This window comes from Nicotiana tomentosiformis, chromosome 5, assembly GCF_000390325.3.
Source record: "Nicotiana tomentosiformis chromosome 5, ASM39032v3, whole genome shotgun sequence".
Lineage (NCBI taxonomy): Eukaryota > Viridiplantae > Streptophyta > Magnoliopsida > Solanales > Solanaceae > Nicotiana > Nicotiana tomentosiformis.
This window is the reverse complement of record NC_090816.1, coordinates 33,900,845-33,972,933: the sequence shown is the minus strand read 5'-3', so window position 1 is coordinate 33,972,933 and position 72,089 is coordinate 33,900,845. Positions and strand designations below refer to the sequence as shown.

At 36.8% G+C, this 72,089-nt stretch overlaps 3 protein-coding genes across 12 annotated transcripts; 2 read left to right on the top strand and 1 right to left on the bottom strand.

Annotated features, from left to right (window-relative positions):
- Nucleotides 1-22,024: 22,024 nt before the first annotated feature.
- LOC104090830 (uncharacterized) lies at nucleotides 22,025-41,373 on the top strand. 10 transcript variants are annotated; one of them, XR_001968180.3, is made up of 23 exons: nucleotides 22,029-22,229; nucleotides 22,380-23,814; nucleotides 24,133-24,444; nucleotides 24,531-24,689; nucleotides 24,824-24,941; nucleotides 25,012-25,169; nucleotides 25,297-25,930; nucleotides 26,797-26,861; nucleotides 27,017-27,118; nucleotides 27,331-27,473; nucleotides 27,663-27,718; nucleotides 29,009-29,670; nucleotides 29,763-29,953; nucleotides 30,110-30,404; nucleotides 32,271-32,540; nucleotides 32,620-32,729; nucleotides 34,958-35,267; nucleotides 35,901-36,308; nucleotides 36,415-36,655; nucleotides 36,733-36,778; nucleotides 40,314-40,374; nucleotides 40,464-40,543; nucleotides 40,635-41,373. XR_001968180.3 is itself a non-coding variant. In XM_018768998.3 (21 exons), the coding sequence occupies exons 2-20, from the start codon at nucleotides 22,417-22,419 to the stop codon at nucleotides 36,756-36,758; spliced, it is 5,658 nt and encodes a 1,885-aa protein (XP_018624514.1). In that variant the 5' UTR covers nucleotides 22,029-22,229; nucleotides 22,380-22,416; the 3' UTR covers nucleotides 36,759-36,778; nucleotides 40,464-41,373. The 10 variants fall into 10 exon arrangements, 5 of the variants coding, with proteins under 5 accessions (XP_018624516.1, XP_018624514.1, XP_018624515.1 ...); XR_011407756.1 differs by having other exon boundaries at nucleotides 36,733-36,783; XR_001968178.3 differs by lacking the exon at nucleotides 40,314-40,374.
- Nucleotides 41,374-45,939: 4,566 nt separating this feature from the next.
- On the top strand, nucleotides 45,940-46,911 carry LOC138892142 (uncharacterized). The gene is made up of 3 exons (XM_070175840.1): nucleotides 45,940-45,968; nucleotides 46,029-46,119; nucleotides 46,363-46,911. The coding sequence occupies exons 1-3, from the start codon at nucleotides 45,940-45,942 to the stop codon at nucleotides 46,909-46,911; spliced, it is 669 nt and encodes a 222-aa protein (XP_070031941.1).
- A 9,183-nt stretch (nucleotides 46,912-56,094) lies between these two features.
- Nucleotides 56,095-59,317, bottom strand: LOC104090831 (nifU-like protein 3, chloroplastic). The gene is made up of 5 exons (XM_009596019.4): nucleotides 59,178-59,317; nucleotides 57,959-58,101; nucleotides 57,454-57,556; nucleotides 56,713-57,011; nucleotides 56,095-56,591 (listed from the first exon to the last, which is right to left on the bottom strand). The coding sequence occupies exons 2-5, from the start codon at nucleotides 58,046-58,048 to the stop codon at nucleotides 56,400-56,402; spliced, it is 684 nt and encodes a 227-aa protein (XP_009594314.1). The 5' UTR covers nucleotides 58,049-58,101; nucleotides 59,178-59,317; the 3' UTR covers nucleotides 56,095-56,399.
- Nucleotides 59,318-72,089: the final 12,772 nt, after the last annotated feature.

Genomic DNA, 72,089 nt, shown 5'->3' with positions numbered 1-72,089 from the left:
AAATTTTTATCAAATTGCCACTATTATCCTTAGCCCCACGGTGAGCGCCAAACTGTTTACCCTAAAAAATGGATAATAATTGAATTTATATGTGGTTTTAAGGATATGCGGATCAATTCAATACAAATGATAAATAACATTAGATTAAACAGATAAAGGATGTAATAAATTGTCAAACCAATTAAGAGGAGTGATCCCGGACTCAGTAACGGCTTAATGTAATGTCTGCCTTCGATCCCGGGCTCACAACAATGAAGAACTAATGAACAAAAGTAAGAACTTTGAATAGCAGAGAAAATAAGAGTATATTGCCATGATATGCATGTTACAATGTTTCTATGAATAATAATCTTTCCTGTTTATATAGTAGGAGAAACGGTCATCTTCCCACTCTGCTCGGCTCACCGGAAATTAAGTCGAGTCATGCGACGGGCTCGGTTTTACCCGTATACAAGTATGCAGATTGATGAAGTTGGAAACCGGTACATTCATGTTTGAAGCGCTCAAGGGACCTTCGATTTTATTTCCAAGTATGAACTAAGGCGCTAGCTATGCGTCCGTTTAGAATTTTACATAGGAGCCAGTTGAGATTTGCTACACAATCCCACATTATTGGCAGAATTTTCATCCCATAGTAATATATTTACAAAGTCTAGAAGGAGGGCTTGGACGGTAGTTGTGGAAGGGCATATATTTGGAAAGAAGGATCAAACAACACAAGGTAGAGGGGTTATATGAAATAATCTCCATGCAGTGCTTGCAAGCAGTGGTTGGTTTTTGGCTATTAATCTTTGGATCCCCAGTCCCCGGCCCCTTCAGCACGTGATTTAATAACAGTATCCCATTTTATTATATGGAGTTTTTTAAGGTGTTGTACCCCAAAGGAAGTTGCGCTAGTATCATTCCAACTTCACACAGCTCTAATGGTAATAGGGAAATGACAAGTTCCAACGGTAGAAAAACGAATTGCATGATGTGGTTAGGGATGGAATTTAACGTAGCTTTAATGAGAGTATATTCGACCCGCCATAGTGAGGAAGTTTATGTTTTTCATCCCTCCACCCTATTTTTAGAATTATCAGTAACGAATTTGAAAGTCTCGTTGGTAGGTTTGGACATAAAGATTAGAAAGCCCAAATATTTACCAAAAGAGGTACTTTCAGGGATGTTGAAAGAATTGAACGTAAAATCCTTATCCAACTGTCTGCAGTTTTTAGAGAAGTTGGACTTTGAGTAATTTATTTTTTGACCAATAACATAGTGAAGTAATTTATGTGGTCAATTATTAAGTGGCAACTATGAGTAGTTATTTTTTATGCTAAGATAATGTCATCCGCAAAGAAAAGGTGGTAAATGGAGGAGCTCTTTTAATTAAATACATGGGATGCCAAGATTGGTATTATTTTGCAATGTCGATGCTTTTAGATAGCATCTCCATACATAGAATAAATAGGCCGGGAGAAAGAAAAAAAAAATTCCCTATCTAATTTTTCTAGTGGGTGTGAAGAACGGTGTGGAACGCCCGCCCATTCATAAGAATAGATGTGGTAGCAGTGGCTACCCAAGACATGATGAATCTATTATAGGAGTTGGAATATTAAAATGGTTCAGTGTTTGGCATATAAAAGCTCATTCTAGCTGTCAAAGGCCTTTTGTAAATCAATTTTAAGAATCATGTTGGAACATTTTGACTTAAAAGTTCTAAAATTGTGAAGTAATTCTTGTACAATAATCGTGTTATCATGCGTTATCAAAGGCGTGCTTATTTTTTGGAAAATTGATTGTGTGGGGTTAATAAACGTATCCCAAAAAAGGTTTAATGCGGTTGAAATTATATTTGATATTAACTTGTAACTCATGTTGCATAAGCTAATGGGATGGAATTGAGCTTGGGACTTTGGACTTTTGAAATTAGACATATAGATGTCTTATTTATGTCTGCATGAATTCGACTTTTTATGAAGAGAGACAGTCCTACAAAATTTATCATTGAATGCCCAACTTGTGGTCGAAACTTGTGGCCCAACTCAGTTTCTCCCCACTAACTGAGGTCCAATTTGCTAAGTACATTAAGTTTTGCCACAAAATTTACCTATGTGCATGCAAGACTAGTACGTACTAGCATAAATATTATTTGTTGATGTGTTAGAATTTCTTATTTGTTTGGACTTTAAGGCCGGGTGGTTGCTCATAGAGCTCGAAGCTGGTGTTAGCTAGTGCGTCGAATGGACTCATTTGAGATATTAGTAACTTGGTGGAGTGGGTGAATGCATGCACTCCGGCGTCCATTCGAAATTGTACTTCTTTTTTAGCAATGTAAAGAAGCGATGACATTTTTTCGACGACGGAGAAATGAACCTGCTCAAAACTGCTAACCTTCCTGTGAGTATTTGGACTTCCTTCAAGTTTCATAATTAATCCGGGATATCATTTATGGCCTCGATTTTATTGGGGTTTACTTCAATTCCCCTTTATGAGACCAGAAACCCCAGGAACTTATCGGAGTTGACCCCAAATACGCACTTCTCGGGGATAAGTTTCACGTTATGCTTCCTCAGGATATTGAATGTTTCTTGCAAATGCTTAAGGTCGTCACCTGTATTCAAAGACTTAACGAGTATATTGTCTATATAAACTTCCATGGTTTTTCCTATTTGCTTTTCAAATATTTTATTTACGAGCCGTTGATAAGTGGCTCCGGTGTTTTTCAACCCGAAAGGCATTACATTGTAACAATATGTACCGAAATTTGTTATAAATGAAGTCTTTTCCTAATCTTCCGGGTTCATCTTAAATTGGTTGTACCCTGAATAAACATCAAGGAAACTCATCAGTTCATGCCCGACCGTGGCATCAATCATTTGATCGATATTTGGCAGTGGAAATGAATCTTTAGAGCACGCCTTATTAAGATCTTTATAGTCTATACACATACAAAATTTATTGTTCTTCTTAGGACCTACTACTACATTAGCTAGCCAATCTGTATATCTTACTCTCTGACTGAACCAATTTTAAGCAAGCGGGTTACCTCTTCTTTGACGAATTTATTCTTGGCCTCGACTATAAGGCACTTCTTCTGTCGTACCGATGGTACATTGGGATCCAAACTCAGCTTATGCATGACTATTTCCATCAGGATACCCGTGATATCCTCGTGCGACCATGAAAAACAATCAACGTTAATTTTAAGGACTTCAATAAAACCAGACCTGAGCTGGGGATGCAGTCCTGTCCCCAAGTGAAATTTTCTTTCTAAGAATTCTTCAAACAATGACATTTTATCTAGTTCCTCTGGCATGGATTTCTTTGCGTTTGTTTCTTCCAGAACATGGAAATATCTCGGCACCTGCTATTGTTCTGACGATTCTGCCCCTAGTATAACTTCTTGTAACTCAGGAGTAGGCGTCGGTTCCTGTATTTGCTATATCGTGCGCTCCTTCCCTTTGCTATTGGAAACCGAGCTGGATAAAATGGAAGGTTTTCTATATATAGGTGCTGGTATGTAAGGAAAGATTTAGGGATGTTGTAATAGTGAGGAAGGGCTTGGTTCATCCCCAACTACGGGCCGGGGACTAAGACATATATTGCCCATTTAATTTATACTGCCCATAAAAGTTTCAAGGCTAGTCTTATCCCCTATCTGCAGTGGCGAACCCAAGATTTTGTGCAAGCGGGTTCAATCTAAGAAGTATATAAATTTAGTCGTAAAATAGTAATTGTCAAGTAGATTCAAATAAAATATTTATGCAGAATTTACACAATTTTAATCCTAATTTATACATATACACAGTATTATTTTTTTGTGAAGCGGGTTCAGTTGAACCCGCTAGCCGCCACTTGGGTTCGCCACTGCCGATCCGTAACTATTGTGCAATATCTAGTGGGTTTTGGATTTTGATTATCAACTCTTGGTTGTTCACCATCATTGTGAACGTGAGAACATATATGATTCTGGAAATCTAGCAGCTTGAGCCACTCCTAGGATTTGATGATTTAAGTTCTATAGGAATCAGAAGAAGATCAGTTAAGCATGTAAGTGTGTAAGTTTAGGAGGAAGCTAGTAAATGCAGGACAAGGAAGAATTGTTTTAAAGAGAGGGAGGAGACCCATTTCACTCTGCATGTTAAATAATTGATAAGTCATTGATCATTGTTATTTCTGATGAACAAACATATATTTAATTTAATCAAGAAATAAAATACGGGATTTGATTTTAAAGACTAATCTATGATTTTTATGCAGGTAATTAGACAAGAAAAAATAATTATGAAAAAGGTCTAAAATCACATTTCGACGAATTGGATATAGAAAATAATAAAAGTAAAGACTAATATAGTGACCTAACTTTTGTTTAAATGTTGATTAAGCATAAAAATTACATGCTACTTATCCCAGAATTTCATTGAATGGGATAAAAATCATTCAGCTCATACTTGTCTACTAAAAAGGAAAAAAAGGGGAGGAGAGGGTGACGGGTAGACCGAAAAGGAGGGGGCTAGGAACTATATATATATATATATATATATATATATATATATATATATATATATATCGAGATATTTTTTAATGCATGCGCACATCAGGGTGTACATGGACCAGGTTGGTTTTTTTATCAAAACCAAACCAAACCAACTATATCGGTTTGGATTGGTTCGGTTTTGTCGGGTTTTTCGGGTTTTCGGCTTTTTTGTTACTTAAATATTATTTCAATCTTACTTTGTTAAATATTTGATAAGTAAATATATATTTAGTACAAATATAAAAAAATTGACAAACATATTATCGATTAAAATATTTTTATGGGAGAATTCTATTAGTAACACATAATAGTTATTTTTTTAGTCGTCGATAATAATTTTTCGTTGATGTACACTTTCAGGTTAACTGAATTTAGTAATTAAACATAAAAATTAAAATGATATATAAATATTTATAATCAGTTCACATTTGAGAAAGATATAAGAATTTAATAGATCTTAGCATATGATATTAATATGGAAGAACAAAGAGATATATGCATTTCAGTAACACTTGATAAGAAAGTGATCATACAACCCATTATTTAAGGTCAATAAATATGGAGCACTTCATATTCTATTAAAATTTATATCCCGCAAGAGAATCCCGAATATTTTTAGACATTTTTTAAAGAAAATTCTATATAAAATCTTAAAAGTATATATAAAAATTATATATTTATATGTCGGGTTGGTTCGAGTTTTTTTACTCAATATCAAACCAAATCAAGTCGTATTTTTTAATCGGTTTGGTTGACTTTTCGGTTTGGTCAGATTTTTCGGTTCGATTTGTACACCGCTACGCACATGTATATATGTATGCATTATTTACTTTGTTCTACTAATGTGTCTGTTTGAATATATTCGTTGGCTTCATTTTTCATAATCAAAAGGATTGAATTTGTCTTTTTACTAGGCGAAAAGGTTTAATTTTATCCTCTGTTATGCTATCCGCACGAAAATACCTCTATTATTATCCAAGTGAGTTAAATATACCCCTCCTCCATTAGGGTTGTATAAGCTGGATGTTCAATCTCATGTGGCACTAGCATTCAAATCCCAGTAAATGTCACGTGACATGTCATCTCATTGCCTCCAACTCACTTACTCCTCCTCTTCACTTCTTCTTCTATCGTTAGTACCTCATGCTTCCCACTATTACTACTGTTAGGGGCTGGCTCTTTGAACATTAGAAGGTAATGAGAGTGTTGTCACGAGAAATAAAAGTATTGCTAAGTTGAGGTGTGCGAGCTAATTAACATTATGGCACAAAGGGAAAGCGGGCAAGAATAACCGAAGTCTTGAGGGAGACAAGGCAGCTTGAAAAAGACTTGACAAACGAGTAGGGCTGACAGCAGCATAATGGCATACCATTGGTGCAGGGGCATCAGGCATGCGACAAACGAGTTGGCAAGACAAGTGGCATCAATGCATGGCGCAACAATGCCAGGGCATGACAAAGCAGCTGATAACTGGGACAAGACAAGTTCGATCAAGACATGTGCAAGATCAGTTCGTGGCTATGTTTTAGGCTGTATGCTTGTATTATTTGATCATGACCAAGTAGTTGTGGATTTTCAACTGCATTCGTATGGCACCGTCAGACAGAGTCGATTCGGCGCGTACGACTGGCCAACAGGAAGCAAACATCAAGGAGGACCAAGCTGGGGATCTCAATCAAACAAAAAGATCTTCTGCTATGACTATTACTACAACAACTCCGACGCCTACCCCCAATATGAGACATCCTAGGGAATCAGTAATCGCCAAGCATACCACCCATAATGGAATGCCAACAGTGATTTTTAAAGTCAAAGACTACTACGAAATCATGGAGGATGAATGTAGATTGACAATTGTGGGTCGATTCTTGAAACCTCAGCCCCAAATTGAAAAAAATGGGTCTACCTTCATAGAAAGATTTCCGGTAAAAGGTAGAGCCAAAATTGGTGTTTATGATAACTATAATATCTTTCTTGACTTCACAAATGAGGATGATTAACATCTCGTATAGAAGAGTTGTAAAAATCGACGGCCTTCAAATATGGCTGCAAAAGTGGACTTCGGACTTCAAGCCGGACGAAGACATCCCAATAGTTCTGGTATAGATTTTACTTCCTGGGCTCCCTTTTAACATGCATAATTGGCATTATGCTAAATAAATTTGTAGTAAAATTGAAACCCCTTTGGCGCTGGATGTTGTGACTGGTGGTAAAATGAGACCGAGTATGGCAAAAGTTAGAGTGGAGATAGATCTCCTAAAACTTCTTGTTAAGAGTGTGTTTGTAGGATCTGAAGATGCGAATGCTCCTCTTAAAGGATTCACTCAAAAAATTGAATATGAAAATATTCCTAAGTATTGTAAGCAATGCAAGAAGTTGGGGCACAATTTGATGAACTGTAGGGTCCTTGAAAGAATGAAAGCTACTGAAACAGGGGAAACAGAGAAGTTGATAAACAAGAATGAGTATAACAGTGGAATCCAAAAAGAGGAAAAAGAAGGGCAAGGAAAGGAAAAACAAGAGAACCATCTATCTTTGGAAAAACAAGAAGGCTATTACTACTCAAAGTCAGAACAAAGGCAAGGAAAAAAAGAAGCAACTGTGATTATACTAATGAGGAAAGACAAGTAAAGACACAACATAGATTGGAGACTACTCAAGAACACTATATTCCGGAAAATAAAGAGGAAAACCAAACCTCCATTAAGGATAGAACAAATAAGAAAAAGAAGAAGAATAAGGGTAAGCAAAAGAAGATTCCAATGAAAAAGAGCAAAGTAGTTTTCAAACCTGCTCAATTTCAAAGAAATACTAAACAATATACTAGTTCCAGGAACTCTACCAATCAGGAGCAGACAATAGAAATAGGGAACAAGGAGACTAATAACAGTTACAATAAAGAAAGATAAGAGACCAACAATCATAGCAATCTCTATGGTTAAGGAAAGCTATATAAATGAGAATGCTCAAGAAGATCAGTGTCACAAGGTTGTTATCGACAGTGAAGAGTCCAGTAATGTGAAAGAACCATCGGTCATAGTGGTTAACCAACAGACTAATCACAATACTCAAACAAGAGAGGAAAACATGAATGCAGAAGTTGTACATATTGATAGCACATGCTCGACATGTTTGCCAACCAATATCATTGAACAACATGGTATTCAACTGATGGTGGAACTTTATGCAATTCAGGAACAAGGCTTACATAATAAATTGGATGGAGTCATTACATATCCAGAGCAAGATCCTACTTTAAATCAGAATAAGAAAGAGTCTGAGCAACAAAAAAAATTACAATCAAGAAAACAAAATTTTTGAGGAGGACTACATTCGTACTAGAAGGGGAAGAAGCAGAGCAAGACAATCAAACAAGAAAAATAAAGTCAGAAATACATCCTCTGTAAGGAGGAAATAATAGATAGATACCTCCCCTAAAATTGTTCCATGATTAGTACAATGTTCTCGAATATTAGAGGGGTAAGATCAAAAAAGTCCATTCAAAGGCTTAAAAAGCCTATAGACACCAACAACATTATCTTTACAGCAATCATGGAACTTATGGTTGACAAAAACAATATCGAAGGCTATAAGAAATTCTTGGGATTTAAAAATTGTATCTCCAATGACAATGGGAAGATATGGTGTTTCTGGAAGAACATTAGTAATGCCATAGTCACTTTCAACGATGAACAGTAAATCATTATACAGGTTGAAGATGGTACTAAAAATCCTCCCATCAGTATCACATCTATTTATGCTAAATGCACTATTGCGGAAAGAAGAGATCTTTGGTGCAATCTTGAGGAAATAAGTCTAGATGTTAAGGGTCCTTGGTGCATTGGAGGAGACTTCAATGTCATCTTAGATCCGAAGGAAAAACTGGGTGGCAAACTTCACATAATGCACATGAGTCTTGAATTCAACAATTGTATGGACAATTGTGGCTACTGATTTAGGATACACTGGTCCTAAATTCACTTGGTGGAATAATAAGTATCCAAGAAAGAGAATTTGGAAAAGACTTGACAGAACATTCATCAACGACATGTGGAGTCAAAAATTCCAAATAACTAATGTCAAACATTTGATGAGGACTGGCTCAAACCACAGACCCTTACTCATGAAAGCCTTTGACCAAGCAGGTAAGCACACTTCTTACTTCAAATTCCTTAATTTCTGGACTAAGCAGGAAGACTTCTACAATATTGTTAAGAAAGTCTGGAGTACCAACATAAATAGGAACAACATGTGAAGACTCCAATCCAAGCTAAAGCTCCTGAGCAGAAGACTAAGTCAAGTCTAGAGAGGAAGTAAGTGACATTCATAAATATATTCTTAAATGGGAATAAAAAATTCAATGCCTTAGTAGAGATTGAGCTAACCAATAACTCTGAATATGACAGAGAAGAAACAAATAAGGCTCATGCGGAGTACATGAGATGGCTTCATATGCAAGACTCCCATCTTCTTCAAAAAATCAATATAAAATGGTTTGAGGAAGGACATAGAAATACGAGGTACTTCCATAGTATGCTTAAAGAAAGAAGAAGAAGAAAGCTTCATATGAACATGATACAAAATCATAAGGATAAATGGATTTAGGGAGAGGAGAAAATAGAAAAAGTAGTTATCAAATACTTCAACAAAATTTTCAATCTCCCAACTCCATGTCTTGATCCTACTATTCTAAATTGCATCACCAAAAGGATCACTGATGAAGATATATACATGATGGATGAGATTCCTAGTGAGGAAGAGATAAAAAATACAATCTTTGATCTGTCGGCTACAAGTACTGCTGGGCCAGATAGATTCAATGGTACATTCTTCCAAAACTGTTGGGACATCATCAAGGAAGATATCAATGTTTTTGTGTGGGATTTCTTCGAAGGTATTCCTCTTACTATATTCTATACGCATACTTGTTTGGTTCTAATTCCCAAAACAGATGCCCCTACCACTTTTAATGAGTTTAGACCTATTAGTCTCTCTAAGTTTGCTAACAAGATTATTTCTAAAATACTCTTTCTTAGACTAAATCCCCTGTTAACAAGATTAATTTCTCCAAACCAGAGTGGTTTTGTTAAAGAAAGGCTTATTTATGAAAATGTATTGTTAACTCAAGAGATTATTCAATCTATTTCTCAAGTCAATAATGGTGGGCAATGTTGTTATAAAATTGGATATGGCCAAAGCATATGATAGAATTTCTTGGAACTTTATCATTGTTGTGCTTAGGAGATTTGGTTTCTCATAGTATTGGATTAATTTGATAATGAGCATTCTCTCTGGTGTTTGGTACTCTCTGATAATTAATGAAAATAGAAATGGTTTCTTCACATCTAGTCAAGGATTAGAATAAAGTGATCCATTAGCACCATCACTTTTTAACATTGCTGCATAAGTTTTCACATGTTCCTTAAATAATCTGTTTTTTGATAGCTCTTATACCCCCTTCTCTATGCCTTCCAATGGTACTAGTATTAATCATCTTGCATTTGTAGATGACATTGTTATATTCGCCAGTGGTAACAATAATTCTATTAATCTCATTATGGATGTCATTAGGAAGTAAGAAGATAGCTCTGGGCAAAAAATCAATAGTGATAAGAGTTTCTTTTTAACTGATCCTAATATTTGTGCCAATAGAATTAATAGAATTAGAAATATCACAGACTTCATGGATAAGAATTACCCTTTTGATTACTTAGATTGTACAATTTATATTGGTAGGAAGAAGATTGCTTATTTTGATTATTTGTTAAACAAAATTGTTAAGAAATTGAATGGTTGGTATGGAAAAAATCTTTCCTATGAAGTAGAATTATCTTAATAAAGCATGTCCCACAATCATTGCATATCTATACTATTTTTTCTATGTCCCCCTCCCCCTCTCCCCTCCCAAAGGTACTTTTAATCTCATTGAAAAATATTTTGCTAATTTTTTCTGGGTCTCTCTGGTGAGAAAAAGAATTTTCATTGGAGATCTTGGAAGAAGCTATGCTATCCTTTAGATGAGGGAGGTATATGTATTAAGAGGATGAAAACTTTTGATAACACATTAGCTGCTAAAAGATGATGGAGAATTAGAACAATTCTTTTTTTGTGGGCAGCTGATTATATGAAGCATAAATATTGTCCGAGGTCTCATTTGGTGAGTAAAAAAAATCTAATAAGGACTCACATGAATGACAAAAATTGAGAAAAAATAGAGACAAAACAGAATTCTATATACTGTGGCTTATAAACTCTGGGAACTCGAGCATTTGGTGGGATAACTGGACAGGTAATGGCCCTTTGGCAACTTTACATGAGGATATCAATACTAATCCTAAGGTGCAGGTTAAAGAGTATATTCAAAATGGAGAGTGGAACATGAATAAACTAGGAGGCATCTTCTTTGAAAAGACTATGGAACATATCATGAAGATTAACATTGGGGACCAGAACATTCCTGATCAACCTATTTGGGACCTCGTAGAGGATGGTAAGTACTCAAACAAAACCACTTACAATTTGCTCATAAACAACAGAAATAAAGATCAATTCCTACACAAGATATGGCACTCTAGCATCCCTTTTAAAATATCATTCTTTGTTTGGAGATTATGGTTATCTAAACTTCCATTTGATGAAATCATTCTTAAATTTGGAAAGCACATTGTTTCTAAATGTTCATATTGTACTAACCATGTCAATGAGTCTATACAACATGTCTTTATGGAAAGTGATGTAGCTAAAGATATTTGGAAAGACATTGGTGACCCGACGAGGATAAAACATGTGCAAATGCCTGTCAAAGGATGGTTCAATCACTGGTGGAAAATAAAATACAATAATGAAGTCCACAAACGGATTCTTTAAATTACTCCAACCATCATTTGTTGGGAAATTTGGAAGGCTAGATATTCTTGGAGATATGGAGATCAAAAGAATTTAACTATTACAAGATGAAGCAACAAATAGTTTGGAATATTCAAGAAGTTTTACAAAGAGCTTCCCTAAATGCAAACCGATATTGCCCTGGGTCAAATTCTGTGACTATATGATAAAATTACACCTTGTTCAAGAAGTCATCATTGTCACTTGGTTGAATCCTCCTCAGGGAACACTCAAGTTAAATACTGATGGTAGCTATACCTAAGGTAATAGTAAAGTAGGTCTCGGTGGCACTCTGAGAGATGATCAAGGTGACTTTTGTATGGCCTATGATATCCCAGCTAAATGTGATAGCCACACTGAAGCTAACACTCAGGCAACATTGTTCGGGATTAAATGGTGCATACAAAATGGGTCACTGATTTTACAATCAAACTTGACTCTCTTTTAGTGACAAACATGCTGAAGAACAACCATACTCAACTCTACAAATTGTGAAGAACTATGGAGAAGATCTCACAATACATGAACCATGCCAATATCACTCCTACTCATTGTTATATGGAAGCTAACCAAGTGGCGGATTTTGTAGCAAAGTATGCAACTAATGTAAGGAGGATAATATCTACCTCTACTATAATCAAATGCCAAGGGGAGAAAAATGCCCCTTTCTTTTGGACAAATTCCAAGTTCCTAGTATTAGAACTAGGTATGAAAAATCTGTTTTCCAGATTTGCAGCAACCTCAGAGATTTCTTCAGATGTAATTTTAGGGGCAGATGTTACTTGCTTTGTTTCAGAAGAAACAGTTTCTTCCCCCTCAGTTGCAGACTTAAAAGAATCTTCAGATTTTTGGGGTTCATCTGCCTGACTTGCCTTCAGTGGCTCATTGATTTTCTTGATTTGTTCTCCTCCGACGACTACTTTGCGAGCAAGCATCTTGAATCTTCCTTTATTAGACATAGGTGTGATTGAGGGTGTGGTTGAAGGAGTGGGTACGGATGTTTTGAGTGGTGATGAGGGATTTTCAGAAGTATTATCCATTTATGGTTAGAGGATGAGAGAAGATGATTATGTGTTTTTGGAAGATGGGAGAAGACTAGAGAGAATTGTTTGGCGGTTGTGAATTAGAAGTGAAGAAATGACTTAGGCCAAATTAATTTAAAGAGAGATGCTTCGATTAGGTAACAACCACCTTTGTAGAAGTTCAGGAGTCTAATCAAACTGGGAGTTAGTTTGAAGAGACGTTGACGACTCTCCCTAGAATCTAGGCATTTATTGCGTTTTTGGGACTCTTTTGGATGAAACTAGTTCATTTCGTAACGGATAAGCTCAAGGAGGTTAGGATAAAATGGGACTCTCCTTTTGATCATAATCCAAATATAATTATTTTAAAATATTCAGAGTAGAGAGTACGTACCATGTAATCTGGATGAACCAGGTTCTTCACTAAGAAATCTCTTGTGTAAGTCTGAATTTTTCAAGAAAATAAAGATAATATCATTAGAGATAAATGAGATATTTTAGCACATGGTACAAGAGTATACTGATGAAAGTATGAGACTGAGCAAAATCTAATATGTACAAAAATTCACAAATTTTCTAACTAATTCTTTTGAGTTAGAACTCATTTCTTTTAGATGATCTAATCATCCTTAATTCTAACTTGTTCCTTTTAAAGTGATCTCTACTTAGAGATTTTGTAAAGATGTCATCTATTTGCTTGTCAGTAGTACAAAATTTCACAATGATCAAACCCTTTTCATACTTGTCCCTCAAAAAGTGATGCCTAACATCTATGTATTTAGTTCTTTTGTGATGAACTGAGTTCTTGGTTATACTAATTGCACTGGTGTTATCACAAAAGATGGGGATACAACCTACATCAATTTCAAAGTCCATTAATTATTGTTTGATCTACAACAATTGAGAACAACATGAGGCATCAGCAACATACTCAACTTCAGCAGCAGATAAGGCCACATAATTTTGCTTTTTGATGGCCCAAGACACAAGACATGAGCTAAGAAAGTGTGCCATACCTGAGATGATATTTCTATCCACAAGAAAACCTACATAATCAGCATCATCATATCCTACTAAGTTGAAATTACTACCTTTCGGATTCCATAGATAGAGGTTAGTGGTGCCTTTTAGGTATCTCAAGATCCTCTTGACAGCGTCAAGTGAGACTCCTTTGGATTTGCCTGAAATCTAGTACAAAGGTATACACTAAAAATAATGTATACTACCACAGAGTCTCCGGTGATTGATTCAATGCCCGTAGTCCGGGAGTTCTCAGATGTGTTTCCTTCTGATTTTCTAGGCATGCCACTAGATCGTGATATCGAATTCTGTATTGACTTGGCTCCAGGTACCCAACCTATATTTATCCCACCGTACCGTATGGCTCCGAAATAGTTGAAGGAGCAGCTTGAGGAGTTGCTAGCAAAGGGGTTCATCAGACCAAGTGTATCACCTTGGGGTGCACCGGTATTATTTGTGAAGAAGAAAGATAGGACTATGAAGATATGCATTGATTACCGCCAGTTGAACAGAGTTACCATAAAGAACAAGTACCCGCTGTCGCGTATTGATGATTTGTTTGACCAGTTGCATGGTGCTAGGGTATTCTCTAAGACCGACTTGAGATCGGGGTACCATCAGTTGAAGATTCGGGACTCGGATGTTCTGAAGACTGCTTTTCGTACTAGATATGGCCATTATGAGTTTCTAGTGATGTCCTTCGGCTTGACTAATACCCCAACGACATTTATGGATTTGATGAACATGGTGTTCAGGCCATACATTGACTTGTTTGTCATTGTCTTCATTGATGACATTTTGATCTACTCACGTAGCACAGAGGAGCACGAACAATAATTGAGAGTGGTGCTTCAGACCTTGCGGAAAGAGAAACTATATGCTAAGTTCTCCAAGTGTGAGTTTTGGCTATATTCTGTAGCATTCTTGGGGCATGTTGTATCAGGCGAGGGTATTAAGGTGGATCCCAAGAAGATTGATGTAGTTCAGAGTTGGCCTCGTCCTATTACGGCGACTGAGATCAGGAGCTTCTTGGGGTTAGTAGGTTATTATTGCCAGTTTGTAAAGGGCGTCTCATCTATTGCAGCACCTTTGAATAGATTGACCCAGAAGGGTGCTCCGTTCCGTTGGTCCGACGATTGTGAGGCGAGCTTTCAGAAGCTCAAGACAGATTTGACTACAGCACCAGTTTCAGTGTTACCTTCTCTGGAATATATACTGTATATTGCGATGCTTCACATGTTGGTTTAGGTTATGTATTGATGTAGGAGGGGCGAGTTATTGCATATGCTTTACGTCAGCTGAAGCCCCATGCGAAGAATTATCATGTGCACGATTTGGAGTTGGCCGCGATTGTTCATGCTCTTAAGATCTAGATGCATTATCTTTATGGGGTATCCTGTGAGGTTTACACTGATCATCGCAGCTTGCAACATTTGTTCAAACAAATGGATCTCAATTTGAGGTAGCGCGGATGGCTTGAGTTACTGAAGGATTATGACTTTACCATTCTTTATCATCCGGGCAAGGCGAATGTAGCCACGAATGCCTTGAGCAGAAAGGCAGAGAGTATGGGTAGCTTGGCCTTCATTTCAGTAGAGGAGCGACCACTAGCTTTGGACATTCAGTCTTTGGCTAACAGACTTGTAAGGTTGGATATTTCAGAGCTCAACCAAGTTCTTGCATGCGTCGTTGCCCAGTCTTCACTATTGGAGCAGATCAAGGATCGATATCTTGATGATCCGCACTTGTTGGTCCTCAGAGAGACGGTACTACAGGATGGTGCCAAAGAGGTTACTATCGGCGAGGATGGTGTTCTGCGACTCCAGGGTCGTCTATGTGTTCCTAATGTCGATGGCTTGAGGGAGAGGATTTTAGAGGAGACACACAGTTCTTGATATTACATTCACCTAAGTGCTACGAAGAAGTATCGCGACCTGAGGTAGCATTATTGGTGGCGGTGGATGAAGAAAGACATAGTTGAGTATGTAGCTAGGTGCCTAAATTGCCAGCAGGTTAAATATAAGCACCAGAGGCTAGGTGGTCTACTCCAACAGATGACTATACCTGAGTGGAAGTGGGAGAGCATTACTATGGATTTCATAGTTGGGTTGCCACAGAACTTGCAAAATTTCGATGCAGTTTGGGTCATTGTTGATAGATTGACCAAGTTGGCACACTTCATTCCGGTTGTGACTACGTATACTTCAGAAAGGTTAGCCCAAATTTATATTCAGGAGATAGTTCGGTTGCACGGTGTGCCAATTTCCATCACATCAGATAGAGGCCCTCAGTTTACTTCACAGTTCTGGAGAGCAGTACAGAGTGAGTTAGGGACCTGTGTAGAGCTCAGCACAACCTTTCATCCGCAGACCGATGGGTAGTCGGAGCGGACAATTCAGATTTTGGAGGATATGCTCAGGGTATGTATGATTGACTTCGGAGGTCAGTGCGATCATTTCTTGACTTTGGCCGAGTTTTCTTATAACAATAGTTACCAATCCAGCATCGATATGGCTCTATTTGAAGCTTTGTATGGTCGGCGATATCGTTTGCCCATCAGATGGTTTGATCCTGGTGAGGCTAAGTTATATGGTACTGATTTGGTGAAGGATGCCTTAGAAAAGGTAAAGTTGATTCAGGAGCGACTTTGTACAGTAAAGTTGAGACAGAAGAGTTACGTGGATCAAAAAGTGCGTGATTTATCATTTATGGTGGCAGAGAAAGTTCTCTTGAAGGTTTCGCTGATGAAGGGAATCATGAGATTCTGGAAGGAGGGCAAGTTGAGCCCAAGGTTTATAGGCCCATTTGAGGTGTTGAGATGAGTTGGGAAGGTCACTTACGAGCTTGTCTTACCTCCCAGTCTATCGAGAGTTCATCCGGTTTTCCACGTGTCTATGCTCCGAAGATATCATGCCGACTTGTCACATGTGTTAGACTTCAGCACAATTCAGCTAGATAAGAGCTTGGGTTACGAAGAGGAACCAGTTTCCATTGTTGATAGACAGGTTCGCCAGTTGAGGTTCAAAAAGATTTCTGAAGTGGAGGGCCGAGGAGGACATGCGGAGCAGATATCCACACTTATTCAACACTCTAGGTATGATTCTAGACCCGTTCGGGGACAAACGTTTGTTTAAGAGGTGGAGAATATAACGACCCGACATGTCGTTTTGCTTTTTAGAATCCTGTTCCTCTAAATAAGACTCCATGCACGTGCTTTTACTCTTTTATGACTTGCGGGGATAGTTAGTTCGAGATTTGGAAGGGTTCGGGTTGAAATTAGAACACTTGGTTCCTTAAGTTAGCCTTAAAAGGATAAGTTTGACTTCGGTCAATGTTTTAAGTAAACAACCTCATAATTGAGATTTGATAGTTCCAGTAGGCTCCTATGATAATTTCAGACTTGGGCGTATGCTCGGGTCGGGTTTTGGATGACCCGGGAGTGTTTCGGTGCCTAATAGTGAAAGTTGGTTCTTTGAAGGTTGTTGAAGTTCTTTAAATTTGGTTTGGAGTAAGTTTTGGTGATTTCAAGTCCAAATAGAATTCCGAGACCGGGAATAGTTCCGTAATGTCATTTAAGACTTGCATGCAAAATTTGGCGTCATTCCGAGTTGATTTGATAGGAATCAAACGTACGAAAGTATTTTTAGACGTTTTTGAGTTCATGAGTTAATCCATGCGTTTTGGCGTCCGATTCATGGTTTTTTTTATATATATTATTTCAGTATTTCGATCGCTCGAGTGAGTTTGTATGATGTTGTTAGACTTGTGTGGGTGTTTGGTATGGAGCCTCGAGGGCTCGGGTGAGTTTCGGACATTCGAGAGGATGAGAAAAACTTCAGTTTTTCTAGTGTTTCTTGCTAGTTGTTGCAGGTCTCACAAATGCGAGAATTTGTTTGCATTTGCGAACCTCGCATTTGCGAGGAAGGCTTCGCAATTGCGAAGAAGCCTGAGTTGGGCAGTGTTCACATTTGCGACACTTTGGTCGCATTTGCGACCTCGGCAGTGTTTGCATTTGCAACCCCTTGGTCGTATTTGCGAACCAGGTGTCGCAAATGCGACATTTGCGACATGTACACAGCCTTATTAAATGCGGGACTTAGGTCATTTAGCTCATTTTCTTTCATCTCTTGGGCGATTTTGGAGCTCTTGGAAGGGGGGGTTTCACCTAGCGCTTTGAGGTAAGTAATTTCTACACAACATGAGTTAAATACAGATTATGGGTAGATTAACATATAAAATTTAGTAAAATCAAGGGTTTAGATGAAAACCTAGATTTTGGATAAAAATAGGATTTGACCACGAAATTGGTTATGGAATGTAGTAAAAATTATATATTTGAGTTCATGAGGTTATGGGTAATAACTTTCTTCAAAGTTTTTCAGAAATCCGGGCACGTGGGCCTAGGGGTGAATTTTAGGAATCTTACATTTAGGGTTGGGTAATCACTTTAATAGTTGGAATATGAACTTTTGAACATGTATTGATTAGTTTATATACTATTTGATTAGTTTTGGATTGTTCGGCACCAAATTGAGGATTTGAGCATAATCTTGGATCGGAAAGTAGACTTTGAGGCGAGGTAAGTCTCTTTTCTAACCTTGCAAGAGGGAACTAACCCCATAGGTGAATTGAATTAAAAATGTTCTTCTATTTATGGGGGCTACGTACGCACGAGGTGACGAGAGTCCGTGCGTAGCTATTATTCATGCTTATGCCCAGGTAGATTTAGATTCACAATATGCTTTGTTAATACTGCTGCTTGTTTATGCTTACTAATTGTCTAGTATAAAGTTGAGGTTGAGGATTTCAATACTTTAGAAGCTTCTAGTTGAATTTCTTATTTTAGAAAGAATTGAGAGATATTTTGATAACTTTAGAAAAGTCTATGTTCAACCGCGTCGCAAGTATATTCCGCGAGCGGTGTAAATTTTTACTACTCTTATGGGAGCGGGTCGTTCACCTCGACAGATTAATAGATGTATCTATGGTTCGTGTCGTTCGACCCTCGATAGTGCACAATATATGTATATGTATATTTGGATCGGACTGTATGTCCACGACATAATTCGTGCGTAAAGATATTAGAATCCTTTCTATATATTTAATATTGTTTCATGGGCTTGAGAGGTGAAATGGTTAGATGAGAGAAATGACTTGGTTCCTACTCGCGATAAAAGGAATTATTTATTTGCTTCCTGCTCGGAGTTCTATTATTATTTTTATGTATCATGTTTAATTAGAAATTTATATTTTTATATTGTTGGGCCACAGTAAGTGTCGAAGTCGACCCCTCGTCACTACTTCTTCGAGGTAAGACTAGATACTCATTGGGTACACGTTGTTTATGTATTCACGCTACACTTCTGCACTTGATGTGCAGGATCTGAGGTGGGTGCATCTGAATATCAGTCCGGCGCGCACGCTTGACTCCTAGTACGACACTACTCGGTGAGCTGCCCTTCTGAGCCGTTCTGCAGCAGCCGAAGTCTTTTTATTGTTATTATTCTGTCTATTTTATTTCAGATAGTAGAGTAGTAAATCTTATGTATATTCTACTAGTAACCCGTACTCTTGTGACACCAGGTCTTGAAAATTTATGTTAGTAGGCACTTGATAGTTTTGGGTTATATATCTTATCTTACTCGTTTTAAAATTTTGATCTCTCATTTTTTATAAAACTTTTATTTTTTATTATGTGCATAAATTGAAAATCAACTATTTTAAACCGTTAAAAGAAAGATCGCGGAGTTAGCTTAAGGTTGGCTTGCCTATCGGTAAATGTTGGGCGCCATCACGACCTATTGGAGAAATTGGGCCGTGACATGTTTAACCAATAAATTGGTATAAAAATATTTAAACAAGGATCATCATGAACTTAGATCTTATTGTTACATAAATTATTTATAATAAAATCAATTTATAGTGGTTCAAGATAAGACAAATCTCAATGGAAGTAATAATTAGTTTAATCTCCGACTCCTTTGATTACCATGAAGACTTGGAGGAGATAAAAAAGAAAAAATGATAAGAAGGAAAAAAAAATAGAATTAAAACAAAAAAAGAGCTACGAAGTACAAACTAAATACGTAGTATTATATTAATGTGTCTCCATGGGGTCTTGACCGGAGGCACCAGTGCCAATATTTGAGCATGGGTGCCATCTACTCTATATGGCTAAATCAATAAAAATTTATACATAAAATCTGCTTTTACTTGGCAAGAGGATGGGTGCATATGCCCCACATTTGCTAACATAGATACGCCCTTGTTTATAATCCGATAACCGATAAGATGAACCGTTAAGCGTAATTATCCGTCCGATAAGCACCGTTATTCCAAACACATTCTTTGTTGTAGTTCAAACAAAACAATGATATCATTTGCATTAACATACTAAAATAAAGCAACTTATAAATACTTAATAACACATTTAATGTAAAACTATATATAAGTTAAACTTTAATTAGTTAAGTAAATTATTTAGAGAAGCATGGTTTTAATAAAGAAAACTTCCAAACTAATCATTTTACAAGGCATAAAGTTTCATCCATCATAACATAATCGATAAATTCAAGATGTACTCCTACAAATGAAGGAATTTCAAATAGAGATTGGTTGTGCCCGAAAAATTATGAATATATTTACAAGTCCAATGCCTATATCGTGGTTGTACCCATTAATCTAAAATTTCAACTTTAATCTAAAACTACACAAATAGTGTAAATCAACTCTGCATCGGTAGCATTTAAAATTATAATCAAGATAAGGGATGTATATTGTAGCCCCAGCAATTACTGTAAACTTATCAAAACACTTAACTTAATTAAAGTTGTAAAAAAGAAGAAATAGTAATAAATGCTTCTCATTCTTTGAACATTAGCTACAGTCCGATAGTAAGCCCGGGCTTTTATTTCTTTATATAATTAGCCTACAAGATTTATTATTTATTTTAGTCGGTATACATAAATTATATATTAATTATATTAATAATATTTTAAAAATAAATTATACTTATATTATATACCTGTTGGCTATCTTTACCTTAACGGTTGGGTAGACGGCCATTTGGTTTAATTCGTCTCTATAATAATAGAGGAAAAAATATAATTGTCCAATATTTTAAAAACTTTTACAATGTCATAGCAATAGCACTGATTAACATTTCTAGCAATTACATACTTACATTTATAATAAAAATCCGTAACAGTTATCCTACCCATGTTCCTAAATTTTAGGAAATTACTATGTATTTAAATGCTCAACTGACTTTTCCTTGTCTTTTATCTCTATTCCGAAGAATGATTTTGTCATAGATGATTTATTGATGAATGTGATTTTAGTTTCTCTCTCTCTTCCAATAATGCTTCGATAAAAATGTCTACTTGGATAAATAGTTGAAATATTGACATTATAACTATTACATACCGTATGTGTAAATGGTATATGCATGCTAAACAATTATTTTATGAAGTATAAATATTATTGGTATAAATTATAATATTTGAATATATTATACTAGAAATATAAATGGCATATAAAGTTACATTGTTAGTTTTGCTTTGTGTCTTTTATATTCAGAACTCTATGAGGTGCTAATTATACTCTATGTATACATCGCATATATTTGAATTGAAATAAATATATATAGATCCAAATCAGATGTTATATAAATCTAAAATACCGAATCCTGAAATGTAAAAAATATACTATATGTATCTAGGGTACAATCACTTTATAATCCGTATAAAATGTGTATAAATTTTAAAAACTTACACCGATAACACCTTCCAATTCTGAAAAATACACACAAATATTCCAATTATATGTTGTGAATATAACATGTATGGTAAAAATAAGTCATCACCAAATGGTATTCAGAGATACAGAAATATACCAATAATATATTGTATATATAACATGCACGGTATAATTCAAATTTTATACAAGTACGTTCTTTTCTCGCCAAAAGTTTTGCTAGAAAGCTTCCATGGTTTCTCACTTATAATTTGAATTTTGTAATGATTTTGGTGAACCTAACTATGGTCATGAAGAAAGGATGGTGGTGTCTAGAAGGAGTGGGGAGAGACATGGAGAGACTTTGATAGAATATTGAAAGCAAGTGATATGGATGAATAATAAAGAAAAAAACGAAAGTTGTTAGGGGTGATGAGAGAGAAAGTATAAATTGATCCCTTAATTTGTGGATAATTGATTTTTAAATTTGTTAGTCATTTAATGTCTAAACCTTTAATGTGCTAGACTTGTAAATGAATTTGCTATTTTATAATAAATCAAAAGTGATGTTATTTAAACAAATAAATTTACATAAGTGACTTATTGTGTAAAAATCTCATATCTCATAATAATAATACTAATACTAAGGCCCATTTCAGAGAGGGGCTACCTTGGGCTGACGAAACGGTCTGGTCCCATTTCATCAGTTGTGAAAGTCCGCCTTGTTTTGGCTGAAGAATGAAGTATTTTTAGCCCCGGAATTCCTGACAAATTTCATTTTTATTCTTCTTTTTGCTCTTTTCACATTGTTTTCACATATATATTGAAAGAAGAAAAACGAAAAACCCAACTAGGGATAAATAGATTATTTTGGTATACCAGTTAAGGAAACAATTTCACCTTATTAGAAAGGAGAAGGCCGAAGGAACCGGGTTGAAACATACACCCATTGCTATTCTCTAACTTGGCAATACTCTTCTTCTCCTTACTTATTCTGGAAAATAAACCGAAGAAGAATAAATTTATGAGTTCTTGTTCCAATCAAGGTAATCTCTTGCTTCAATTTCTTAGTTTTATGGTAGAATTTTGGTATTTAGTAGATTAATTTCAGTTATTCACAATAGACCTGCGATAGCATTGTAGACATAGTACCTTGTATAAATCTCCTTTATAATTTCACTGGACCTTGTTTACAGGGACAAAGATAAAAGCAGTAGTGAGTGAAGACTTGAAATGGAGCTTGACCTCGATTCGTTTTTAGAGTCACATGCTGATGACGACGACGATGATCACTTACTACATCATCGCACTGTTGATGAAATTCTCCTCAACCACTCCTCCTCCTCTTCTTCTTCTTCTTCTTCACCTTCTCCTCCTTCTTCGCCATCTGCTGCACATGGACACAATTATCTAGATCGTCGCAGTCGCTCTGTAGACTCGTCTTCCCAATCTGCAGAGCCAAGACCTGAGTCAATTAGTAGCAAACAATCCAGTGAATTTTTTTCACCACCGGCAGGCCAGACTGTGTTGCCACCATTTTTTAATGGGGTCATCAGATCAAATTCAAAGCCCGGGGATGCCTTCGCTGCGGCAGCTGCTGCATCACGCTCCATTCCTGCACCTCGTGCAGCAGCCATCAAATCCAGAAGAGCAAGCTCTGCAGTGTTGCAAAGGGCTTTGGAAACTGATGCATCGGCTTCCATAGCTCCTCCATCCCGTAATGATACCAACGTTTCGGACAAAAATCTTGATACGTTTGGGCGCTCAGGGTTTTTACACGAGATTGGTTCTGAGAATATTGACTTGACTAGTAAGGAGGTTTCTACAGTGGATGCAGGTCAGGATAATACGAGCGTTGCTGGAGATGATGTTTCTGAGATGGATGAATTTTCAAATAAAAGTAATTTGAAGGAAGCTCCAAATTATACTGGATCTCTAGTGGAATTTCCTACTAGAACTGAAAAAGACTTTATTTTTAATGAGAGCTCTAGGCTGGATGAGATTGAAGATAGGCAAGTTCAATCTTTATCTGGAGGTGAAGATAATGTTACAAGTGCTGATAGCAGTGAAGAAGCTGCTACAAATGAGATACTCTCTTCTCCAGTTTATGGCAGTCCTTCTGACAAAACTGAAAAGGATGGTGTTAAACATGAGCTTGAGAATGTAATTTCTCAATCTAAAGAGGAAGAGACCTGTTCCCCTAGAGATGAAAACGATTCTCTAGATGATGCTGCAAGTATCATTGAGGAGTTAGTTCTACAAGGGGAAAGTATGAGGGATAGTACAACGCCTCTGAAAAAATACCACTCTGCCTTGAAGCCCTTAGAATTGGCTGAGGAAGCTGAAAAGAAGCAGGCCTTCACGGCTATGCACTTGGAAGAAGGTGCTGCTGCTCAACCAATGAGGCTTGATGGAGTTCATAGGGGTTCTAATGTCTTGGGTTACTTTGATGTAGATGATAATAACACTATTACTCAAACCCTGTTATCTCAAGCTTTCAGGCGAGAACATGGATCTTCGCAGGCCTTGGCTGTTCACCTCAACTACATTGCTGTGGGAATGTCCAGAGGATCAATTCTTGTGATGCCAAGCAGATACTCTCCACATCATGCTGATGACATGGATGCTAAGGTTTGTTTTTCTGCTAATTAGCTTTGTGCACCAGTACCTTATTACAGTGACTGACCACATTCTCAGTTAGGTTTCAACAAAAAGTATTGGTCTATTCCAAAATATATTATTCTTTCTTTCTTCTTTGAACTTATGTGAATGTAATTTAACAAATATTTAGCTATATGCACTTCTGAGAAGGAAATTACTCATTGCTTATTGTAGAATCTCTATATCTGTATTGTGGATTTTTTCTTGTTACTTAAGTTAAAGGTTTTAGATGCTACTGAATTATTAAATATGTTTCTTTCTGATGGCAGAAATGTCTATATATTTCAGATGTTGATTTTTGGGTTGCCGAGAGATAGACCTCAAGTCCCTGTAACTTCCTTGAGCTTTAATCAGCAAGGGGACTTGCTCTTTGCAGGATATGGTGATGGGCATTATACTGTATGGGATGTGCAAAGGGCCTCTGTGCTTAAAGTTGTCACTGAACATAAAGCTCCAGTGGTGCACCTTTTATATTTAGGGCAGGATTCTCAAGTTACTCGTCAGTTTAATGTGCTCAGCGGTGATACTAAAGGTGTAGTTAAGTTAAGCCGGTTTAAAGTGCTTCCCTTGATCAATATGATCTCCCTTTCGAAGTCACAGGTAAAAATATCCTTTTTATGCTTCTCAATTGACATGAATTATGGGAATGGCTAGATTGAATAATATACTTTAATACATTTAAACAGGAAATACTAACGGAAAACAATAGCACTACAATATGTGCTGTGCCACTACTATCTGGTGAAAGTTATGGAGGTGCAATGGTGGCTTCTCTAGATGGAGGCAACCCTTCTTTGATTGAGGAAGGTGTGGTCATATTTGGCACACACCAATATGCTCTAGTGGTATGAAGTTTTTAGAAGATTCATTTCCTTGGAAGGACCTCACAATCTCCTCAAACCCAAATTCTTTTTAAATGATCAGTTTAACCTTCATTCCTACTTCTTGCTCAGGACTTTTGTTTCACTGTCTATTGCAGGCAAAAATAAGCCCCACATTTAAAGTTTATGCTAAAATTGCACGCTCTGATGGTGTTAGGGAGGGTTCAATGCCATATGCTGCTTGGAAGAAATGTATGGGATCACTTAGTTCTTCAGGTGTTATGTGTGAATTCCGCCTATGGTTACTTTGCATTGAGGCTTGCTAAGATTGTTTTTCTTGCAGCAGAAAGTATGTCCATTGAAACATCAGAAAATGTTTCACTGCTTGCAATTGCTTGGGATCAAAGTGTTCAGGTTGCTAAGCTGGTGAAATCAGAGCTAAAAGTTTGTTGGAAATGGACTACAGATAGCTCAGCAGTTGGGCTGGCATGGTTGGATGAACAGGTGTATAAATTTCTTGGTGCTTTATCAGGAACTTCCTTTTTTTTGTCATTTATCTGCAATATGTGGTGTACTTGCATTTAGTTTTTGACAGAAGTACAAAGATTACAAGGGTTTTTTACTTGTCCAGATTTTGGTAATTCTCACGGCAACTGGACGACTTTGTTTGTTTTCAAAAGATGGGAACTTGATCCACCAGAGAAGTTTTGCTCTGGATGGATCTTGTGGAGATGATGTCATGTCATACCATGCCTACTTCAGCAATGCTTTTGGAAACCCTGAGAAAGCGCATCACAATTGTTTAGGTGTCAGGGGGGAAACTTTGTACATTCTGCGGCCATCCCAGCTTGTTGTTTCACGCCTTCTTTCCTGGAAGGAACGAATAGAGGTTTTGCATAAAGGAGGTGACTGGACGAGTGCGCTGAACATGGCAATGTCTCTTTATGATGGTCGAGCACAAGCAGTTATTGACCTTCCAAGTAATTTGGATGATGTTCAGAAGATTCTTATACCATATCTTGTACAGTTGCTGTTGTCATATGTAGATGAGGTATTCTCCTACATAGCAGTGGCATCTGGCAACCAACATGGGCAGTCAGGCCAATCAAATGAATCTAAGTATGATGCTGACTTTGTGCATCCTGATATTAAGGAGCAGTACACTGTGGTTGGTGGTGTTTCCGTTGAATTCTGTCTTCATATCAAGAGACTTGATGTTCTCTTTGATGAAATTTTTCCGAAGTTTGACGCTGTGAATCACAAGGGTATGTTGCAATGTGTTTAGACTTCAACTTTCTGCATTATGTCTCATGTCAACTATTTGCAAGCTTGCCTCTTTGATGCCTCCTTGATGAAAAAGAAAATTGCTTATCATAACAAAACTATAAAATATTAGTGATGCCTCCAGTACCATAGTGAATTAACTAGGTAACGATTTATGAGGAACTGATGATAATAGGGTGAACATATTGTTAAGCAGAGAGTTTGAATCGAAGGGACAAACCATAGTTTGAATAAACAATTATTTCACGTCTGTTTAGTAACTTTTTCTTTCCCCCCAGTCCCCTCCTCTCTCCTGCCTACTAACCTCTGGAACTCAACTTTCTGCAGTAACTGACATCCAATATATTAGAAAACATACAATATCCATTTTTCTGGCAGTATAAAACAAATTAAAAAAAAATTCTTCCAGAAACTAGCTATATATTGATAAGAACAATAGGGAAAACTGATGCATATTGGAGCCCCAACGGATTGGCCTTGTAGTCCCTGGTCTGACAACCTTGAGAGTTCAATTTCTGACAGAGGCAACACAGAGTAAATTCTTCTCATCTGCTTAAGACTTAGCCGGCAAAGTTACCTGTTCCTGTGCTGGTGGGAGTTAGCAGGTACATGAAAGATTAGTTGGTTAGTTGGTCTGCTCAGGCTAGTTTGGACACCACTGTTATTAGAAAAGGTAATAGAATAGAGACATTTAACAGACTGTTATTTAATCCTTTAATTCCATTCATGTTCCCCTAATGGAAGTCTGGGCTTTTGCCTTTTTCTCTTCTTATTTTACTCCAATTTGCAACATGTGTTATCGTGATGAAGTTAATAGACTGTTCAAACTATATGTTTTGATGTACAGATACTTTTTTGGAGCTTCTGGAGCCATATATTTTGAAAGACATGTTAGGATCTTTACCACCTGAGGTATTTCCGTGGTTTTGATTTGTGACGAACTTTTGAATTGGGGGTTTTTACACTCTTATTACTTTACTGTGCCACTGTTGCACACTTGCTTTGTGGTTCATTTATCAAAGCTTATAATATGGTTGTTGATCTACTTTGATCTCTTATTGCTGAAGATAATGCAAGCACTAGTGGAGCACTATAGCACTAAAGGTTGGTTACAGCGTGTTGAACAGTGTGTCCTCCACATGGACATGTTGTCCCTGGATTTCAATCAGGTATTGCTGCATGTTTTATACCCGTCATGAATGTTTTGGTTAATAAGACAGAAGTGCAAAGGAGATTGTCCTTAAACAGGGGAAATATTGCATGTAAAAAGTTGCATGAATGAAATAAAGCTTCCATTATAGGCTTGATCTGCAATTGTTTTTTTCTCTCTTTCCTGTGAATTTGTTGGACTTTAACTGTAAAATTTTAATCTACTTTGTAGGTTATTCGCCTATGCAGGGAGCATAGGCTGCATGGTGCATTGATCTACTTGTTTAACAAAGGTCTTGATGATTTTAGGACTCCTTTGGAAGAGCTCTTTTTAATTTTGCGGGATAGCAAAAGAGAAAGTGCTACTACTCTTGGGTAAGTTGATAAATGTGTATAATTGTTTGAACATGTCTCATAACTTCTACAAATTTAATGCCCCCATCTAATGTAAATTTCTGCCTAAAGTAGGTGATCCAATTCCTAAAGTTTCATCCATTTTTTGACATCTTTTGAAATGTACTTGGTGTTTCAAGTAAACAAACTTTACTTTCCTTGTGGAAACAGGTATAAGATGCTCGTTTACCTCAAGTACTGCTTCCAAGGTCTTGCTTTTCCTCCAGGTTGGTCTGCAGTATGCTATTTGTAACATATACACAATTAAATTTGAGATGGTTTACCGCTTGATAAACTTCTTTTTTCTATGCTTGCTTGAACACTAAACTGCCGTTAGTTATTCCGTGCTTTAATAGATTGATAGCAGAAGAAAAGGGGTTATATTTTGGGTTTCACTTCCTAGCAACTCTATTATTTTTCTCTATTGTGGTGGTTGATTCTTGTGATATCAGTTAAATTTGAAAAATTTGACGGTTAGTTCAACTGAGGAAACGAGCTAGATTAAAAGAAATATGGAACTGTCAAATATTGTATGCACATATAAAGTTAAAGTTAAGACATTCAGCTTCATGTATTTTGAGGGCAATTGAATGCATTTGACATTTCCCTTGTTTGTGTGAGCATCAGAGTCTTCGAGGAGGCAATTACTTTGGTTGGTATATGGTTGTGTTGGTTCTTTTGTTTGAAGAAGTTGAAGTACTTTAAGGAGAAGTTTTTAGATAGATAGTAGTTCACGGAGAAGTTGAAGGATAGGAGCAAGAGGTTTTGGGGACGTAAAAAATGGGATAAAGAAGGTGTTAAGAGAATCTTGAGAAAGTTAAAAGATAAGAGGAATATTCCCTCAAGACATATGGGGTTATTCTCAAAATCAATTTTCAATAGTTTTGCTATCTCCATTACCTATTTCCCCACAATATCCACCGTGACATGTTGCATTGCCTATATCCTGTTATATTTTCATATTTAGTCTTTGAAGACTGGCACAGTAGATCTCCTAATGATATGTGCACCTCGGCATCTTATCCAGGGGAGAAACAAGGACTGGGGATGGGGAGTTTATGCTGAAGATAATGAAACTTTAACTAAAAAGATGTTTTAGCTACTCTGCATTTCTGCCTTTTTTCTATATGAGAAAAGTGTATTGAAAATCAGCACAAAGGCTGTGCTGGAGCCAAATTTGCAATACAAAACAGCAAAAAGATGTGTCGTTGTTCATCTTACAAGGACTCAATAATCTCTATTAAAGGTTGAGCATCTTCTAAAAAGCTTTCTTTACACCAAAAGTGAAACAGAAATATATAATTCATTTTGATTTTCTGGATTAAATTACCGCTTCCTTATGAGCATCTTGCATTTCTTTCCCTCCATATCGTTCACCATATGCATGCTGGAGTTGTCTTCCACCACTTCTCTCTGCTTCTTGTGTGGACCTTCCTGTGGTATTTTCACACACTATCTTTTACTTAGCTGTTCTTTTTGTGTTTAGCCTCAAGCAATTGATGATGAACTGTGTGCAGGGCGTGGAACTCTCCCTCCCACACGTGTGCCGTCTCTTAAAAGAGAGCTTGTGCAGTTTTTGTTGGAGGAAGCGAGTTCTCCAAATTCTTCTACAGCAATGTGCTTACCATACAGTGGACCGCACCCAAACCTGCTCTCTCTGTTAGAGCTCGACACAGAGGCCACCTTAGATGTTTTCCGATATGCATTTGTAGAAGGTGGAAACGAAAGTTTCAGTCCTGCATGGAATCCAGCTAATTTAAAGACGGAAACAACTGAAGTAGACATTTTAGCTATTGAAGGCGAAAACTTAGTTCAGAAAGTAGTAGATGTTCTTGCTGCCATTCTTGATATGAGTTATTTCCAAACTGGTGGTTCTTTTAACAGTAAAGACGAAAGATGTACTGACATTTGGCCTACAAAGAAAGATATCGAGTACATATTAGATTTTATTTCCTTTTTTATTACCTTTGAAAAAGCTACGGTTTCAAAAGATACCCTTCGTCAAATTCTTGAGTATCTGACACTGGGGAACGAAACTTACCCCAATGTGTCTAGGCGGATTGTTGAAACCTTCAACAGAAGACAGAAGCAACTGACTGCACTTTTAGAAGTTTTGCCAGAGGAAGACTGGGATGCACATTACTTACTGAATTTATGTGAGAAGGGTCAACTGCATCAGGTACTTTTCCTTGTTAACTGTTTCTTTTCCTCTCTCTTCTATCATGTATCAACAAATTCAATTTATTTAAGAGGACATGCTTATTATTTTAGGTCTGCGGCTTAATTCATGCCATCCGACATCAGTATCTTTCTGCTTTGGACAGTTATATGAAAGCTGTTGATGAGCCTATTCTTGCTTTCATATTTATTGATAGCATGTTGCGGCAACCGAGAGGCAAAGAATCTGATGCTTTTAGATCAGCAGTCATTTCTCGAATCCCCGATCTACTCAAGTTGAACAGGTTGCTATACAATTCCACAAAGCTTGTCCTTCATAGTCAAGCTGGATTTTCATGAGATGAAGTTCATTCTATGCAAGCGACAAGTTATCTAACCTATTATTTTAGAGGAGAATCACACGGTGCTGAAATATCTTTGCTAATTTTGGTATTCTGCAGGGAAGGAACCTTTTTTCTGATTGTCAATCATTTAGGAGAGGAGAAGGATTACATTTTGTCTCAGCTGCGGTCTAATCCGGAAAGTCTTTTCCTTTATCTGAAGACGCTCATTGAAGTTCATTCAACAGGCACCCTAAACTTCTCTTCTCTAAGAAAAGATAATGCTTCAGACTTTCGTGGAAGCAAGAGACTTATGTCCTCTGAAATGTACCTGGAAACCTTGTCTGACTTACCTAAGCTCCTGCAGAATTATCCAATTCACATAACTGATGAAATGACAGAGCTTTATATTGAGGTGAGTATTGTTCTCAACTGGGTAATGTGTACATCGAAACTTGTTCAGGGCATCTTTTGCTCCTTCGCATGAATATAAGTTGCATTTTGCTTTTATTACACTTGCATATTTTCAGCCTTCTGTCACTCTCTCCTGTATATATGAGTTTGGCTTATGTGCTTGTTTGTGCTGTCCTAATGCCAAGTCTTTCCTAGGCTCCCTCCCTTGTTTATTCACATCCTTCCTGTACCTTCCGCAAAATAATTCAACATATTATCAGAAAAGCTGCCTCTGGATGTTCTGAGCAACAGTCAAATGTTGTCTAAACATAGAAGAAAAATTTGTTTCGTACTGACCTTTTCGTCGGGTACTCATACATTGGTAAAAACGCTCCATATTAGAGGTCTACCTTTTATCCTATACAGGTAAGATAGCCTTTCTAGTTCACTTTCTTTTCCTTCAACTTTAGCTCATCGTGCATGAACTTTTCTCCTGATATGCCCTGTCTTGATGGAATACCTCCTCTCTTCTTTTTTTTTTAATCAAGTAATTGGAGTTTCACTGAAAATGCATCAAGAGGATGCTAAAAATTATGGCAGAGAGCAAAAGAGAGAAGCTCCTGTATGGCGCTTTGCTATATGTGGTCTAAGGAACTCAAAGTCAAAAAACTGATTAAAATTATTAACATGGAATCTACACCAGCAAAAAACGTTTACAAGGCATCTAGGTTTTAGAATATTTTTTTATAAGGACTCCATCAAATCATCCGCAATTTCTTTCCGTCCATAAACACCAAAAAGTGATGGACTTACTGACTTTCCACTGCCCCCAACTTCTGTAGGCTTCTTTGATTTGAAAGGGCATTAGCCAGTGTACCCCAATAGGCAGAAGAATATACTGCATATCTCTCTCGCTATCTCACAGTGAAGTAGGAGGTGACATGTCAGATGCTATAGGCACATATAGCATCTACTGCTGAGAGGCTTCTTATCAAATTTTCATGTGTTAAACAACCACCAGATAAGGCTATCCAACTGAAGCAAGCTATTTTGGTAGGATTTATGACCTTCCACACTATCTTCCATGTCAATCTTCTCTGACTCTGCTGCTACTGGACATATTGAAGTAGCATCATTTCACAGTAAAAATACCATTGTTACCACAACTCCACCCCAACTTACATCATGAGGGGTTGACTCTTACTTCTAGCCTTGATAGAAGATTTACTACTTCCTCCAGTTCCCTGTCATGAATATTTCTTCTGAATAGTAAGTTCCAGTTGCCTTCTACTCTACAATGACTTACAGCAGCATGTGGGGATGAGGGCAAAAGGTATAGTTGCTGGAAATTTCTCTTCTAAAGAGTTATTTCTAAGCCATCTATCTTCCCAGAACATGACGTATTTACTATTACATATCTTGAATGAGTGTTTTGGCTAAATTCACCCCACAACTAACTGATGTATTTTCCATGGACCCTCTCTTTTGCCTCCAGCAGATATGACCAACTACTTGTCAGCCTATTTCTTTAGAGCTATCTTAGTTTTTTATTCTCAATCAGTGTTTTATTGCATCTAAATAAAGTAATCTGGCAACTTTGGTACAATCCCCTGCTGTTAGTGATAATAACTACCAGACTGTGTTGTAAAAACCAGAGTATAGAGATTTTCTTAAAAGTCTGCTTCAGAATATACAATATAGAGCTCTGCAGGACCTTCATGCTTCACAACTAAGGCTCTAAATGAAAGTGGCTTCTTTCCATGTCAAAAAGAAGCCACTTCCATTTAGAGCCTTAGTTGTGAAGCATGACTTAGGTCCTGCAGATGCAGTTTAGTCTTATACTGCCATTTAAGTCCAATGTCTTCCTTATACAATTTCTTTTGTGTAGCTGTTATGTAGGTATGAGCCTAAGTCAGTCCTTGGATTTTTGGAGACTTTTGAAAGCTATAGGGTGGAACGCTGCTTGCGTTTGTGCCAGGAGTATGGAATTGTTGATGCAGCTGCTTTCTTGTTAGAAAGGGTTGGTGACATTGGAAGTGCCCTTTTGCTTGTTATATCTTCACTTAATGAAAAATTCATCCTGCTTGATACTGCTGTTGAAAGTAAACACTCTGATGCGGCTCCTGAGCATTTCAAAGCTACTTTAAGCAAGAAAGAGGTTTTTTTCCTCTATTACTCTTTTATGATAAAGGTTTGTCTTGTTAGGTCTAGTCCTTCAACATCTTATTTTCTTGCAGGTCACTGTCATACTAGATATTTTGCGCACTTGTATTGGACTGTGCCAGAGAAACAGCCCCCGATTGGACCCTGATGAAGCAGAGAGTCTCTGGTTTCAATTGCTTGATTCGTAAGCCAATTTCCTTTATTTGCTTATTTTCTTGCTTACCTTAACTATTCGTGTTCGCCAAGTTTCACTTTAGTTCCATTTTTCATTTACTTTGACAGGTTTGTATTCCCGTTGGTAACTTTACGCCTTCTGAACATTGATCTCTTATTTTATGTGAAAATATCAAGATTCTTGATTAGTAATCTCCCTGTTTAACCGTTTCACTGAAATTGAAAATAGAAACAAGTTCTTTAACAATATCTAACTACTTAATGTTCTGCATTAATAGAAATTCAATCTAATAATACAACTTATGGAATTGGAAAGATTACATTTTTAAAGTTCCACTGGTATCCAGATTACATAGCTTTTCATCTACGACTATTATTTCTCATCAAAATAAGTATGCTCCATGTGTTTGGTTGATCTGAAATCTTCTAAAAAATATAACACTTATAAGTTATAACACTTATAAGTTATACTCCCTCCGTTCAATTTAGATGAGGTAGTTTGACTTGGCACAAAGTTTAAGAAAGAAAAGAAGACTTTTGAAACATGTGGTCCTAAAAGCTTAAGGGGTAAAAGCTTTGTGGGGCCATAATATTTGTGTGGCTATAAAAGCTTCTCATTAAGGGCAAAATGGGTAAAATAAAAAGTTCCAAGTTAAATTGTTTCTAAATATAGAAATGTGTCATTCTTTTTGGAACAGACGAATAATGAAAGTGTCATTTAAATTGAAAAGGAGGGAGTAACTAAGTAACTCTGTTGTTATATGTACACTTGAAAATATAAAATGTTTTTAATCTATGTTTTGTTTGTAAAACAAGTACAACTACAAGGATTCCAAATTAAATTGAAATTCAGAAATTCGAACCTAGTATAAATTACTCATTAAAATAACCAGTTAGAAACTCACTAAGTTGCTCGGATTCGGGTGCGGGTGTCCGATATGGGTGCGGATCTAGCGGTCAGATCCTTCATGATCTAAATTTTAAGATTCGGGGGTACGGATCCATGTACTTATACGGGTTCGGGGATTCAGCTAAAAATAATTCAAATATCTAAAAATAGAGCTATAAAATATGCCTAAACTATGAGACATTATGTGAAAAACTTTCATGGTGCTTGTAGAGCGCAGGAAAATTCATTAACCATAAAAAGTGAAGAATATTAACATTTGAACTAAGCTAATAAGAAAACAGAAAACATTTTCTAACTGGAACTTGTAGGCCTCCTACATTTCCAGAGGAGAATCCAAGAAGGAGATTGTTTATGTCCCGAATTTCTATGTTGATTTGGTCAAAGTACCCAAAATCGATTGACCAGGTACGGATCTACACCCACACCCACACCCACACCACACCCATGTCGTCGACACGGGTGCGGCACCGAAGGTGAAGAGTCCGAGCAACTCCGGAAACTCAGGTCTATTTGCATGAGAATGACATTTAATGTCAAGCAAGAGTTAGAACTCATATTTTTTATGCCTAAAATATAAGTAATAGCATTAAATTAAAGCGTGATAGTTGGAAGTCATGTTTATTCTAAGTTGCTTGGACTCGGGTGCGGGTGATCGATACGGGTTCGGATCTAGAGGTCGGATCCTTCATGATCTAAATTTTAAGATTCGGGGATATGGATCCAAGTAAGGATACGAGTGCAGGGATTCGACTAAAAATAATTCAAATATCTAAGTAGATTTATAAAAGTATGTCTAAATTACAAGACATTATGTGGAAAACTTACAAGGTACTCCGAGAAGGAGAAAATATTGATCAAGAGGAGAATCCGAGAAGGAGATAAAAGGAAAAGGATTGGCATAGAAATTTCTATATAAAAGGTATTACATTTCTTCAATTTCACCCTAGCTTTTGTTTTGATTTCAAAAATCATTATATCTGTCTCGAATATCTCCGTCGATTTTGGTCAAATATCTCCGTCGATTTTGGTCAAAATTGACCAGATCTGGTACGGATCACACACCCACACCCACGTCGCGTCGACACGGGTGCGGCATCATAAGTGAAGAGTCCGAGCAACTTAGTGTTTATTTGTGCCTGAAAAGTAGCTTTTTTAATAGGTAAAGAAAATTCCTTTCAGGCACAAATAAAACATAACTTATAACTATTTTCTGTCCATAATAATCTTTTCTATTTACCCAATGGATTTCAAATCGCCGGAACAAAAATGGATCGTTACATCATCTGCATCACCTGCTTATTGATTCCCTCTTTTTATTCCTGATACAGTTTTTGTGAGCCTTTGATGGATTCACATGATCACAGTAAAATAAGGTACAAAGAAGAAGAATGCATGCAAGAAGGTCAGCAGGCTTGCAAAATTCAGTGGAAGGTGTCAAAATCTCATAGAAATGCTCACATCCTCAGGAAATTGCTTTCTGTGTTTATCAAAGAGATTATCGAAGGAATGATTGGATATGTAAGCCTCCCAAGGATCATACTAAAGCTTCTTTCAGATAATGAGACACAGGAATTTGGTGATTTCAAACCTACTATACTGGGGATGCTTGGAACATATGATTTTGAGAGGCGGATTTTGGTAGGTTTCCTTTTATGTTTCTTCCTCATCTCTCCTATCTTGTGAGTACGGCGTGTCAATAAGATTATCATTGAACATCACTCATTCACTCTATGTAAATTGCTTGTGATGTTTACTTAAATAGGTTTTTACTTGTTGTTTGGTGTCTGAATGTATATCCTTTGGCCTACACCTTTTTCTTCATTTGGTTGCAGAAGAATTCCCATATCTGGCTAATCAATGTGTTAAACCCTTCAAACCTGTGAGTTCTCTCAAGCAAATATTTTGATTAATTGATGAAAATATGAGAAGGTGAAAAAATAATAAATGTACACTTGTGCATGAGTCATCGAAGTCCGTTTTCTTCCTTTTTTGTTGTTCTTTTTAAAGGTTGTATTCTTGCGTCGGTGGCATCCTGTGCAAGTAACTCTTTCTGTTTCTTGGATCCCAATTTCAAAATGTCTCAACTTCTATGTAGAAACCTCAATGTGGAAAACTGATTTGCTTCGCTACTTGATGTATTTTGTTTGAATAACTGGAGAGGCGGCAAAACCATCAATCCTGACTTCTAACCAGAACAGCTAACTTGAAAAGAACAAAAAAATTGGTAATTTGCAGTATTTTCATAGTGACTACTTCCATACTCTGTTACAGGACACTGCTAAATCATTGATTGAAGATGATACTTATTCCTCCTTGAGCTTACTGAAGAGAGGAGCTTCTCATGGATTTGCACCGCGGAGCCTCCTATGTTGCATTTGTAACTGCCCCCTCACAAAAGATTTCTCAGCTTCTAGCATTCAAATTTTCAGCTGTGGTCATGCAATACATCTCCAATGCGAACCTCAGGGAAATGAAGCTTCATGCAGGGGAAACTCAGCTGGATGTCCTATTTGTATGCCAAGAAAGAATTCAGAGAGGTTGAGAAGTAAATCCGTGCTTGTGGAGAATGGATTGGTGAAGACTCTATCAAAATCTCATCAAACACATGGGATGACTGCTCTTCATCCCCATGAGAATGATGGTTTCGACAACTTCTATGGACTCCAGTCCATTTCAAGGGTATGCAAATATTTCACTTTAGTATAATTGTGTGGTTGAGATTCCCATGTGCCCCCCCCCCCCCCCCAAATTTAGGCTCCAGTGATCACATGTGAAATTTTTACAGTTTGACCTCCTGCTTAATCTTCAAAAGAACAATCAGTCAATGCAAATAGAGAATATCCCTCAGTTGAGGCTTGCACCACCTGCTGTGTACCATGAAAAGGTTAAGAAAAGAAATGTTCCCTCAGCTGGAGAAAGCAGCAATGGTCTGGCGAAAATGGAGAAACCCAGCAGGAGCAAGCATCTCAGAGATGTAAAACTTAAAGGATCATCTTTAAGGTTCCCCCTAAAATCAAAAGTATTTGGTGAGATTGCTATTCTGCACATGCTTGATCCTTAGATGTGTACCTCTAATTTCTAAAGCTTGTTTAAATGACTATAGGTAAAGAGAAGAACATTAAGCTGTGACCAGCTCATGGACGGCCAAGGTTAGGTGATTTTTCCTCTCTGGAAGCTGCAAATCTGATCATTATCTTCTGGGTTTATCTTCATTAAGCTTGTTGTTATAGCAGAAATTGAATTCGCAAGAGGAACTAAGTGTGGCTAGTACTGAGCCTGAGGTTAGATATTAGGATTTTCTGCTCTGTACATTTGGTATCTGCCCCATTTTATTTGTGAGATTAGGGGGGCAAATGAATTGGAACTGAATTCAAGTTCTAAATTTGATTAAGTTTCTTCAGTGAGCCTTTAAGATAAACTCAAAGTTGATTGTAAAATTTTATCTAATTTTCAACACTAATGAAGTGGTATAGATGATATTTTGGTAGCAAATAGTAAAAAGATGGGAGGAAATAATATCAACTAATTTTGAGAAAGAAGCACTAAGATTTTTAGTTGTATTTGAATTTTAAGATGTTGAATTGGTCAAAATAAAATAGGTTCCCTGTAAGATAATACAAATACTTATCATCAACACCATGAGCTAATGTGTTTATTGGTAACAGCAATTTCACCAGAATGATTATCGGTTTCTCAACGTATGACCTCTCATAGCCAAGACAAATTTTAGCTAAGCATCTTCGAGCTCCTATATTCAACTGAATTTGATTGAGAATTTAGGAACTAATTGGTAAAGATAAGGAGAACTATATCCTGACAGTGGTATTCTATTAAGACACGATGGCTTTATAATATTCTTGAAGTCACACAGATCTATTATAGCAAGCTTTAGGAAGAATATTGCCACACAAATGGCTGGATCTTGAATGGGTTTCAAATTTAAATGAAGTGATAAAAATCTATTATGCAAGCTTTAGAAGGATGTTACCCCACGTGTATGGTTGGATCTTCAATGAGTTTCATTGGGCCCCACCGCAGAGCAGCGTTATCAAAGGTGCGCTTAAAGCGCGCTTAAGCCCTAAAGCGAGGCTCAAAACACGTTGAGCGCTTCGCCTCGCTTAACGAGTGCTTCAATGTTGTCATCAAGGCACTAAGGCATGCTTTTCCTTGCCAATAAGCGCAATCCTGAAGTGGCGACACTAAACAATTGATATTTCACTTTATCGTAAATTATCTTCAATTTGTTTGCCCATATTTAGTATTCATGCTTATAGATATTAGTCTTGGACTACACACATATTTGTAGTTTTACTCTATTTGCGCCTTTCTTCCTTAAAGCCCATGCTTTCTTTGCGCTTAAAGGCCCAACAGACCTTAGAGCTTTTTTGCGCTTTTCGCCTTTGATAACACTGCCACAGAGTAGTGAGAACACTTCCTCTATTGAGAAATGGACTACCTGAAACCTAAACGAACTCCAAAAAGAGAGGATGATAATCACCTTATGGGACTTCTTTGTTTGTTTTTTCTCATTTTCGATGTTAGTTTGAGCTTAATAGTCATAGTAAATGTTTGACGCATGTTATGGTGATGATGGGGGCTCATCGTTTTGGTCGTGAGATTATTAGTGGCAATCTTGAATGTAGTGTAAAAAGCATATGTATATCGAGTTGCAGTAGATAGAGCAGTAACAACAACTTACCGTTGCTGGACTTCTATTGGTTTCCTCCGCTATTTATGTTTCCAACCTGAACATAGGAAAAAAGTAAAGCTTCTAAAACCAACAATAATTTAATTATATGACATGGACGAAATGTTTTTGAAGAATAATTTTTAATTAAGCTAGGCTAGCACATCAAGATAGAACAGCAGGAAATACAATCTTCTAGCTAACATGTTTGACAAGTTATTCCTACTATAATATCTTGGGTGAGTCAGAGATTGAGAATCTAGTTAGTGCTATTTGAACTAATTCAAAGCAGTGGGCATGCTTAAGTAAAGGACGATGCTGGAAAACAGCCTATAGGAAAGAATATGAAAATAGCAGTTCTTAAAGTTTTCTGGAATGACTTCTAGTAATCACGTTACTTGTTGCAGTACAATCCAACTTCATCTCCTGAATGAACTTGCCAATCTCTTTCCAAGTCCATCCATCCATGGACATAGAATTCGTCACTAGACCCTTTCTCTATGAAGGTTGTCACATTTCTATATCTTACTGGTTGATTTTCATCACTCACATACCATATGGCAGCCTTATTTCCCAGCAGCAAAATATAGTTGATGTTGATCATTTCATAAGTCCAGAACCTGAAAACATAATTGAACATGTTGTCATGTGACACCGCCATCCTTCTGCTGGTGATATCTCCATCCACTGATGTCTGGAGTTTCGGCCAAGGCCCGGCTTACCTCTGCAACATTACCCCCTACCCGTCGTTGAGTTATTTTTGGAAAAGGGTCATAGTTACCCCTCTACTTTCAAATATTGTTCAAATATACTTTGGTCCAAATATACCCCCTATCCGTTAAATAATCTGGTCCCCGCCTAAAAATAGACACGTGGAGGGCTAAGGATTAATTTAAAGGACCCTTCCATTTTGCCCAAATCAACACCCAAAATTCCCATAACCCGACCCATTTGAATCCATTTAATCACCAAAGAAGGGTCTTCTTCACGAAAGACTTTAGTTTTCACTCTTTCCCTATATTTCTCATTCCAAGTGGAGCTGCTGCTTACATTGTTTTCTGAATTTACATCATTTAAATCAACACCCACCACATCGTATTGAAAACTGTCAAGACTGAGAAGGACTATGTCATCTTCTTCAGAGGAAGAAAGACCAGTGCTTGCGGGGGTGGTCTTGTTGAGGTCGGGCTGGGTCAAAGCGAAGAAAAATGGTTGAATAGAAATGGGTTTTGCTTGGATTTGAAGATAGTGACAAGTTCAATGTCCTAAAAATCTCAAGTCTTTCATATCAAGATTTTCACGAAACTTTTCAACTTGAGCTTGTGCAGAACCCAAATGGTTGAATTGAAATGTTTTTTGCTTTTGCTTTATTCTGCTGGAGAGGGTGTTGGGTGTGTCGGTGTGGGTGGTTGCAGCGAGAGCGTGTTGAACTGTGAAATGGAGAAAGGGTTTTTTGAAGAAGGGATAAATGGGGATTTGTTTTGTCATTTTGAAATTGTTTGAATTTGGGCTTATGATCAAATTCAAATTTGCTTTTTGCTTTTACTTGTTGTTTTGTCTGAATTAATGGGTTGGGTTAAGAGAGTATTTTTAGGGAGGTAATGGGTCGGGTTACGGAAATTTTGGGTATCGATTTGGGCAAAATGAATGGGTCTTTTAAATTAGTCTCTAGCCCTCCACGTGTCTATTTTTAGGTTGGGACCAGATTATTTAGCGGATAAGGGGTATACTTGGACAAAGTATAACAGTAGGGGTTTTATAGTCGAATAGTGAAACGGAGGATAAATACGAATAATATTTGAAAGTAGAAAGGTAGATATGACCTTTTTCCTTTTCTACTATATACTTCACATCCCTTCTAAACTTACCAACCTCACTTCTTCCTCTTCCTCATCCTTGTAAAGTTTCCCATGCTTCTGTTTCCCTTCCTGGAAAGTAGGAAATCCTTTCTTCTGATATGAACTTATTTGGCCTATGCAATATTGGAAAATCACTAGAAAAACAGCAAACTTGAAATGATAACGCAGCTAAGGTCAGGAAAAGTGGGACAAGAAAAAGGTGGGATTCTTGTGTCTTTTTCCCATTTCTCAGTAACATTAACCGGTAAATGATTTTGAGGCATTTCCATTTCTTCTGTTTTTTTTTAGGAGAAGGTGACCTTTAAGGCTCCTGATCAGTCAACACAGGATATCAATGAAAACTGTGGAAGCAGTGGCTTTACGTGAAGGTTAGGAAGGTTCTTCTACTTGATTATCTCTCCAACTCTACAATTGAACTTCAGGCCACTCATCAAATTGAGTGTCCTGAACATTATATAGGTGGAGGAGTGTATTCGATGATGGGTGTATCAGTGGTTTTTATGTGATTTCTGAAGCTGCTATGATAAAAAATGGCGGCAGACTTGAGGCAAACGGATCTGTCATCAAGAAGGTTTAGTGGGAGTAAATGTGAATCTAGCTTGTAATGAAAAAGAACTCTTGGTGTGAACATCTGTTACTCGGTTAGTGCTTTTACCAGAGAACTTCTTCTGTTTCTGATTATTTTCTGTTGCATCCTTGCGACGCCAAGTAAGTACCCATAACAACTTGGTTGAGCAGATCAGGGAATTACCACACCAAAAAGTTTTTGGACTGGTTTTAGGCTCTTTTCCTGTGCGTTTTCTGGGAGTAAAGTGAGCTTTGTCTGTGTGAAACTGTAAATAGCTCTGTGAGAGTTAGGTGTTTTGAAGTTTGAAATAAAGAAGATAGTAGAAGAAGAATAAAAAGAAGAGGGAAGAAGAAGGTACAGCGGAAGAAGCAGTTAATAGTTTTCCGTATTTGGCTAAATTTTCAGTGGCTATTGGTGCACCTAGCCCTTGTCAGCTCTTTTGCTTTAGCCTAGTTTTTTTTTTTTTTTTTTTTTTTTGTATCAAAGCTGACTCTTTCTCTCTCTATTGTACTTCTTACATCTCGCTTTACTTCATCAAAAAAAAAAAATTAAAATAAGAATGGGTCTGAATTGAATACTGTTAAATGATAACAATGCATGTAAAGACACATGGTGATGTGTTTTGGTGTACTATAGGTGCGAATAAGTTTTCTTTTATGAGGCATTTATAATAGTTAGGCAGCTTTGATTACTTTGATCTGTTACTGTGCTAAAATAGGACAAGTTCATCATCATATTGTTGCATTTTGGCCGTACAAGTGTTTAAAACTTTCTTTTCTTCTCTAGTAAAATGGTTAGCAACTAGGGCTTTTGCTCCTTTTCTTCTATGGAGGAGTTGTCCCTGCGCTCACCATTTCCATTTTTACAGTTGTCATCTCCAAAGTAGTTTCTTTTCTTTAGTGGGTCATTCATTTTCATTAAAGAAGACGGAAAAAAGACTGAGTCTTTATTGTAAAAACAACGACCCAGTATAATTCTACTAGTGAGGTTTGGGGAGAGTAGTGTGTACGCAGACCTTACCCCTACCCTGGGGTAGAGAGGCTGTTTCCGATAGACTCTCGGCTCCCTCCCTTCAAGAACTCCCCACCTTGTTTTTGGGGTGACTCGAACTCACAACCTCTTTGTTGGAAGTGGAGGGTGCTCACCACTAGAGCATCCCACTCTTGTCTCTTTATTTATTGTAAAAACAAAAAGAAATTTCTGGGTTTTGAAGAGTGAGTTGAAAGATTGATGGCTAAGACTAACCTGGGAAGAAAGACCCTGATTCTTACACTTAAGGGCACCAACAAAGTCGTTAGACCTGGTGATTGTGTTAATGAGATTCTTATTCTGATAAGCCTCCTTATGTGGTAAGAGTGGAGAAGCTTGAGGCTGACCACCCCAACAATGTGATAGCAGTGTTATCAAAGGCAAAAAGTGCAAAAAAACTCTAAGGTCTGATGGGGCTTTAAGCGCAAAGCACAAATAAAGTGTGGGTTTTAATGAAGAAAAACGCAAATGGAGAAAAACTACAAATACGCATGTGTAGTCCAAGACTAATATCTATAAGCATGAATACCAAATATATGGACAAAGAAAATTTACAATAAAATGAAATATCAATTGTTTAGTGTCGTCTTCAGGATTACGCTCGTTGGTAAGGAAAAGTATACCTTAGAGCTTTGATAACAACACTAAAGCGCCCGCTAAACGATGCGAAGCGCTCAACATGTTTTGAGCCTCGCTTCGGGGTTTCCTTTGATAACATGGTGTGACAGTTAGAGTTGGACGGTATTACTGACCTGAGGAGTCTATTGGTGGTTGCAGATTAGGTACATGGGGCCAAAGAGCTGTTCTTGTCAGATCACTTTGATATGCAGAGTGCACACACCATTGAAAGGAAGTGCATAGTTCTCTCGTTTTAGAACTACACCAAATTGGAGAATGTGGGTCCGAAGGATTACTTTTGTAGGTTGGGGTACAAAGCTACAACAGGGGGTTTTACTGCTACCTTGTCGCTGGGTATAAAGCTAACACAATGTGAAGGATGCAAAGACTGGTCAAGAACTGATCAAGAATCGTCTTGACAAATAAGAACTTTGCGTGATCTTGAGTTGCAATAATCTCTGGAGTCCTTATTTCACAGCGCTATAACATTTTCACTCTCTATTTTAAATAGCAACCAAAAAGAAGTAGCACTTGTCAGTTCTCAGATTCATTCTAGGCTAGCCTCACCAGCTGAGTTGGGCGTCTAGGCCATGTGCTAACAATTGGTACATAGAGGAATGGTATCTGCAGACGCATATCGAGTTGATTGAAATTGGTTACATGAATTGTTATCTTATTCAATTAGATGTTCTGGGAACTCGTTGACCAATAGTGATCTCTTGATGTTGGTCCCTGACAAAATGCTTGTATCTGATTATTGCTTCAGCAGCTGAAAATAAAGTTATTTCTGCTACTAAAAGAAATAGTTTGCAGGGTTTTTTGATGCATGAAGGTATCACCAAGTGCACTATCAATCTATTAAATTGAGATGTCAGTTACCTTCAAGGGGCTGGCTTCTATTCAAAATTTACTGATTTTCTTATCTAAAAAATATTTGCTATGGATAATCACCCTCCACCAGAATTACAAAAAGTAAAAATAGAACTAAAAAAGTATATAAAATAAGATATACAATGACATGAGGGGAAAAAATCATTTCTTGACACGTTTTATTTCATTCTCATTTCCGTTTTACAATGATTCTTCTGATAGCTTGACATTACTTATGATATCTAAGTAGGCGATATTGTTGAATTTACCGGTCATGTAAGTTATTAATCGGTTAAAATAATTAAAAAAAACTTGTTTGGAGGTCAAATGTAACGTAAAACTCGAGATGCGTGGGAGCAATTGAGAAAGATTCATCAAGTTTGAGGGATTTTCATAAATCATATCACTTGTATATATAGCATGTGTCAACGAACTAATACAACAAAGGCGTAATGGGTGTATAAAAAGGATATAATTTGTATCGTCTATTCGTTAGTGCAACCAATACAATCAAGGTGAAATATAGAAAAATAGAATGCTCTCGTTGAGAGTTGAACATAAGACCTCCGCTTACTAATCGGGTGCTAACCAATTGAGCTGCAAGAGCTTGTTGTGCTCTTATTTCAGTTCAAAATAATTGATCTCGTGTTTCAGTACTACAGATGAATTTGCTATAAGATTCAAACATAGCTACGAATGGTAATTTTTTGAAAGTATAGCTACGAATGATTAATACAGTGTATATGTTTACCTTGTCTCGTAATTTTTTTTTGACGAGGTGGACGCTACGTGGCATATCACCTTACCACCTTATTACCACCATTGCGACCATCAACACCACCACGATCGCTACCACCTTTACCACCTCCACATTTACCATGTTGGCGGTATGGAAATTTAATACTGTTGTATGGGAGCACATAGAACAACGACATCGGGATGCATGTAAATACCAAACACTGCAGATCTACACTTTTGTTTTTTAAAATTATTATTATTATTATTATTAGCGGAAGCTAAAATTGTATGTACCGATTTGTTTGTCTTCATCATTAGGACACTGTCAATTGAATTTGAAGTTTTACGCAAATTTTAAAATTCACCAAATGCAGCTGTCACTATCTGCTTTAAGTTCATCACCATTGAAGTTTTTATCTAGAATAGGAAGTCTAGTTTTAGAACCCCCAGTCTTATATCCAAATTCGTGTACAAAGTAGGTTATAATAGTATTGATTAAGGGATTTAGTTTATAGGAAATCATTAAAAGTGGGTTGCATGTCAAACTATGCCATTGTTATTATTTTAATTGTTTGTCATGCTACTTGTATATTCTTGTCTAGCAATATATAACTGCAAATTTCTTTCAATACTTTCTCCAAGATCAAAAAGAAAAGAACGCGAAACAAATCAATAGGATATATAGATCAGACTTGGAAGTGGCGGTGAAAATCTATCAAATTAAATGAACTACCATTTTATCACCTCACCTTCACCATGACGGAAGTTGTCATAGGGGTAAACTTTCTTAGCCTGAGGTTTGTCCCCGTGCGGCAGTCAAATCGCTCGCTTGACTCAGGTTTCCCAATACTTAGCCAAATTTCAATGTGTTTGGCCTTAACTTATTCTAGGTAGCATTTCACTCAATTTAGCTGAAGGAACAGTATAGTGTTGGCCCAAATGAGGTTTGTTTTGATGATTGACAAAGGAACTCAAGCATGAATTAGGTCCATACATAGTGTACATAGACACGGGCAGATTCAAGCACAAGGTATGCACGTGAAGGAGATAAGCTTAAGTGGTTATATCTGATATCTCCTGAACGAAAAGGTTGCATAAATGATAAGGAGAAGGACTCCTTACTCGAAGAGTACTCTATCCTAGATAAGGGAGTAGTTAGAAGTTGAAGATAACTAGAACTCTTCCACCATGGAAGAGTATAGCATTAAAACTCTAGTATACATATTCTACTAACTCTATAAATTACAGGATGTTCTCATTTTACAGGTGACACACAAACGCTGAAGTTAAACGTGTGTTGAGAGAAAATAGCAAGGCATTTTGCAAGCAACTCTTGTGTGATTTAAGTGTGCGAACCTGAAGCTACATGAACATGATAGAAGAACTAGTTCCAAGTATTTGTCTTTTATTCTAGTTCAATTGTAGTAGGGCTTTTCAAATTGTACCTTTCAGCTTTATCTAGAGGCAATTGTATTAGGTACTCTGAGTATTCAAGTTAGAGTTAACTTAAAATTATCGCTACAGTTAGAGGTTGGTTACCACAACGGGATTAGAGGTAATCCTTTGGTTTACAAAGAGTTTTGTAATGCTGTTTTGGCTCAGTGATTTAGTGAAGTGTTGGGAAAAATCCTACTGAGTAGTAGGTTGTGATTTTTTCACCTTTTGAACCAGGTGTTTTTCAAGTAAAAATACTTGTATTCTTTACTTTTCGCATTTACTATTTCCGCGACAGTAGTATAAGGAACACATAGAAGAACCAGGTCCTTCTATAATTAGTGCACGCGAAAATTGGACATTACACAAATCACCTCTCTCTCTCTCTCTCTCTCTCTCTCTCTCTCTCTCTCTCTCTCTCTCTCGTGTGGCATTGGTGTATAAAATATTAATTGGTATCAGAGCTGGTTCTCCTTGAAGAGGCTTACACCTTAGGAGAAGATCAACATGAATGCACCACCTGGAAACTGGGAAAGGTAATCCATTGCTAGGCCATCACTCTTTAACGACCAGTACTACTCTTGGTGGAAAAACAGGATGAGAGATCACATTATAGGAGAGGACTATGAGCTATGGGACATTATCACCGATGATCCACTGGCTACCTTGAAGACAAATGCTAAAAGAGTAGATGTGCCAAAGACAAGAGCAGATTGCACTGCTGAGGACTTGAAGAAATGGGAGAAGAATGCTAAAGACAAGAAATGGCTTGTTTGTGGACTTGGTCCAGATGAGTACAACATAATCCAAAGTTGTACCACTGCTAAGCAAATTTGGGACACATTGCAAGTGGCTCATGAAGGAACACCTCAGGTGAAGAGATCTAGAGGAAATCTACTTTATTCTTAATATGAGAACTTTGCTATGAAGAAAGGAGAAACAATTCAAGAGATGTACACAAGGTTCACTATACTGACAAATGAGCTAAAGTCTCTTGGAAGGATTATTCCTGAAAAAGATAGAGTCGAGAAGATACTGACTAGGATTTTGCCTATCACTTGGGAGAGCAAAATCACTGCCATTCAGGAATCAAAGAATATTTTCGCTCTCCCACTGGATGAATTAATTGAAAATCTCATTGCCTATAAACTTAGGAGACAAACTATGAAAATGGATGTACGTAAGAAGGAAAGGAGTTTGGCACTCAGAATCACTGAAGGTTCTGATCTAGAAGATGATGAAATGGCTATGATCACCAAAGACTTCAAGAAGTACCTGAGAAGAGGAAAAGGTTCTTCAAGAAGTAGAAGTTATAGCAAGTCAAAAGCTCCTGAAAAGCAAACCAATAATGGCTGCTACAAGTGTGGAAAAACTTATCACCACATCAAGAACTGTCATTTATGGGAAATCGAATGGAAGAAGAAAAAAGCTGAACGAAGGAACAGGAAGGAGGAACAGGTTCAACCCAAGAAAAAATGATCAACCAAGGCTATGATCGCTGCTTGGGGAGAAAGCTCAGATGAAAGCTCAGATGATGATGATGATGATGATGAACAAGTACTTATGGCCATTGGAGAATCTGATGAAGAAACTGAGGTAAGTGTAATTCATCTCAAAGACAAGATTAAATTATTGTCTAAAGAAAGGTTGTCTGAGTTAATTCTAGAACTAATTGATGAATCTGAGGATGTAAACAATGAAAAGGAACAGTTGTCTAAAGAATGTGTGATTTTGAAGGCTAAGTGCAAAAACCTGGAACTTAGGGTTAGTGAAACTGTAAGTGAAAATACTGTATTGAAGAACTAGGTTCATGCACTTGACCCAACTGTCCTAGAGCTTAGATCTGAAAATCTAAAACTGAAATTAGGAACAGGTAAAATGACAGCTAATCACACACAACTCAGTCTAGAAGAAAATGTAGGAAAAATTAAAGATGAGTTGTATAAAAGGGATGAGCAGGTAAGAATCCTAAAAGATGATCTAAACAAGGTCAAGCATGAGCTAGACAGAACTTGTAAATGGAACTCAATCCGCACTTGCCTCGAGTGACCCCATTTCACGAGCCCACAATGTGTCATAACCCACGAACCGTCTCATACCCTCCATGTGCACACATTTACATCTTCAACTGGTACACCCTTTGTGATAATTCCTCTATGAATCCGAAGTCTTTTTCTTCCATTCCTCTAATGTTACGCCGCAGACCGAAGAAAACATAGAACACTCCAAACCCCTTTCATAATCTGTTGCAAAAGATCGATACTTAACCATACTACATGCTCGAAATCCTTAGGCACCGCACTTTAACTTTTGAATCCACTAGGACCGTTGTTGAGAGTTACCCATTCTGACCTGGTCCCGAATATAATCAACTCCAAGGCTCTGCTAGCACATGAACAGTCTCTCAAGAAGCACCCGGCTGAATCACTTTCCTTGTACATCATATCTACACGAAACATAAACTCTGAGTCTTCCCAAAGCCTGAACATGCATCGATAAGGCCAAATATAGCACACATTCCCCAAATCCTTTGCTCAAATTACCACTGATGTTTTCTTTCCTTAGTTGTAATAACCCACCAATACACTGATAGCCAGAAACCTCATAAGTAGACAACCACGCAATCAAATTGTAGACAGTGGGGCTCTCTCATTTAGTTTGAAGCTACCATTGCATAACCCTGGAACCTACCAAGATTCCTTCTTGCTCACTAACATGACCTCGCGTAATCGACCCACCCAATTCCTCGAAATCTTCCTGTTAACCATTTCATGAGCACTCTGAATTACTAGCCACATTCCTAGGTTCAACCTTTTACCGGATAGCCAGTCGAATTCTTTGTGGAAGCTTCGTCAACACCACGCAACCGTTAACCTGCTCACAGGAGATAACTCACCAGTGAAAATTTCCATGCCGACACCTTCCAACGACACTGCGCTAAATAAAATTACTACGAAACCAATAAACCATCCTGAGCCCGTGCTCATTCACTAGTTATACAAGTCCATTCAGTCCCCATTGATATCAACTAAAGGTGCGATGATACATTCCAATCCAAAGTCATGTTGCATTCCTCTTCATATCAAGCAGACTCATTTCTGTTGTATCCAATCTTTCCCAGTATATCAGCCAACATACTAAATTAAGTCCGTAGACTTCGTCACCGTCCACCATGAATCCCAAATCGCTCTAACTTCCCCCAAGGCGTGTGGCTATCCTACCACAGAACCCGTATGCTACTCTCCCACCTTAGTCAAACCCTCTCCTTTAAGAAATTACTCGACTTCTGTTTCTCACACTTGGCCTTCTAGAATTTTAACCACCGCAAGACATCTCCTACATGTCCTTCCTCATCCTTCGCTTCTCAGTTGTTGCCTTAAATAAAAATCTATCTCTGTAGCACTTGAACCAATCGATCGCTACCAACTTTAAACCTCTCCAAAGATCATCCTTCTCGAGCCATCAATATTAGGAACATCGCTTCGATCCTGAATCACTGCACACCGCGACCTCTGACAGCCGCTTCCCCGACATTATTTCACAATACCCTGCCCCAAGAAGAATTGAAGAAGACCATAACACTGACAAACTTAACACATTCCATCAAGGACGATGTCACCACATCAAAAATGAAAATTTCACCACGCTCGAAAACACCAAGTCTCGTTACCCCATCGCCCCAAATCTGAGCATTCGTAGTCCTATTGCCTTTCCTCCGCCGAAAATAAAATACTGAATCTATGAATCATGCACTGAGTAAAGCCTCCTTTCAAGTCATTCACTGCCTCGGCGCATAGACAAACATCCTACCATTACACAACATTGTGTGATAGCAATGCACGAATCGTCATAACAATCAATGCCCAATCTCAAAACCTTAAGTAATACTGATACTGAGCTGAAACGACAGAGCGGCCTTCCGCAAGGCGACGACAATAGCCCAATCAAATACACAGGGAGAAACATCCTGTACCACATTTGTAGTACCATTAGAATTTCCTCGATTCCAAATTTATAATAAGCACTTCACGTCGTATAAGATTGAATAAGGAGGAAACGAAGGCATAAGCCTCAAGGAATCGAATAGCACGATGAGGAATCAAGAAGGGAAGTGTTCCTCACAGCCCTGTAGCCTCTCGAAGATAAGTACAGACGTCTCCGTACCGATCCGCAAGACTCTACTAGACTTGCTCATGACTCGTGAGACCTAAATGAACCTAGTGCTCTGATACCATGTTGTCACGACCCAAAATCCATTAAAGGTCGTGATGGCGCCTAACACCGCTGTCAGGCAAGCCAACCATAATTAATTAACTTAATTACCTATTTTAGTATTTTTGAAATGAAAATTTTCCTTCAATTAAATAATAAGGAATAAAATTTACAGAGTACATGATAATATTTTGCCAACTACTCTACTGAACAAGTCATAAGTGCCCCCAAAACTCGGTGTCACAAGTGTATGGGAATTTACTAGGGAGTAAAATAAAATACAGCATCTGTTAGGAATACAATTTAGACAGAAAAATATAAATAACTCTGAATGAGACTCTGTTGGCTGCAAATAGTAACATAGAATGGAGCTCATCTAAGTCCCCGCATTTAACCACACCTCTGCGCCCACAATTCAATAATTTACACAAAATTCAAGTATATGAAGTTTTGATCTTTTACTATTTCTTCTAATAATTTACAATATAATTTCAGTAATTTTATTGAATAAAAGGAGTAATTATCACAAGTAATTCATGATTTGAGTCCTAAACTACTCGAACATAGCATAATTAGTAGCTACGCACGGACTCTCGTCACCTTGTGCGTACATAGATCCCACAATTAGCAACAATTATTAATTTAAATCACCTATGGGGTAAATTCCCTCTTACAAGGTTAGACAAGAGACTTACCTTGTCTCAAAGCCCACTTTTCGATCAAAATGTCGCGAAAAATCTCAATTCGGTGCCGAAAAATCTGAAACTATCCAAAATTTATATAAAATAATTAATACATGCTCAATAATTTGAAATTAGACTATTAAATAAATTACCCTATCCAAAATGGTAAAATTCTTAAAATTCACCCTAGGCCCACGTGTCCGGATTCCGAAAATTGTTAGAGGAAATCGTTACACATAACCTCAAGAACTCAAATATACCATTTCCATCCAATTCCATAGCCATTTTCGTGGTTAAAATTCAAAAATACCAATTTCTAGTTTTTCCTTCAAAATCCCAAATTTTTACAAATTTTCATGTCTAAATCCATATATAATCCAAGTATTAAACTTGCAATAGGTGGGAATCACTTACCTTGACATAGATGATGAATATGGAGCTCTAAAATCGGCTCCCATGGCGGAAATGGCCAAAATCCCATTTAAAACAACTCACTGCCCAGCACTGTCGCCCATTCTTCGCGTTCGCGACCAATGCCTCGCGTTCGCGTAGGCCAAATGCCCTGCCCCAAAATTGTTCTTTGCGTTCGCGACCTCCTCGCCGCGTTCGCGATGGCCATCTGATCTTGCTTCTTCGCGAAGGCCAACGACCTCAGGCCCATCTCCTCCATTTTCTTCTAAGCGTTTGCGACTGGCCCACCGCGTTCGCGTAGGTTCATCAAGCACTCTTCCGCGTTCGCGAGCCCTTCTTCGCGTTCCGAAGCACAAGATAGAAGCCACCATTTTCCCTCTTCGCGAACGCGCGACTCTCTTCGCGTTCACGAAGAACAAAACCAGAACTAGCAAACCAGCAATAGCTTTTCATCCAAATTTGATCTGAAACCACCCCGAAACATACCCGAGGCCCCCGGGACCCCGTCTAATCACACCAACCAGTCCCATAACCTAACAAAAACTTGCTCAAGGCCTAAAATCACGTCAAACAATAGCAAAACTACAAATCATACCTCAAACCAAATTGATTCAACTTAGAATTTTCAAATTCTTCAAACTTACTCCGAACGCGCCGAAACATACTTAAACTACTCGGATTGACACCAAATTTTGCGTGCTAGACTTAAATCACCATACAGACCTACTCCAACTTCCGGAATCGGAATCCGAACCCAATATCAAAAAGTCCACTCCCGGTCAAACTTCTTAAAAACCTTCAAATTTCTAACTTTCGCCAAATGACTCCGAAATGACCTACGGACCTCCAAATTAATATCCGGACATGCTCCTAAGACCAGAATCATCACACAGAACTATTTTCAGACTCGAAATTCCAAACGGACATTAATAATATTAAAATACACTTCAACCCAAATTTATGAAATTCTTTCAAAATGCCAACTTTTACAATAGGCGCTGAAACGTTCCCGGGTCATCCAAAACCCGATTCGAACATACGCCCAAGTCCAAAATCATCATATGAACCTATTGGAACCATAAAATCTCGATTCTGAGGTTGTCTTCTAAAAATATTGACCGAAGTCAAACTCGCCCTTCTTAAAGCCAACAAAGGAACTAAGTGCTCCGATTTCAACCGGAACACTTCTAAATCCCGAACCAACCATCCCCGCAAGTCATAAATTAGTAAAATCACATACGGGGAGTCTTATTTAGGGGAATAGGGTTCTAACATTCAAAATGACCGATTGAGTCGTTACAAAAATCTTCAACTCGATCTCGCCGGAAAATATGGAGAATGCTGGAGTTAATTTACGGCCAATCTATAAGTAACAAAACTAGATGAAAGAAAAGGAAAAGAAAAAGAAAAATAAGAGAAAAAAAATTGTAAATAGTACTCCTATATTTTATAAAAATGTTATAAAAATAAAACTTTAGCTTTCTCTCTCTTTCTTAGTCTCCCAGTGAGAGTGTGGCATACACTCTCTTTTGCCATATCAGCACTAAGGGTATAATAATTCCATTTAAAAATAGTTCCGGGGGGGGGATACTAGGACACCTGCAAAGATAAAGTATATAGTTGAAAAATCGGCTATAGGTCAGGGGGGTACTTTCCAGCATATTCACTAGCAAGACACAAGGTATTGTAGCGATTATGAGTAGCAAACTACAATGTATTGAATATGTTTCCTTTCGTATGATTTATGTTTATCTTTTTGAATATTTAATCTTCTATAGACTTTATTCTTGAGTCCCAACTTGGTTAATTTTCATCTATGTGATTTATATTTTTATTGTATTTGCTTAATTTCTTTTACGTTGCTGTAGAATAATTGGTGGATCTATACTCTAGCCATCTTTCATATTTTTTTAATTCATCCCCTTTTAAACTGTAAAAATGTCTAGAGTGTTTTGCTAAGTCCTATAAAAGTACATATATTATTGCATTCTACTTCTATTAGTGACTTTTTCATGACATTTAAAAAGAATTACCAAAAATTAACCGAACCGTACCGATACCGAAGAAAAACCGACATGATTGAGACGGTTTCGAAAAGTCTAATTTTGGTTATTCATAATAGAATAACCGAAAAATTAGTATGGTACAAATTTTATAAAATAATCGGCCGAACCGAACCATTGACACCCGTGATTGAGGGTATTGGTATGCTAAAAATATATGTTTTTATTTGGTAGGTGGTGTAGCTACCAAAACAGGCATATTCTGCCAAAATTATTCCTAGAAAACCGACCGACTTCGGTCGGTAATTAAAAAAAAAATTGTAAAATACTGACCAATGTTAGTCGGTTAGTACACAGAATTCACAGAAATTCAACATTACCGACCAACTTTGGTCGGTAAGTTGGCTGCTATGTCCAGATTACCGACCAACGTTGGTCGATACTGTTAAATTGTAATTATGTAAAAAAAATATATTTTCTAATACCGACCAACATTGGTCGGTAATTAAAATATTATATTATTAATTTATTTTTTTACCGACCAAAGTTAGTCGGTAACCATAATTATTAAATTTAGCACACACACCAACGTTGGTCGGTAAAATTAAATTATTAAAATAATATTCTGACCAATAATGGTCGGTTAGTCAATTAAATTGTGAGATGGTCGTGTAGAGCATACTGACCGAAGTTGGTCGGTAATTTTCGACCGAATTTGGTCGATTTTTTCGGACGGTTTTAAGCGAATTTTTAGTAGTGGATCACAGTTTGATTTTATCGATTTTTTCGTTAAACTATGACCAACGTTAGTTTTTAAAATATTAAAATCAAGCCAAACTAAAATAAAAAAAGAAAATAAATAAAGTAAAAATACATATTTATAATTAGAAAATACTAGAAAAAAATAAAATTTTAAGCTTTTTTCTTCATTTCGCGTGTTGCACAGTGCAGACATTGCTCGTGCCACATGGGCTTCAAAGGTGGTACTTTTATCATTTTGAACAAGTTTAATGGGTTTAATAAGACCCATGCAAAGTTAAAGTGCGTAATTATAAAACAGATAAAGTTCGACAAGATCCGCATGTGATAATAATAGCGTATAAAATAAAACAGATGGACTATTTTAAATTAAAAGTAACATTTAAACACATATAGAGATATGGTGAATTATTGAACTGTTTAAAAAGTGTATAAATTTCAAAAGAGAAAATTATGTATGGAAATTAAAATCTAAAATATGTTCTAGGTCACATAGGGAGTATAATTCAAAATGCAAAACGTGCACATGGCATTATCAGAGCATACATAAGGTATTAAAGTGTAATTTCGAATAATCTAAGACGTACATTGTACATGAGTTGCTAGTGGACTTGCTTGATTTATTCAAATGTTGCTTTAGACTTCTACCACATGTTCGGCTAACTAAAGATCAGTTTTGATTTTAAGCAAAGATCTATCAGTAGTGGTTCCTAAGTTGGATAGTATTAAGTATTGGTTAAAACTTCAACCTCAAATTAGTGCCTAGAGCCTATTGAAGTGTTACAAATTATAACAACATTTCACGAATGAAGGCCTAGGTGATGAGCTCATCTTTGTTGGGATAGCGCCATTAGAAGCAATTCCATTTATATTGAGACAATAATATTAGGAGACTTTAACCAATAAACACAAATGGTTCACATAAATTCTACTCCATAGTAATCTCGTAAATAATTCAAACTCATATATTACAACAACAACAACAACCCAGTATAATTTCACTAGTGGGGAGGGTAGTGTGTATGCAGACCTTACCCCTACCCTGGGTAGAGAGGCTGTTTCCAAATGACCCTCGGCATCCTTACCTCCAAGAATTTCCCACCTTGCTCTTGGGGTGACTCGAACTCACAACTTCTTGGTTGGAAACGGAGGGTGCTTACCATCAGAGAAACCTACCTCAAACTCATATTACACAATGATAAATTAACATTGCTTCCTTCTTTTTAATTTTTTTCCTGAGGTTAAGTGATATAATATACTCTTCACATATCATATAATTAGTTGAGGAAGAGTTGTTTGCCTGACCCTGTGCCACTGTGCATCACAATGTTCATGGTCAACTCAGGTCTATTTTTGTTTTTTGCTTTCGGAAAAACATACGTAGAAAACAAAAGAAAAGAAGAAAATGTGGAACGCTATCTTTTAAGTGACTGTTGGAACTATGCAATACCATTTTCGAAATTTAAGTTTCTGGTTCTAGTCCAAATTAAATGACTTAGTATGACTTTATCATTAAGAGTAGAAATAAAAGGGTGAACTTTTTATTTAACTTTCTTAGGTGAGAAGGTTGACTTATTTTAATTTTAAATGATATGATGGATAATATTTCACATTGGCAAAAAAGTAAAGTGCAGCTGTGTAAATTTAGAGCTATATAATATAATACTCCTACATGATATTATTATAATCACTGAAGTAAACATTTTCAATGGACTAGAAAAGGAAAATGGAAAGTCAAATTTGCAGAATTACATTATTGAATGAGAATCCAAGTAAAATGCGTATATTATACAAAGCATCTGTACGTAGCTAACCTTCCATTTGCTGCTGCTATTGGTGCTGAGGATATTCATATGTGATATGACTGACATGACCATAGAAGACATCAATGTTCCCATCAATATGAAATATGCTAAACCTATACTACTATATCCACTTCCACTTCCACAGTATATGTTGAGGAAATTCCAGTTAAACTTGCCATCCAGAATTTGAATTTTATGGACTGAGATCGAAAGTCTACCACAACTCATTTGATTTGCACAGTTCAAAATTAATTATTTGTACTTATTCAGTTGGAGTGTGCCACTTATGTCGCTGATCTGGTACTTATTCAGTTGGAATGTGCTATTTATCCTCTTAATTAAGGTCTGGTGCTTTTGTCTGGAATGTTTCCCTATCTTAATCAAAGCATTGTGCATTTCTAGCTATACTACTGTAGGAGATAGTAAATAGAGGGTATAGCTTATATATAATGGGGTTTAGTTTCTGCCCTTTTCTTCAGCTAAGAGTATTGGAGATAGTTAATAGAGTTTGTCCATCGAGTTACTAAGAAACTGACATCTGTCTGTAATCTGCAGTACTGCTTTACTGGTGTGAAGTGCTTTCAGTATGAACACAGTAGATATGAACTTCTGAGTTTGTTTTGATATGGCAGTTTCACATCTATGATCCTTATTGATCATGATGTAGGTTAGTCTTGTCGACAGTTTAACTATTTACTGCTTCAGGTTGTGCAGAAACAATAGGTAGTTTCGCATCTGCTGCAGAGTATTAAGTACTGATCTTGCTTCTTCAGATGCAAAAGGAGTCAGTAAAATGAACTAGACCACCATATAGTTCCATCATGTATCTTTTAAGTTCCTTTTACTTACAATTTGGAAGAATGTTCAGGTGAGAAGTCTCCCATTACTTGGCACATTATAAGTTCAAGAAAACTTATAGAAGCTTCTGTGTTACATGCAATATGCTAACATGCAGTCGCGGATAAAGAATACTACATTTATACCAAAAATGATGTTACTGTAAAGAGAGAACATGTAGCCATACTTACTGTCTAGAAATCTTTAGTCACTGCTGAAATTCTTGCAGAACGTCGTCATATGGCTGAGCATTTCCTTCATTCTATCAATTGAACTGCAGCAATAGCTGGTATTGCATCTCTTAATTTTTGAGTAAGAGCTACACGAACTGTCATCACGGAAGCTGCCGGTCCACTCAGTCGAACCTTAACAATGTAGTCATTAATCTGAACAAGCTCAAGTTCTCCACCTCCTGCTCCTACCAGATATGGTCTAATCTCTCCAAGAAGCTGATATTATTGGAAATATTGCATTAGTTTAGTGTCTAAATACTACTCAGAACAAGCTAAGAGTAATTACAAATGTTAATAGATTATTGGAAATAAATCTCAAAGGTCATGTGTCTTGTACCTTCTCAATATTTTCCTCATTTAACTCAAGGCCAGTCTCGGAGTCCTGAATCTGCTCTACTTCCATTATTTCAGGGATTTTATCCCGAAGGCGAGTTTCAATTCCCATTTTAAGTGTCATTGTTGAACTTGGACAAGATCCACATGCTCCCTGAAGCTTAAGAATTACAACTAGGCCATCGATCTCATGTAGTACAACATTCCCTCCATCTGCCATTAGGCCTGGCCTGACTTCATCTAGAACCTTCTCAACATTTTCTTCGGTTAGTGGAAGGACACAACTTGGTGACACTACAATACCTACAGTATCAACAAACAAAATGGATAAAATATGACGACTAGTTTAGGTACATTAGTAAATCGAACAGGATTATACGACAATACTACAACTCCATGGAACAGAGTAATTACTAACACACAACAATTTCAGAAGATGCATCGCGAAAAATAAGACCTTAGTAAGATAGATCAAGACAAGAATTGATGTAAGTTAGTTCAATAATTTCATTGGATTCTGAAGGCAAAAATTACAAAGATGATACAAGGAATTCACAGAACATTACTGAGTTGATAACTCTGAATCAAATAAAAGGCAAAAATTGAAGGCATGTATTTCCTGTTTAAAGTGTGGAAGTGTTTCAGTAGTGGTAGTAACTTCAGCCGAAAAAGAAACAAGACAGTCAGCTGCCTCTAAATTTAAACAAGCAATAAAAACCAAATGAGATGAATCAGCATCATTTACCTGCATTATTTCTTCTTTTACCAGTTTGATTAAGCCCAAGGAATCGTCTAACATGAAATTGACCTCTTTGAAAAGAACTTTGCTTTGACGAGAATGGACGGCCCTGTGAAACACAGTAACTCTATGAAGAGATATTGACATCAACATTACGTCAAGGGAAATACAGAAAATTTCTCCAGACACACACACAATTTAACAATGTAATCAGAAACACAAAATTGTGGAAACGAGGAGAACAATTTTATATCAAAACACACGTCCATTGGATAAATATGTTTTGTAAGTTAGAGTTCAGAATTCTAGCTTCCTTGATTAATGTAACCACAGAAGAATCTCATTATGTAGAGAAGAATTTACATACATAAGTGTACAAGTACAAAATTGTGTCTGAAACTAAATTAAGCTAACAGTATTCTAAGATATGCTGAATACGACATTCATCCTATAACACGAGTTAACAAGATATGTTTGATATTACTCTTAACAAACAGAACAGTGGTAATACCTTTGGAAAGGAAGTCGAGGCAGGAGAGAATCGTTCTGATGATGACACCATCGGTTTGAGACCTTGCGTTTGGGTTGAAATTGCAAACATTATGTACTTAAAGTATCACCAAGTACGAGGGCTCATTTTTCTTGAGTATATTCCTGGAGTAGTACATGGTTCCAACTGAGTTAGAACTAGAACTAGAACTTACCTAGGAGGAAAAGACCAAGGTTTAAACAACCATGATTAACAACAACAACAACAATCCATTGGAATCCTACGAGTGAGGTAGTATTTACGCAGCCCATACCCTACCATAAGAAGGTAGAGAGCCTATTTCTGATAGACCCTTTAAATGGAAATAAATTATTTAATACCCTTCTGCTTATACTATAACTCTCCCCCCCCCCAACCCCCCACCCCCACCCACACCCGTCCACCCCAACATAACGCCAACAAGTGAAAGAGTTTTCTGAAATCCTAAACCACAATTGATTTTACTTCTTCTCCTGCAATCCACCTTCCAACTCAACAAAAATACTTTGTTGCAAGTTATTAAAATGATTCCATGTTAACATTTTCCTATATATCAAAAACAAGAACAACCACGCCTCAGTCTCAATATTTTTTATATAACATTTCCCTATTAAATTGTTCAAATTTTAAATCACTTTTGTCATCTTTAAGGTCTCAAGATGTTTGACTCCATCCTATTAATAATAATATTCGCATATATAACTTTCACAATAACAACAACCCAGTATAATCTCACTAGTGGGGTCTGAGGAGGGTAGTGCGTACGCAGACCTTACCCCTACCCTAGGGTAGAGAGACCGTTTCCGATAGACCCTCGGCTACCTCCCTCTAAGAACTCCCCACCTTGCACTTGGGGTGACTCGAACTCACAACCTCTTGGTTGAAAGTGGAGGGTGCTTACCACTCTTGTCCCATGTATAACTTTCACAATATACAATAATTCAAATTGTATAACTTGAAAACAATATTTTCCTATCAACTATCATTTCAATCATTAATTTTTATATGCTTTATCACTACCATTTGCATTACTATTGTTTCCAGCGAGGCAAACATATTTGAAGAATCAGAGAAGAAAATTCTTTAATTAACACTTTAATCTAAAACCATCACCAACCTCAGTTCCAACACACTATGAAGCAAATATATACTTAAATATTTCGTGGAGTTAAAAGGAAGATTGATGGTGAAAAGTGAGTACCTGGTACCATCAGTCAACCAAATTAAGAAGCAATGGAGTTTCGAATCCTTTAACTCAAGTTGGCGTTCGTAGGTAAGGCAGTTATTTAGAGGGAATGGATGTGGTTTGGACACGGTTTCACTCTTATGTGGCCTTTTCACTCACCATTTGCTGATCTGTCTTTCCACCTTCACTTTTTATTTTAAAAAAAAATATACTACTTCCGTTTCAGTTTACGTGAACCTATTTTCCTTTTAATTCGTTCAAAAATAAATGATCTCTTCCTAAATTTGAAAACTATTTTGTTTAAACTTACAATTCTACCTTTAATGAGAAACTTTTATAACTACACAAAAAATTCTGAGCCCCTTTTTGAATTGTTTAGGACCACGAATTCCAAAAGACTTCATTTTTTCTTAAACTCCGTACCCAATAAAAAAGGTTCATATAAATTGAAATAAATTGGAACGGAGAGAGTATCATATTTACTTCTAGCTAGTACTCATCCCTTTTTTCTTTCAAAGTTTTTATCATATTCATGGGACATATCTGTGCAGAGATATAGGTGATGTAAATTGATGACTAGTTATCTAACGAAATTCAATTTCTAATAATTAAATACATTTAAATTTAATTAGAAACTGAATACTGAAGAAATAAAAGAAGAAAAAATTGTGTAAAACTTTTCTGTACTATTTAAGAGCGACTTTTTTTCTTTCTTAATTAATTATAGTATTTTTTGATGAATACAAGAATTTTACATGGATGTTATATTTTCATTTGGTTACTCGAGTATTTAATAATCAATAAAATTAATTAATTTGTTAATTAGTTTAGATTATATTTTATTTTGCATAAAAGATGCAATATAAATAAATCTATCCTAAGTATTTTTTGTTAAAAGGTATCGTTTGATACTGTATTTATATGCCTATTAGAGTTTTGATATTAATTTATGAATTGTATCTTTGAAAATGGATGAATAAGAGAAAAGCGTTGACGCCTTAAAAGGCAAGCAAATAAAATCTGGTCATGTGTGTTGTTGCGCGTGATTTTATTTTATCCAAAAGTTAAAATCGTTAGGATGATACCTTATTGTTTCAACTCTCACGATAATAACAAAGTTAGGTTACCTTGTGTACTGCAAGAAACCAAAAAAACTAGGTACAAAAATGTAAATGTTCCCTCAAACTCAGCTGAACTTCTTTTGTGTTATGGTATAATATGAAATAAGCAAAATAAAAGAAATTTAGAGAGAGATAATATTAGATCTTTTCTTGATGATATCCTTACAAATGAGTAGAGAAGTCTCCTATTTATAATAGAGTTACCAAGTAACTAGACTAGTTTATGACTAACTAACTTGATCCCAAGGGAGAAAATAGGGGTTGATTGGATAGGTGTAAGATACTTATTTGGGAATTAACTCTAGTTACTTCACTTTTATGGTTCAAGTGAGTCTCTCGAATTCACTCTATTATTTTCAAACATTCAGTAGAAACTCCTCTCTCGATTAAGTCTCAACCTTACGATATGAGCTAAGTTAAGCTTGGTGAATATATGCAAGAATTCGTAGTGGATTGATCCTTAGGAGAACCTCTTTCGATTATCCTCCTAACTAGGTCTAAACATTAATTCAACTAGCCTCTTTCGATTACTAACAAGAATCAATGAATTCAACCAATAAGATAATACAAAACATCATAAATTATGCCTCTTTCGATTATATAAATTAGTGAATATATATACAACAATAAAAATACCCAAAACTATTCAATACATAAAACTAGAGTTAATATCCACAAACAATTCTCAAAACACCAAATCCATCAATCCCTAAGGTAGAATTACTCCATGGATATGGAGAAATTCATCACAATTAATTTTAAGTCAAAGGAAAACATAAAACATCCAAACTCTTGTCTTGAGTGAGGATGAATGGTGAAATCCTTGTGCTCTTGCTTCTCCCTCTTCTCCTTAGCTTCCTTAGGTCTAAATTATGTCAAAAGTTCTCAAAATACCATTTTTCTATGTATATATACCAAGTAGGGTCGGGCCAAAACAAATACACCTTCTCCTACACAAACAATTATACTTTTCCGGAGTTGGACGTGCGCGGCCGCGCACCTGGAAGTATGCCCGCGCACTTGGCCGCACATTTTTCACACTGTTTTGCCCCATATGCGCGGTCAGTGCATGGCCGAGCACTTGACGCTCACTTTTCACCCTGTTCTATTGGGAATTTGAAAAAAAGTAAAGCATGATAGTCGTAGCTTTGAATTAGCTTTCCAACAATATATTATAGAGCCCAAACGGAGTTTTGAGAGAAAGGTTATGTGCATTTTACTAGACACTGCGCAATATGTCTGCTCGATTCTTCGTTCGTTCTTAACTATCATCCGTTGATCTCCGAACACGATCCCGGCTTAATTCCTTGGGCTTTTACTCAGACTTCAAAGTTTTAAATCACTTGAATTCATTCCATAATATCTATATAACTCGGAATCACTCCTACAAGGCATAAAATACACAATTAGTGCAAAATACTAGCGGTTATAGCTGAAACGCAACTAAAGTGCAGTAAATTGGAATGTAATAATCGACTAAAACATGAGATTATAGCCTACCATAAATACCCCACACATAAACCATTGCTCGTCCTCGAGCAATCAAACCACACTTTATATAGACACAATCTTACTAAGAAACTCTCCTAACTCATCACACCAAGAATATTTAAAATAGACTAAGCACAATAGTGTAACATCTTCACCTCAAGATTTGACTCCCAAGTACCATGCATTATTCACAACTCACTCACTTACTCTAACATAGAGGTCAATAGCATTACCTTTCCTTCATGAATCATGTGCCCTCACACAACAAAAGAGAGTAGTTCCACAAACAATAAAATTCAAGAACAATTAGGAACTCAATATAGAAAGAATTCACTCACTCTCAGAAACGACATTCATGTACCACAAAAGATGCACCATAGACTTGCCCATAGTGTACTACTCTACTAATTGAGCTTATTCAGTCAAGGATCAAGTAGAACTTTTAACTGGTTGTAATGTAAGCTGCGAGACGGGTAGGATACATTTAGATATAAGAGTGACTACACCTCCATAAGCACTGTAATGCATACACTTTGACATTTAAAACCCCACACTTATGTCAAACCATACTCCACCTTGACATCAACATGCATTAACTCCCCAAATTATTTAAGCACTATTACATCAAGAGTTACCACTTATCAATGAATCTCGTTCACAACAATACAACTATTTGTTTTCCTTGTTCAATTCAAGTGGCTCTTACTTTTTCAAAAAAGTGCACCTTTCTCCTTATTTCATTAGTTCCACTCAAAAGACAAACCAACCACCCCACACTTCAACTTTTACAAAGTTCATAACAATTATAAGTGCTCATGGGAGGTAAATGGTTCAAATAGATGGTCAATTCAAACAAAAGGGTAAGGCTTGTAATGTGGTTACCAAAGAAACAGGATTATAGACTCAAAGGAGTTAACTAAGATACATAATAATTAGGTGGGTAAAACATATAAATGGCGCAACAAAGAAATGCTTATATCACTTCTAAGACTGAATAAAACTACTATTTCGCTTTGCAAATACACGGGGCAAGTTCTAGACATCAAATGCAATGCACAGAATAACACAAAACCTCACACACACATGGCACATAACTCACTCAGTATTGGACTCATCAAGACACTCTAGTCTAAGCAGTTAAGCAAAGTTAAGATCATACGATTTAAGATACTTATGCAAGAGTCAAAAAACTGAGCCTAAACGTCACAACTAAAGCACTTACTATTCTCAGGGCATAATAAAGTCAAGAGATATTACTTCCATTTCAAATCACAGCACAAGGTTTCCTACACCTAACAAAAATAAAAATTAACTACACCCGGTTCGAACAAAATTCTTGAAAAAGAACCGCGGCACAAAGAAAAACCAAGGGGGAATTATTACACTACCTAACACAAGAAAATCTTTTTTTATTCTTTTTCTTTCGACTTTAATCCCTTAAGAAATCTGTCGAATGATATCCATTGTCGGGAAAAATAAAAAATTTTAAAATTTTAATATTTTTTCAATTGTTTCTCTATCTCTACTACTAAAACTAAAACTAACATACATACATCATACAAATATATCCCCCACCCCACACTTTAAATTGTGGCATGTCCTCATGACACACAATTAAAAAGCATAAGGTAAAGGAAACTTTCCTGAATTTTCTTCTTTTCCGAGAACTTATGAACTCCACCCCTAATTCTGAATTCATTCCTCGTTTTCGCTCCTTGGGATTCTTTATGTAGCTCATTAAGCCCAATGCTTCTGAGGATACCCGCAGGACCGCTCTTTTCTTTCTTTCTTGTCCTCATCTTGAGCTGTGAATTTCTCGTTCAGGATCATCCTCAACTTGTTCCTGCATTCTTTCACAGGATCAATCAATACATATTCCTGTAAATCCCCAAAATAAAATCTACATGATCAAGGTTAGAATAAGAAAACAAGGACGAAAGGTCAAGTGAATATTCCTCTCGTATGTCCAAGACCATTTGTTTCTCATTCTCTTCTACTACATGTTGCAGATGTGGAAAGGTGTATGTGGTTTGAACTCTTCTTTCATTGCTTCACACTCAACCACAACTTTATTTTCGATCATCTCAGTTGAATCAAAGTCCTCTTGAACAGTGAAAAGCTCTCTCTGTGGATGCTCATGCTCTTGGGTAGGCTCATTCTCACAAGGTATCTCCTCCATATATTCACCATCACAACGCAATGAGCTTCCTGACAGTGTACTTACCAATTAACTCACTTGCGTTGTTAGGTTGTTAATGGCTTCATCGTCTTGTGTAATCTCTCTACCGGCTGATTTATGAACTTATACATAAGCTCTTCCAAACTATCATTCTCCCCTTGAGGTGGTTGTCTCACTTCACTTCCATTCAAGTTATAATAAGGGTATTCATCCCAACCAGAGTCACGATTGTTCCTATATGAATCCTCATACCTGTATAGACTAGAAACAGAGTGAGAATGTTCAAAATATGAACCATAGGAAGAATACATACCTGCTTGACATTCAATCCATAAATGATTTTCACCGCATTTAAAACACATAGCAGACCACTGATAATATTCAGCTGCTAACTCTTCAACCATTTTCTTATGCTGGTTGTACTCCATCTTCATAATATTTAGAATTCAATATCTACAGTATCTTCTCCAACGTTTTAGGTACTACAAAACAAATCTTAAAAATAAGTTAACTAATAAAGAAAATAAAATATAAAAGAAAAGAGAAAAGAAAAACTAAAACCTAATTCCTGAATTAGTACTACAAACCATTTCAAACACTGTTGATTGCCAATCCCAGGCAACGACGCCAAAATTTGACGAGCTAAAAACACAACACAAAATTATGCTCGCTAGTCGAATATAATATAAAAAATATCGTATCCACTGGGATTGGAGTTAAATAGTATTTTTGTAGTTTACATCTTTATTGCTATTCAAGATGATCAATAATTTAGTTTTGTGTGAATTAAAACTAACATTAACTAAAAGTCTAACTATTAGCTAATGACAATTGCAACAAGAGTAAGCAAGAAAATATCAATGGGAGAAAATAGGGGTTGATTGGATAGGTGTAAGATACTTGTTTGAGAATTAACTCTAGTTACTTCACTTCTATAGTTCAAGTGAGTCTCTCGAATTCACTCTATTATATTCAAACATTTAATAGAAACTCCTCTCTCGATTAAGTCTCAACCTTACGATATGAACTAAGTTAAGCTTGGTGAATATATGCAAGAATTCATAGTGGATTGATCCTTAGGAGAACCTCTTTCGATTATCCTCCTAACTAGATCTAAATATTAATTCAACTAGCCTCTTTCGATTACTAATAAGAATCAATGAATTCAACCAATAAGATAATATAGAATATCATAAATTATGCCTCTTTCGATTATATAAACAAGTGAATATATATACAACAATAAAAATACCCAAAATGATTCAATACATAAAACTAGAGTTAATATCCACAAATAATTTTCAAAACACCAAATCCATCAATCCCTAAGGAAGAATTACTCCATGGATATGGAGAAATTTATCACAATTAAGTTTAAGTCAAAGAAAAATATAAAACATCCAAACCCTTGTCTTGAGTGGGGATGAATGGTGAAATCCTTGTGCTCTTGCTTCTCCCTCTTCTCCTTAGCTTCCTTAGGTCTAAATTATGTCAAAAGTCCTCAAAATGCCATTTTTCTATGTATATATATCAAGTAGGGTCGGGCCCAAATAAATACACCTTCTCCTACGCGAAAAAAGACACTTTTTCGGAGTTGGATGTGCGCGGCTGCGCACCTGGAAGTGTGTCCGCGTACTTGGCCGCACACGTTTCACACTGTTTTGCCCCATATGCGCGGTCGGTGCGCGGCCGCGCACTTGACGCGCACTTTTCACCCTGTTATGTTGGAAATTTGAACAAACGTATAGCATAAAAGTTGTAGCTTTGAATTAGCTTTCCAACAATATATTATGGAGCCCTAACAGAATTCTGAGCGAAAGATTATGTGCAATTTACTAGACACTGCGCAATATGCCTGCTCGATTCTTTGTTCGTTCTTAACTATCATCCGTTGATCTTCGAACACAATCCCGGCTTAATTCCTTGGGCTTTTACTCAGACTTTAAAGTTCTAAATCACTTGAATTTATTCCATAATATCTACATAACTCGGAATCACTCTTACAAGGCATAAAATACATAATTAGTGCAAAACACTAGCGATTATAGCTCAAACGCAACTAAAGTGTAGTCAATTGGAATGTAATAATCGACTAAAACATGATATTATAGCCTACCATCATAACTTCATATTATATGGACATTCACTCTTAATATTATTTATAATATTTTGGATTTTGTAGCGAACATATATGGAGCAGTTAGTTACTCAAGACACATAACTAAATTGGAATAATCTATTGACTATGGGAAATATGTTTAAATTATAGAAACTTAATGTAGAATTATGGTGCGTCACTCAAGATAGCTAAAGGCTAAAGTTCAACTAGCTTTTCCTACTAACTCCAAAAGTTCTCTCTGACTTCTCTCTAGAAAATAGAGAGAGAAATAATCAATCACACATTACTCCAAAGAATCAATCAGCCCTCCAACCAAAGCACTGCAACCTTTGCCAAAGAAGTCTTCCGCCAAAATGCAAGTTGGAATGGAAGATGGCACCCTAACCGATAAAGAGAAGACCTCCTTTCACGCAGAACGCACATACCATTTATGGAAGCACAAGCCAACTACAAGGATACGGTAACCCAAACATAAACTTCCACTGCCATAGATTTTGATTGCACAATATTTAGCAATCTTACTTTAGAAGAAGAAAAAGATAACCCATCCAACTACTCTAATTTCATACCCATTACAATAGAGGACAAAACTAAACTATACGAGCCCTGGAAACAGTCCCTAATCATCAAACTACTGGGGAAACGTATGGGGTACAACTTACTACGCATAAAGATCCAAAACAACCCGGAACTTGTCAGAACCCATTAATCTAATTGATCTGGGTAATGATTACTACCTTATAAGGTTCTCATCACATGACTAATACCTAAGAATCATCAATAACAGAGCTTGGTTTATTGGCTCACAGTACCTTAGTGTCAGGAAATAGACACCAAAATTCAATCCCAACGCAAACCACATTAACTTTTCCACAATATGGGTATGACTACAGGAACTACCCATGGATTACTATGACCTTGAAATACTGAAAACAATTGGCCAAATGATTGGTGGCGTTTTAAAGATTGACAGCTACACCACGAACACTACTAGGGGACGGTATGTACGCTTGTGTATTCTGGCACCCCTAGAAAAATCACTACCAAGAAATGTCATGATTGGGAAACATATGCAGTATATCCACTATGAAGACACCAACCCACTGTGCACAATATGCGGATGCCTGTAATACAACCTATATCAATGTCAGAACAAGAACACAACATCCACAACGATAAAGGAAAGCTCTACACCAGACACGGCCAATGAACAATGGAAGATGGTGTCATACTCAAACAAAAGGTACACTACTACAACTCAAATTTCAAAAAAATTAGAAAAAGAAATTACTGAAAAAGAAAAAAAAGAAGAAAAAAAAAGGAGTGAAAAAATCAAAACAAAATTCCTGTCGAAAAAAAAAGGAATAGAAGAAAAAGACAAAATCATCATCACACCTACTAACCCAACTTCTAGGCTCACCTCAAACTTGGGGACAAAGAAAACAACATTGTCTCCCACCTCTACCACATTTGAAGGGCCAACTAGTTATGCACAAAAAAAAATTAGTTTTTCGTCCTAAGTCAACTAGATTTAGAAAATAAACTTTCAAAACAGAAAAAATACAAACCCGACACTACAACCCCATCACCAACGACATCACCTGGCGTACATCATCAAGACCAAAAAAATTACCCATTTCTATTCTCAGCCATGACAACTAAATACCCACCATCTGTACCACAAACAATAACTCCCTTTACAACAAATAACAATGCTGAGCCCATAAAACTGAGACGACAACAACCCAAAATCGAAACAAAAAAGGAGCACCCAGAGATTCTCAAGGAAACGAACATATTACCACATGCAAAAAAAAACACGCACAAAACAAAAAAACGATAATATCAGAAATACTCCTTCTAATAAGTCTTCACTGCATGAAATTATTTCCAACTATGAAACTCCCTCCCTCCCTACTACCCACCCTACCCCTGCCGCTGCCAAGCCCCATCAAATCCATCACTCCACCCATCACTCCCCATCTATCACTTCAACCCCACTAACCACAAGCCCAAGCAACCCCCCCACCATCTGGTCACCCCATTATCTCGCCCACAGACCAATTCCCCATTCTCGCTTAACCACAAAACGTATTGTAATTTTCACCACCCTCTCAACCACCATAACCACCACCGCCGCCACCACTACCCACGCCACATCAAAGAGAGCTACCAGCACCCTCCATGGCATCACAACCACACACAAACAATATACTATTTTGTTCAAACAACAGTCATTCCAGTGGTGCCAGTTCCAATAGTGCCACAGATCCCAGTTGTGCATCACCCACCACCAACTCCATGGTTGGATGTAGTGGGGCTTCAACATCATGCTCAGTTCTTCTTGGAAAACACACAGGTCCTCATCGAGCAACTACATGACTGGGGGCCACACACAGAAGTACGAATGGAAACCATGCAGAACTTGGAAATAGCAGCAATGGAGATGATAAATCATCTCATAACAACCACTCAACAACCACCACAAATTCAGGGGCTCTACCAGCAGCTACACCCACCAGTGCAGGTACAGGAGACCATGCAAGCCCAGGAGGAACAACAAATTCATATACCCCCACCAAATAACTAGTTGCTCTCATCACCGGAAACAGAGGAATTAACACTGTCGGTAAACCTGGATATCAAAGTGGAGGCACCACCAGCGGAGCCATTGTCCCCTTTGAATTCGTAGGCAAACATAATCATCCTAATGAACCCAAAAGTGCATGCACCAAGCATCCTAGATCAAATGCTACAACACATCACTCTACGGAAATCACTGTCGATCACACTCCATAAAAATAGAGAAAAATGATACTTCATTACAATTCCAAAAACTATGCTTCGAATAGCAGTGAACATCCGCACCTACCCTTTCTCGATCATCCATAAATATGTAATACTGATTCTACCCACACTGATGGAGAAGACTTGCCATTGTCGGCACCCAATGGGGCGAATCACCCACTAGTTGCGCACCTGCGCATGTCACTCGCCCCGGGTGAGAGCTCACGTATAATAAATGAACCCAAAATGATGATAATCCTTTGGAACTGCAGAGGTTGCAAAAACCAGGAATTCAGGCACAACTTCAAAGACTTTGTGGACTGGAACGACCCATCAATCATCTGTCTCACTGAAACACGTATGCAAAGCCATTACGAGCTCATGGAATTCATTGGTTTCATTGACTTGTTTGAAATTAGCACAGATGGCTACTCTCGTGGAGCTGTCCTAATGTGGAAGCATGAAGAATTGGAGATGGACCCAGTAGCTGTGACTGACCAGGAGATCCATGCAAACATATAGGTCAGTAAAACTTTAAAACCTTGGTTGATCTCTTTAGTTTATGCCAGTACTTTATTAGTAAATCGAAAAATTCTTTGGAATAATCTTGAAATAGTTACAAAAATTAACACCTACCCATGGCTATTATATGGTGACTTTAATAAAGTCACAGCTTCATCCGAAAAGTTTGGAGGAAGGACCATAAACTGTGGTAGAAGTACTGCTTTTCTAAATTATCTTTTAATCATTAATATGATTGACTTGGGTTTTGTGGGCCCACATTTCACATGGACAAATAAAAGGAAGAAAAGGCAACAACAAACTTTTAGGCGGCTGGACAGATTTCTTGAAAATTCGGACAGGGTGGATAGGTTCCCTGATGACACTGTCACACACATGCCACGTATACATTCAGATCACTTCCCACTTTTGCTATGTCTGACAAATAATTATAGTAAACCAATGCCCATTTTTCGCTTTGAAACAATGTGGCTTAGTCACCCACTTTTTCCAAACATTGTTAAAAAATACTTGAATAACAATACGAACTACACACGTGCAATTTCGTCATTCACTGAACACGTGCAAGAATGAAACAGGTCCACATCTGGGAATATTTATAAAAAAAAGAGAGAACCCTCCTTGCACACATACTGGGACTCCAAAACATAGACCCATAACAAAAAAATAATTTTCACCTTAATCTCGAAAATAACCCTATTCATGAATATAACTTAATTCTCCAAAATGAATAAATTTTTTGAAAACTAAAATCAAGAGTTCAATGGATAAACGGCGGGGATGCTAATACAAAATTCTTTCACATTTCAGCTATCAGAGAAACATGAAAAATAGGATACTAGGGCTTAACGACACTGTGGGTAATTGGATTTTTGACCCAAAGAAATACATGATATTATTACAAAACACTTCTCAACTATCTACACAACTGAACTAGAATCATGCAGATATATAATAGCTTCTAACCCAAGCCTACTAAACTTCCTCTCAAAACAGGATAAAGCAACACTCATTAGGCCCCTCTTAGTAACTGAAATTATCAAAGCTATTAAAACCTTTAAACCTCTAAAGGCTCCAGGTCCGGATGGTATCCACCTAATCTTCTTCCAGAAATACTGGTCTGACACAAAAGCAGCTATCACACATACATGTACTCAAGCGTTTGCTACCTTAGTAATACCAGCTGAATTAAATAGGACCTATGTAACCCTTCTTCCCAAGGTTAAACACCCTCAAAATATCTTTGAGGAATTTTCAGAAACCACTATTATTTTGTGGCTATTAACTTTCTATAGCTACCATATACATATTACTTCCTATAGCTACTATTCAGTTATTATGGTAATATATTCGCGCGGCTGAATTCATAAATATATCAGCAAAAAGCGCCTAAAATCAGGGCAGTCCAGTTGTAGGCGCATGTATTCACATGTATTCGCTGTGCCTAAAAGTAGGGCAGTCCAGTTATACGCACATGTATTCACATGTATTCGCGCTGCTGCATTTATGAATACAGCAGCAAAAGCGCCTAATATCAGGGCAGTCCAGTTGTACGCGCATGTATTTACGCCATGTATTAATGAATACAGTAACGACAATCACCTTAAAAATAGGTATGTCCAGCTGTCTAATAACGAAAATAATATCAATTAGCATGATACATTCCTAATATAACTCAACAAAATCAATTCTTACATGCTTCATTATCAACCCAATTAATTAGAATAATTTTTCAATTATAAATAACTGTTGTATTTAACTTTAGTATTTAGTGTATTTCAATATTTATTTTACTGTTGCATTCATTAGATTTAATGTTTGTATTTACTGTATTAGCTATTTTATATTTAGTGTATTCAAATGAATTTGTATTAGCATCATTTTAGTTATTCCTAATACATGTTATTACTGTTGTATTCAGTATATTTCATTGGTTGTATTCACTGTATTTTTATTTGTATTCAATATATTTTACTGTATTTTACTGTATTTTAAAATTAAATGTATTCACTGTTTATATTCTGTTTTATTTTGATGTTTGTATTTAGTGTATTTTAATGTTTATATCCTTTATTCATGCATGAATACATGTGTATTCAAATATATTAAAAAAATACAAACGTTCGAATTACATAAATACAAGCAAACAATAATGTATTTATACAAAAATATAATGTATTTGAGTAAATTTGTACAAAATATAATGTGTTTGTATCATTGTATGTGACTAAATAGCAAATAAGAGAAAAAAGTTCGCCGGATTTGGTGTTTTTAGTCCAAGCAAAATATTATATACATTGTATTAAAACTAAAAATGGAGACGAACAAAAACCCCGACCCTCAAATCTTCTCCGGCGTAAAAAATATTGCAGTATCCGTATAGAGGAATCCATTGCTATATCCGGCGTAGAGAAAGCTGCAGTCTCTTTCTTTCTAATAGTGCAGTACAAATCTATTGCAAATATCTGGCGTAGAAACTAAGCAATACAAATCCATTGCAATATCTGGCGTATAAACTAAGCAGGTATTCTGCTCGAGCAAAGAGAGAAGAAAGAGAGAGAGAGAGAGAGAGAAAGAAGAAAAATTTTGTTGGGATTTTGAGAGAGAATCGTGTGTTAATTGAAAGAAAGAGAGAGAAGGAAGAGAGAGAGAGAAAGATGAAAAAATTTGGGAGAGAATCTTGTGTTAATTGAAAGAAAGAGAAAGAA

What these genes read in the sequence shown, in the direction of transcription:
- LOC104090830 (XM_018768998.3), top strand. Translation starts at nt 22,417, where the DNA reads ATGGAGCTTGACCTCGATTCGTTTTTAGAGTCACATGCTGATGACGAC. An exon ending in TGACAGAGCTTTATATTGAG is followed by an intron (nt 30,405 to 32,270) that starts GTGAGTATTGTT and finishes TCTTTTGTGTAG; the next exon opens with CTGTTATGTAGGTATGAGCC. An exon ending in TGGTTTCAATTGCTTGATTC is followed by an intron (nt 32,730 to 34,957) that starts GTAAGCCAATTT and finishes TTCCTGATACAG; the next exon opens with TTTTTGTGAGCCTTTGATGG.
- LOC138892142 (XM_070175840.1), top strand. Translation starts at nt 45,940, where the DNA reads ATGAATGCACCACCTGGAAACTGGGAAAG. An exon ending in CCACCTGGAAACTGGGAAAG is followed by an intron (nt 45,969 to 46,028) that starts GTAATCCATTGC and finishes GTGGAAAAACAG; the next exon opens with GATGAGAGATCACATTATAG. An exon ending in TGAAGACAAATGCTAAAAGA is followed by an intron (nt 46,120 to 46,362) that starts GTAGATGTGCCA and finishes TTTGCTATGAAG; the next exon opens with AAAGGAGAAACAATTCAAGA.
- LOC104090831 (XM_009596019.4), bottom strand. Translation starts at nt 58,048, where the DNA reads ATGTTTGCAATTTCAACCCAAACGCAAGGTCTCAAACCGATGGTGTCA. An exon ending in TAAAAGAAGAAATAATGCAG is followed by an intron (nt 57,012 to 57,453) that starts GTAAATGATGCT and finishes TTGATACTGTAG; the next exon opens with GTATTGTAGTGTCACCAAGT. An exon ending in ATGAGGAAAATATTGAGAAG is followed by an intron (nt 56,592 to 56,712) that starts GTACAAGACACA and finishes CAATAATATCAG; the next exon opens with CTTCTTGGAGAGATTAGACC.